This window comes from Aquarana catesbeiana, linkage group LG02 (assembly GCF_042186555.1).
Source record: "Aquarana catesbeiana isolate 2022-GZ linkage group LG02, ASM4218655v1, whole genome shotgun sequence".
Classification (NCBI taxonomy): domain Eukaryota; kingdom Metazoa; phylum Chordata; class Amphibia; order Anura; family Ranidae; genus Aquarana; species Aquarana catesbeiana.
The window spans coordinates 154,499,418-154,571,506 of record NC_133325.1 but is presented as its reverse complement, the minus strand read 5'-3'; the positions used below and the strand labels follow the sequence as shown (position 1 = coordinate 154,571,506).

The 72,089-nt window shown below is 43.5% G+C and overlaps 1 protein-coding gene across 1 annotated transcript; it reads left to right on the top strand.

Moving 5' to 3' along the window:
- Positions 1–13,287: 13,287 nt before the first annotated feature.
- SLC48A1 (solute carrier family 48 member 1) lies at positions 13,288–46,113 on the top strand. The gene is made up of 3 exons (XM_073613651.1): positions 13,288–13,517; positions 33,770–33,937; positions 45,316–46,113. The coding sequence occupies exons 1-3, from the start codon at positions 13,385–13,387 to the stop codon at positions 45,450–45,452; spliced, it is 438 nt and encodes a 145-aa protein (XP_073469752.1). The 5' UTR covers positions 13,288–13,384; the 3' UTR covers positions 45,453–46,113.
- Positions 46,114–72,089: the final 25,976 nt, after the last annotated feature.

The window sequence follows — 72,089 nt, the reverse complement described above, 5'->3', positions numbered from 1 at the left end:
TATAACAGTTCCCATATGAGTAATAATCAGGCTGTGCACATAGATATAGCAGAAACCATCAACATTTTGTTTGTTTGCCATTATCTAGAGCCCCCTTAGGGGAGCCCTATTAGGAGAGGCAGCAACCTTCTTTTATTATCCTAAGTGCGGTCCTTTTCTATCTTTCTATACAAAGTTTGATCTAGGTCACCCCCAGTGTTAGTGTTTGGGTCAAGGTCAGGGTCAAAGGTCAAGGTCAGTATTTTTTTGAACAGTTTTTTTTTTTCTTTTTTTAAGTTAGTATCAATGTCAGTTAGTGTCTGTGTGTTTAAGTAGGATAAAAAGAGAAAAAGCAAAATACGCACTATTGTTTCTGGGCTATAATACGGGTGCAAACAACTACTTATATACACATCACTGCGGTCATCAGGAGAGGAACTTATTATGGGTTGTTCTTTGGTGTTAGCAAGAAATGTACAGTTAAATTAAAAAAAAAAATTTTTTTTACTATTTTGGGCCAGTTTTTCTTTTGATAATAATAAAAAAAAAATCAGCAGATATCCATTACCATTTACCACCAAATGAAAACCCAATTTGTCCTGAAAAAAAAACAAGGTTTAATTCACCTGGATGCACAAAGTAGTTGTACAGAAATGTACAGTTTTACTAACACATGTCAAAGTTGCAAAATTGGGCTTAGGCATTAAGATTTGTTTTACCCTTAGGCGTGAAAGGGGTTAAAAAGAAACTTTGGAAGGTCGGAGTTTACTAGCGCTTTAATATCTCTGTTCTGTGGTGTCTGTGGGCACTTTGATTCCATCTGCTGGCCACTATATCACTACAAAAAACAGTAGTGATGTACTGTAAATGCCACAGTAAGGAACCACAGTGCACAGCAGAAGCACGCTATCCAACATGTTTTTTTTTGTCTTGGATAGCGGTGGTGATCTTCAAAAGAGCAAACCTTCAACACCACTCACCAGATACATGTTCATTTTTTTTCATAGGGTAGGTCTCTTTCTGTTTTATTAAAGCCTAGCTACAGGATGATATGAACTCCTCCCACTTTGCATGTCCACGCCGCTGCTTGTGTGACATAGACAATTCCTGTTGGCTGTTCAGCCTGGGAGGTGGTCTCAGGATCCAGAAAATAAGTGACATTAGGTCGAGTGGACTGTAGGAGACCTTGAAGGTCCATCTCCAGCACTGGGTTACCTAAAAATAGCAGTGAGGAACCTTGACGATGGATTTTGGTGAGTACAACTGGCAGAATGGGTAGAAAGGGATGGGAGGGGGTTCATATTTTGCCTGGAGTATCAATTTAGCATAGGGACATGGTAGTTTATGGCTGGATTCACACCTTTCCAAACATGTTTTAATGCATTTTTATGGGAGTTATCAACAATCAATTCATTTATATGTTGCTATTGTCACCAATATCCTCTATAACACATATTGACACATTAAAAAGCAAAAGTATTGCATAGATGTGAACTAACACCAAAAACAATATCTAATGCATCTGCCTGTGTTGATGTGTGTTAAAAACACATAACTGTAGATAAGAATGGGACCTAAATCTTTTACAACTCCAGTGATAAGATTTCACTGTAGTTTGTACCTTTGCCTTTCCCTACCGTAAAGTTCTAATTAATCTGACAATCTTCTAACTGCATTTCTCAACTATTTGAAATGATGAAAAATGCATCTGGGAAATATGACCTCATCTGGCTATGCATTGGCTTTAGCAGGTGTGCGAAAACTAGTAACAAGATATGTTGCCACCGGAAGTGATAAATATAAGAAGCATATGATTAGTCTTGCCAACAACCATGCAAAACTAAAATATCTGTTTTATGTAGAGTCAGACTTTAGGCTTTCCACTTATAAAATAGGTGAACCTGATAGAAGTGAAAAAAAAACTCCTTTAGGCAATAATGTGATAATGTGATTCACAAGGTAAAAAATGAATGGGAAATTCCAGTTCTTATTATGCTGGTTTAGTTTTAAGCAATAAAAAATTCTCAAACCACTATTTTGTGAAAATAAAAAATCCTAAGGTGACACATAATAATAAAAAGGCTCAACCAAGCTAAAATCTGCCAAGATGAAAGGAAAGAAAAAACCTCTCCCACTTTCTTTCTGGTAATTGGTCCCCTGAAATCCGCTGTAAAGTCAAAACTTTTAAGGTTGTCCTGGGTTCCCCCAAGCTGTCAGTGGTTCCTTCTGCAGACCCCTTCTCCAGTGACATGAAAGTCAACAAGTGTAACAAGTGAGAGCTGTATATGAGAAAGATGTAAACCATGCCAGTTAAAACTATAGTTTAGTAAGCACAATGCATTTTTTACACTGCCTCACAAAAAGCATCCCTTCAGATAGTTTTGGGTTGGCAACTATGCCCTGATGAATAATTCATACATGGCAAACTATGCTCAATTATAGTTAAACAGATATACAGTCTTCCTGATCTCCAAAGAGCAGGAAACCTTTACTAGATGTTGCAGCTTGTGCTGTGCAGTACTCCGATCCTCCAGTGAGCTAGCCATAATTTTATAATGGAATCTCTATTTTCTCACCATGTTTTGCTCTGGTTGAACTGGTTATTACACGGCTACAATTCTCCACAGTCTCCAGGGCAAACCTGTAGTTATCCACAAATGCCTTGTATACTCCCAGCAGGCAGACCAGTTTCTGAAAGAGATGCCTGACAATTGTCTTCTTGTCAACTCCTGAATTCAAGGATACAAGGTTGTCATAACAGTCCTTATGGATCTTGGACTTTGTATAAAACAGCATCTGATTGTTGCATGGCTAAAGCTGGCTGCGACATAGTGGCAGTAGCCTTATGTGGCTTCATGGGTAAAAGCAGAGATTCCTGTTTGTTTATACAGTGGATATAAAAAGTCTACACACCCCTGTTAAAATGGCAGGTTTCTGTGATGCAAAAAAAGAGACTATGATAAATAAATTCATAACTTTTTCCACCTTTAATGTAACCTATAAACTGTACAACTCATTTGAACAACAAACTGAAATTCTTTAGGTGGAGGGAAGTAAAAATAAAAAACTAAAATATAGTTGCATAACTGTGCACACCCTTAAACGGATACTTTGTGAAGCACCTTTTGATTTTATTACAGCACTCAGTCTATTTGGGTATGAGTCTATCAGCATGGCACATCTTGACTTGGCAATATTTGCTCACTCTAGACGTAAAGGGGAAATCTCCCCAAGGAGACAGAGCCATCAAAAAATAAATTGAGTGACTGGTTTTAAAGGACAACTGTCCCTTTAGTAAAGCTGTCCTTTATTTACCCCCCCCCCCCCCGTAAACTGGGGGCCTCCATGAGTATGATTCACCTATAGTAATAAAAAAGGCTGCAACTGAGTCCATGTGCAGTTAAATGACCCAGCCACAATGTTCTCCTTGCTAAGGTTGTGTGGTGTTGAGCAGGGCAGCACAGGTAAGATGGCTAGAATGGGAAGGAAGGTATTCTACTTGGGGAAAGGGGGGGGGGGGGGGGGTGGGCTGGGCTGGTGAGTGGGTTCATCTCTACCTAAACAAAAACAATATTTTGGCATTACAAACACTTTAAAGGGTCTATTCACACTAACCCCATTAGGCTGCATTGCCCAGCATAAGGACAAGACGATGTGCCCTAATATGTTTTTCCCCCATATTGTTCAGTTCAACTAGAGATGAGCTCACACGTCCTCTGAACTCATCTCTAGCCAAACTCCGAACTTGCCCCACCTCTTTGTGATGTGAGCGGAGGTCCAGGAATGACCTGACCCCCGCAGCTCATAGGAATGAAAAAATAGTTTGGAGTTAGAAATCAGTTCAGAGGACACCAGCACTCAGCAAGTTCAACATTAGCAGCAGGTGCATTTGTTTGTTTTTTATCTCAGTGAGATGTTACACACTGCACTAAACTGAGCTTCTTAAAGCTGAAAGAAATAAGATTCTGTGTCTATAGTTAAAAAAACCCAATTATGGAATGCCCTACTCATGACAAATGTGTAAAAAATAAAAAAAAAATTTAAAAAAATTCCAGGACCTTTTCCGGCATTTCCAGGGTTTTCTAGCCACATTTGGGATGCCATCAACAAGTAATGGCACCGCAGGCGCGATTTGCATTTTTTGCATTTCCAGAATTTGCAGGTGTGAATGCAGCCTAAGAGGTTACAGCATTGGTACAACTTCACAACATTATACCAGGGCCCATTCACACTAGAAGGCCTCATTATGCTCTGTATAAATGCTTACTTTTCTTTTTCATCTGTGTGGGATAATGGGTCCATTTTTAGAGAACAGACACCTTACTTCACACAAGTAAAAAAGACACAATGGTGCTACAATATAAAGAGAACAATAAGGCCCCTTACACATGCGATGGGCTCCGTTGGGAGTCTGCCTGCTCAGGGGGAAATCTGTCTGCTGATCAGACGGATGACTGGTCCATGTCCGCTTGTGCAGAGCGGACACAGACACAGCCCGCTTTCCTTTATGGGTGGTCGGATGTAAATGGACCAGGAAGGAGATGAGGGCGCTCTGGTGGAGGTGGGCAGCTGGTCAGAGGGATGATAGTGATGAGATGGCACTTCTGGCAGCACTTTGTTTAGAGGTGACGAAAGAGCCGCACATGCTCCAAAACGCGTTACCACCCCTTTCTGCCCACTGACACCGTCAGCCTCGTGAACCCGGAAACCCACAGGCTTCCCTGCTGCCTCCTCTCTCCAGCACGTACAAGAACGCTTTACAGCTGCTGGATGGCCCTACACTGCTCTATACCACCGTGCCGAGGATGGACACATGCCACAGATGAGGAACTCCTGATTATATCATGTTTTCAACACTCAACGATCTTGTAAGTGCTTTTAACCCTTTGTGAAATGTATTAAATGTTGCATACTGCACTTAGAGGATATAAATGGACCACCTGTCCATTTACACCCAACTGCCATCTGATCTGCAAGATGGATGGGAAACGGATCCCCAGCGGTCTGTTTTTAGCGGACAGGATCAGATGTCAGTGAACACATGTTGGTTGACACCCGACGCTCCATAAAGGCGACTGGAGGGTTCACCTGAAAAAACTGAACAGGGGCACCTGATCAGTCCACCTGTGTGAAAGGGTCCTAAACCACAAAAAATTATATTGAAAATGTAATTCCAATAAAAAAAGATATTCTTTATTTTTTTAAGCACAAAGACAGTAGAGAAATATCAAAAGACAACTGCTCTTAATTGGAATTTAACTAAACATGATCATCTTGCCAAGACACTTCTCCATCTGGAGAAACAAAGAAATCAGCAAATTGATTTCGAATGTTCATGACATCAGAACAAGAGCATGAGTCCATAAACTGAACATCCTGTGCAGGGAGTGGGGGTGTAGGTTCAAAGGAACCACGCTCCTTTTCAATAAGAAGATTGTGTAGCACACAGCAGGCCAGCACCACTTTCATTGCATTTTCCACATCCAATTGTATAGAGGAAAGGAGTACACGCCACTTAGCAGTACAGCCTCCAAATGCATACTCCACAACTCGACGGGCACGGCTCAGTCGGTAGTTGAATATTTTCTCTTTGTGGCTAAGTTCATGTCCACTGTAAGGCCGCATTAAGTGCTCTGAAAGTTCAAACGCCTCATCTGCTACGATAACAAGTGGCAGACTTGGCTCCGTCGTTAATGGAAGAGGCCTCCTTGGGGGAATCCCGAGACGTCCCTCATACAGCCGATGCCCCATCACAGAATCTCCAAAGATACCGGAATCTCCTTGACTCCCGTAGGCTCCCACATCAACAGATATAAAACGATGGTAGGAGTCCACCAATCCAAATAGGACAATAGAAAAGGATTCCTTGTCATTAAAATACTTAGAACCAGAGTTTGGTGGCATTTTTATCTGAACATGTTTTCGGTCAAGGGCTCCAATGCAGTTGGGAAATTGAGTTTTCTCCCAAAATTCATCTGCCAACACTTCCCATATATCCTCTGTTGGCCGAGGCATCACGGTATGACGCAACTCTTCCCACAGTGCTAAGCAAGTTTGCCGGGTTACCTTTTTCACTGTCCTCACATCCATTAGGAAATAGTGGTGTAGAGAGGCAAAACTTTGCCCTGTTGCCAGAAACCTAGAAGAAAAAAATATTTAAAATTACCATACAAATATATATATATATATATATATATATATATATATATATATATATATATATATATATATATATATATATATATATATATATATATATATATATATATATATATATAATCTTCAATGAGTTACTGCAGCTGCTGACTTTTAACCACTTGCTGTCCAGGATTTTTCTGGCACTTTTTGTTTACAAATTTAAATCAGTACTCTTTGCTAGAAAATTACTTATAACCCCCAAACATTATACATTTTTTTTTTAAATAAAAAAAAAATTGCAACGATCACCATTTTATTTGTGTCACACGGTATTTGCGGAGTAGTTTTGCAAATGCAATTTTTGGGGGAAAAAAAAAATCCACTAATGTATAAAAAAAAAAAAAAAAAAAAAAAACACACCCAATAGTTACCCCAATTTTTTTTGGATAATATGAAAGATTATGGTATGCTGAGTAAATAGATACCCAACATGTCATGCTTTAAAATTGTGCACACTCGTGGAATGGCGACAAACTATGCTACTGAAAAATCTCCATAGACGGCGTTTTAATCGCCTTTACAGGTTACCTGTTTAGAGCTACAGAGGAGATCTAGTGCTAGAATTATTGCTCTCCCTCTAATGTTTGCGTCAATACCTCACATGTGTGGCACAAATACTGTTTACACATGCGTGAGCGACTTACGTATGCTTTCTCTTCTGCACATGAGCATGGAGGGATGGGGGCACTTTAAAAATGTATTGTTTATTTTACTTTTTATTTTTACACTGTCCCTTTAATTTTTTTTTGATAATTTTTATTCCTATTACAAGGAATGTAAAATTACCAGTTACACTTACCGGTAACGGGTTTTCTAGGAAATCTTTCAGGACGGCACACCTGAGATTATGAGTCCCACCTGACAGGAAACACAATCAACAACAAAGTTTAAAAGGCCCCTCCCTTCCCTCTGTTCCTCAGTTATGAAAAAGTATAGGCCCACACCATTGCCAGAGGGTACATTCTGTGAGAATAAAAAACACACCACCAACAATTAGGGGTAGGGAAGTAGGCCTGCCATCCTGGAAGATTTCCTAGAAAACCCGTTACCGGTAAGTGTAACTGGTAATTTTCTCTAGTCATCTTCCAGGACGGCACACCTGAGACGATGAACAAGAAGTTCAGGCCTACCTTAGGGTGGGACTACCGCCTGTAGGACCTTCCTGTCAAACGCCAAGTCCTGAGAGGACAACAGCTCCACTCTGTAGTGCCTCAGGAACGCATTTTGGCTCGTCCAAGTTGCTGCCTTGCAGATCTGCTCAATCGAAGCACCTGTCCTCTCTGCCCAGGAGGTCGCCAGAGATCTAGTCGAGTAAGCTTTTAAAATGAGTAGGGATAGGTTTTCCAGAATGCTCATAGGCTACAGTGATAGTCTGCTTAATCCACCTGGCTATCGTTTGCTTGGAGGCCTGAAGACCTTTCTTTTGGCCCGAAAAACTAATTAGTAAAATGGTTTGATCTCCTGAACTCTCTCACTCTTTCTAAATAGACCAGTAAACACCTTCTAAAGTCTAATAAATGAAACTTTTCCGCTATATCATTTTTGGGATTCTGACCAAATGAGGGAAGTATTATTTCCTGTGACCTGTAGAAATATGAGGTCACTTTTGGCAAATATAAAGGATCCTGTCTGAGGATTACCCTATCCTCTAGGATCAACAAAAAGGGCTCTTTATTTGTCAGAGCCTGTAGGTCGCTAACTCTTCTGGCTGTCGTGATCGCCAGAAGGAAGGCCATTTTCAGGAAAAGAAACTTAACTGAAACTTGAGCCACCGGCTCAAAATGCCCCTTAGTTAGGGCATCTAGTACTAGGGACAAGTCCCAAGGTGGAAATCTGTTAGTTTTCACGGGAGTAACTCTTTCCTTAGCTGCCAAAAATCTTTTTGTGAGGTGGGTTCAGGGCCAGCTTGCTATCCAAAAATACTGATAAGGCTGCAACCTGGACTCTGACGGTATTGCTTTCAAGTGCAGAAGAGGGATTTGCATAGAGTACTTGTCACAAGGGATGTTTACATTCACTAATGAGTCACATGACACCAGGGAGGGAAAATGGCTAATTGGGCCCAATTCAGACATTTTCACTTAGAGGTGTACTCACTTTTGTTGCCAGCAGTTTAGACATTAATGGCTGTGTCGAGTTATTTTGAGGGGACAGCAAATGTACACTGTTATACAAGCTGTACACTGACTACTTTACATTGTAGCAAAGTGTCATTTCTTCAGTGTTGTCACATGAAAAGATATAATAAAATATTTACAAAAATGTGAGGGGTATACTCACTTTCATATACATACATACATATTGTCAAAAGTATTGGGATGCCCGCTTTTACACGCACATGACCTAGGTCCGTACGGTGGGGTGCATCACAGCCTGCAGCCACCGGGATTGTGTGTGAAACTGACAGGCAGACTCCTGCCTGTCAGGTGAGAGCATTTGGGCGGCTCCACTGCCGCCCGATCGCTAACACACACCCCCCGTACCGATGCTCCTCCATGCTTACCGGGCTCCACTTGGCCATCGGCGGGCCGTGATCTCCATGGCGGGCGCTGGCGGGTAGAGGGGAAGAAGAGCGGATACACGTCTGCTCTCCTCCCCTTCTTCTTGTGACTCGGAATGCGACGTCTGTGACGTCACTTCCGGGTAAAGCTCTCGGTGTTCCCGGCACACTTTGCCGAGAAAGGATATTTTGCAATGCATTCGGCATTGCAAAACATTCAGTGGAGTCATTTCTCAATAAAGAGAACCTGTCAACTAAAAATCATCACATAGGGGTTTGTCCCCTATGTCAGGGGTCGTCAACCCCCGGGCCGTGGCCCACTACCGGGCCGCAGCGTCTTTGCAGCCGGGCCACGGCAGGCGGCATGACATTTTGAGTCACCGTGAGGGAAGCGGGCTGGGAGCAGAGATGACATCTTTCTCTGCCCACCTAGCATCACCGCTCATCCGTCCTCACAGCGCGAGGAATGTCGGCAGTGCGGTGGGGAGCAGAGAGATGACATCATCTCTCCCTGCCCGCCTAGCATTACCACTCTTCTGCCCTCACAGCATACAGAATGTCGGAGGTGTGGCGGGGAACAGAGAGATGACATCATCTCTCACCGCCCGCCCCGCATCTCTGCTCTCCTGCCCTCACTCAAGAATGATCACTGAACCAGTGTCACCAATGCAGTGAAAATCCTCATCTGGTGGCACTGGCAGGTGATGTGGCAAGTGGCATTCCTCATCTGGTGGCACAGGCAGGTGACATGGCAAGTGGCATTCCTTATTTGGTGGCAGGCAGAGTGGCAAGTGGCATTCCCCATCTGGTGGCACAGACAGGTGACGTGGCAAGTGGCATTCCTCAACTGGTGGCAGACAAGCGTGGCAAGTGGCATTCCTCAACTGGTGGCAAGCAAGCATGGCAAGTGGCAATCCTCATCTGGTGGCAGGCAGCGCGGCAAGTGGCATTCCTCATTTGGTGGCAGGCAGCGTGGCAAGTGGCATTCCTCATCTGGTGGCACAGGCAGGTGACGTGGTAAGTGGCATTCCACATTTGGTGGCAAGTTGCATTCCTCATCTAGTGGCACAGGCAGGTGACGTGGCAAGTGGCATTCCTCATTTGGTGGCAGGCAGCATGGCAAGTGGCATTCCTCATCTGGTGGCACAGACAGGTGACGTGGCAAGTGGCATTCCTCAACTGGTGGCAGGCAGCGCGGCAAGTGGCATTCCACATTTGGTGGCAAGTTGCATTCCTCATCTAGTGGCACAGGCAGGTGACGTGGCAAGTGGCATTCCTCATTTGGTGGCAGGCAGCATGGCAAGTGGCATTCCTCATCTGGTGGCACAGGCAGGTGACGTGGCAAGTGGCATTCCTCAACTGGTGGCAGGCAGCGCGGCAAGTGGCATTCCTCATTTGGTGGCAGGCAGCGTGGCAAGTGGCATTCCTCAACTGGTGGCACAGGCAGGTGACGTGGCAAGTGGCATTCCTCAACTGGTGGCAGGCAGCGCGGCAAGTGGCATTCCTCATCTGGTAGCAGGCAACGTGGAAAGTGACACACTCAGGGCTCCAACTGATTCTGCATTATGGTGAGTTGAACTATTTCATTTATATTACAATGTAGTATAAAAAATAATGCGCTCCATTCATTCTGACACCATGGTGCCGTGATGATTGAAGTACCAACAGCAGAACACCAGCTATTGCCCCGATAAATTGCCCGCAAAATAAGGTTACACCCAAGCACATAACACCCCCCCCAAAAAAAATGGAGGCCCCCCACATATACACACACGCATGAACGATAACTCATGCGTCGGGGCGCCTATGCGTGAAAATGTTGATTGCAATACACGTTACACACCGCAGCGCATGCCGGAGTGAGAGCAATAATTCTAACACAAGACCTTCTCCGTAACACTAAACTGATACCTATAGGTGGTTTTTGAAGCGTCGCCTATAGAAGATATAGGGTATTGAAGTTTGTCGCCATTTCATGGGTGCACATAAATTTAAGGTTTGGCATGTTGGGTATCCATTTACTCGGTGCAACCTCGTCTTTTATATTTTACTAAAAATTTGGGTCATTTATTGCATTTGGTTGCCCTTCAATTCACGTTAATTTTTTTTTTTTACTGAAAATTACCTTTGCGGTAATATTGTGTGACATAAAAAACTGCAACTACCACTATTTTATTCTCTAGGGTGTCTGCTTTCAGAAAATATGTAATAATATTTGTGGGTTCTGTGTAATCTTCAGGCCTAAAATGATTTTTTAAACCTGTGTGCAAAAAGGACTCTGACAGCGAAAGGGTTAATGGCATCCCAGTCTTAGTCCGTAGGGTTCAATATTGAGTTGGCTCACCCTTCGTAAATATAACAGCTTCAACTCTTCTGGGAAGGATGTCCACAAGGATTAGGAGTGTATCTATGGAAATGTTTGACCATTCTCCCAGAAGCCCATTTGTGAGGACAGGCACAGATGTTGGACAAGAAGGCCTGGCTTGCAGTCTCCACTCTAATTCATCCCAAAGTTGTTCTATCGGGTTGAGGTCAGGACTCTGTGCAGGCAAGTCAAGTTCCTTCACCTCAAACTCGCTCATCCATGTCTTTATGGAACTTGCTTTGTGCACTGGTGCGCAGTCATGTTAGAACAGGAAGGGGCCATCCCCAAACTGTTCCCACAAAGTTGGGAGCATGAAATTGTCCAAAATGTCTTGGTGTGCTGATGCCTAAAGAGTTCCCTTCACTGGAACTAACGGGCCAAGTCCAACCCCTGAAAAACAACCCCATGCCATAATTCCCCCTCCACCAAATGATTTGGACCAGTGCACAAAGCAAGATCCATAAAGACACGGATGAGCGAGTTTGGGGTGGAGGAACTTGATTAGCCTGCACAGAGTCCTGACCTCAACCTAATAGAACACCTTTGGGATGAATTAGAGTGGAGGCTGTGTGCCAGGCCTTCTCGTCCAACATCAGTGCCTGACCTCACAAATGTGCTTCTAGAAGAATGGTCAAACATTCCCATAGACACACTTCTAAACCTTGTGGACAGCCTTCCCAGAAGAGTTGAAGCTGTTATAGCTGCAAAGGATGGGCCAACTCAATATTAAACCCAACGGACAAACACTTGCTATTAAATAACATTTCTAAATAAAAAAAGAATAAAAAAAAAAAATAAATAACATTTCTAATCATATGAAGTTAATAACAGTTCCTCTTTTACATCTGAACTCGCAGAGTTCCCGTTTACTGTAGGGGAGAACTCTGGGGACTCTAACATAAGGGATGCTCTGGGAACTCTGATCTAAGGGGGGACACTGAGAACTCTGATGTACGGAGAGGACTCTGATGTAAGGAGGGAACACTGTCGCCTCTCATGTAAAGGGGAACTCTGATGTAAAGGGTGCTCTGAGAACCCTGATTACCTTAGTGTACTCTCTCAGAGGAAGGAGAGAGAAGGGGGGAGACTTCAGTCACAGACAGGGATGGATAGTGAGCTCACTCACCCCTTGGCAGTCAGCACCTCTCATCCAGATGTATCTGAGGCTGCTGGGCTTCAAATTTCCCGTCCCCACTTTCCTTTTCTGAGGTACAGAGCTGGGGATTGGAGTGTGGGCAGACACAGAGGGGTAGGGGGGGAAAGAGGTGCAGACTGAACCCTCTCTCCTATCGGTGTGTTTGGGGAGGGGGGATTGTTAGTGCTGGCTTTGGGCAGTGTGGAAGACTGTAACATACACTCTCAGGTTGGACAACTGCAGCCAGTACCCCTGCTTGGAAGCCATAGTCCAGTCTGAATAATGTATCCGGGTTTCAGGCAGTCTGAAACCCGGACACATGATTCCAAACCCGAACTGTCCGGGTGAATCCCAGACACACACCCTTTCACGTTTTAGTAATCTTTCCCATACCGGAGTGTGACCAGGAGATGCTGTTCCGGGGACACGCTCATCCTCAGCTGGGTGTCCATACAGGAGAATCGGGGGCGCAGCCGTTCAAGAAGGTCATCGAAAGTGCCGATGGACATCCGGGTCACACCGAAGAACTTGTCGGGATATTTGCGCAGCTCACCATACATGGTTGTGAAGTACTGTGCAGAGGAATGCTGGGACAGCAAACGTTGTACCCGGTACTGATGATTGGCTCGCTTCTCTTCCAATTGTCTCCGTCTTCTAATCCTCCTCAACAAAAGCAGCAGCAGTGCTTCTTCAATCATACTATTAATGGGATCCATGCTGAAGGAAGCCAGCTAGCACTGCTCTCAGTGGGGAAAGGGGACTTTTACCGCCAGCAGGTCTTTCAATCAGTGAGGCTTATTCACACACCCCGTGTCCATGAGGCCTAAAAGACAAGTAATGAAGCCCGCACCACTCTACTCTGATCCTGGTAACTACAATACCACCAGCTGCAGCAGCTCCCCACCCCCTTCCTCTCAATCTGCGTTCCACGCCTCGTTCTAAGTTCTCACACAGGAAGTGTACACCTCCCGCTCTCTATACGACGACACAATCATCTTCGTCTCTGCTTAGTAACCGGTGCCACAGGTCTCCTCCTATTGGTGAACATACTTTTGTTTTCCCATTGGAAGAGGCTTCCTAGTCCCAAGCTCCGCCCCTTGTAGTTGGCAGCTCTGTCCTCCAATCAGCTGTGATCCCCGGGCGAGTAGTGTTTGCGCACTGTGGTGAGGAGGGAGCAGCTTAGTGAGGTTGTATCTCTCGGGGCACCATGGCGGTCACCAGGCTGCTCTGGATTCGGATCGCTTACGCCTCGGTGGGCGCTGTGATTGGTCTGTCGGCGTTCCTGGCGTGGAATGTGGGATTCGGGCAGCCGTGGACTGCGGCTATGGGAGGCCTGTCAGGTACGGTCACTGTTACTATGCAGGTGTAGTGGGGATGATGTCATAGTCATCCATGGTACTGGGAGCACAGGGGGTGTCTGTGGATGGAGGGGAGCAGGTCAGGGGTCTCTGAGAGGAGCACACAGGGTCTCCTAAAGGGTTACAAGGGCTGGGCATACTTTTCTTGCAGGTTAGCAAACTTGATGCCAAGCGTGCCCCCCCTGCCATAGGTGGGCGCAGCGTGTCTGCGGGTGCCCCCCCCCCCCCCGCAGTAGGTGGGCGCAGCGTGTGTCTGCGGGTGCCCCCCCTGCAGTAGGTGGGTGCAGCGTTTTGTACCATTGCTGACAGCTGAAGTAAAAACAAAACAGTCGTGGTAGGTATCGGTGTGTACTAAAAAATAAAAGTAAGTACTCGTAAAAAAAAAAAAAAAAGTGTGTGTGTATGTATGTATATGTGTGTATATATATATATATATATATATATATATATACACACACACACACACACACACACACACACACACACACACACACACACTCTCTAGCTCGCTCACCTGGGAGAACCACCGTAACTGTACGTCGGCTCTTTAAGACGCTTTAGGTGTGCCGCTGATGCGAGTGTCCAATGACTGCCGGGCACCTGCGAACGCTTGTGACAGAGCAAGAACTGGCATCTGTGTGTGTAAACGCACAAATCCTGGTTTTCTCAGAGGAGAGGAGATAAATCATGTGTTCATACTAAGTATGAATCTCTCTCTCCTCCCCTAGTCAGTCCCATTCCCCCCCCCCCCCCCCCTATACAATTAGAACACATCTAGGGAACACAGTTAACCCCTTCCCTGCCAGTGACATTTATACAGTAATCAGTGCATTTTTATAGCACTGATCGCTGTATAATTGTCAATGGTCTCAAAAATGTGTCAAAAGTGTCCAATTTGTCCGCCGCAATATCTCAGTCCCGATTAAAATCGCAGCTCACCCCCATTACTAGTATAAAAATGCCATAAATCTATCCCCTATATTGTAGACGCTACAACTTTTGCGCAAACCAATCAATATGCGCTTATTGCGTTTTTTTTTTTTTTTTTACCAAAAATATATAGAATATTACATATCGGCCTAAACTGAAGAAAAAAGTTTGTTTTTTTTTTAAATTTAGGATGTTTATTATAGCAAAAAGTAAAAAATATTTTTTTTTTTTTTTTTTTATATTGTTGCTCTTCTTTTACTTATAGCGCAAAAAATAAAAACCGTAGAGGTGATCAAATACCACCAAAAGAAAGTTTTATTTGTGGGGAAAAAAAAGGACGTCAGTTTTGTTTGGGTACAACGTCGCACAACCGCGCAATTGTCAGTGAAAGTGACGCAGTGCCGTATTGCAAAAAATTGCCTGGTCATTGAGCAGCCAAATCTGAAGTGGTTAAAGCGGGGTTCCACCCAAATTTTGAACAATATCTGTATGTATTCTCTTCCTTGCCTAGATGCTGACATGCCGTTTATTTTTCTATTCTTCTTTGCACTTCCTGGTTCTCCTCCCGTGGGAGTAGGCGTGTTTCTAGCCTCTCCCAGACTCCTGGGAGCTAGTCTCAGGCTTCCCAGGATGCCACTGAGCATGTGCGGGAACGAGCGGTGAATGCTGGGAGCACAGCATTCACCACATCCAGGAAATAAATGCTTGTGGGCTTCAAATGCCCACAATGAAGATGGAAACCGCCTGCAGTGAATAATAAGTTATTCTTTCTGAGGAAATCTGACACAGGCGGACATATTACACACAATATGTGAGTATGTAATGCTGAGAAGAAAAGTTTGTGAATTAACTAAAAAAAAAAAAAAAAAAAACAATAGATAGGTGGACCCCCGCTTTAAATAAAAAAAAAAGAAATAAAAAATTTGATTATTTATTTTTTTGTATATATGATTTTTTTTTAATTTTTATCAAATATATTTTAATAACTTGCTTTTGGAGCAAAAATCTATCTAAAGATAGTTTTCCATTTAAGATACATTAATAATTTAGTTTATTCAGCATGAAATGGAGCTTAATTATGTAGCATGAGGCTGTATATTATGCAATATTTACATTTTTGGTAAACTCATTCAATGACTCCAAGCTCTGCAAGCTGAGATAACATGCACTGCATTGATGCATTCACACAATTTCACAGTAACCATGAGCTAAAACAAATTTCAGGAATATTCCTTTATCCCATTGTTTTGCAAATCTATGTACACTACAAACTGTATGATTGAATCGGTTCTGATATCACTGTTTTACTAACCTGACCGCTTATTATTCTAAATAGGAAACCTTCACTTTGTTTGCAAGTATTAAAGATTCTAACGACCAGCAAGAATAAGTCCTTGCATTTAAAGAGCACCTGTCATTTCAGCTCCATCATGGCAGCGCCTGTTGGGCATCCACTCACCTGCTGCCGCCTCGTCCCTCACCTTGTTGTATCACTGCCACATCACCAACCGTCCCATTAAAGTGAATGAGACTGTCGGTGCGTCAACAGCAGGTCAGAGGAGGAGCCACTGCAGGACAGAGATGACAGTTGCTCTTTAAAAATTATGATTTAAATCGAGTTGATTTCAATCAAGCCTTTTTACTAGTGATTTAAATTGACTTGATTTAAATCAAATCCACCCCAGGTTACACAATGAATGAATGAGTGACTTGTATAGCGCTACCTATGCAAACTCAATCGCCTCAGGGCGCTTTTTGCCACCGGTGTCCATCTGCGGTATATCGCGATCCTTTACCCCATGGGGTCCCAATGCGCTTACAAACACATACAACATACACATACAGTATTTGGCCAATTTTTTCGACAGGATGTAATTACCTACCAGCATGTCTTTGGAGTACCCGGAGGAAACCCACGCAGGCACAGGGAGAACATGCAAACTCCAGGCAGGTAGTGTCGTGGTTGGGATTTGAACCAGTGACCCTATTGCTGCTAGGTGAAAGTGCTAACCACTACACCACTGTGCCGCCCTCAGATTAGTATCTAATTTCACAATTGCTGCTTTACCAACAGCTGGTGCAAAGGCATGATTGATTTTCTATAAATTTTCTATGGATTTGCATGGCATAGTTGTTGGACATTGTACAGATATTGTATAAACCATGACTAGGTAGACAGATGACTGGGTCTTCCACCACTGGCATCCAGCTGATAAGGAGGTCATAATTGGTGGAGTTTCTGGGCAGAACATGCTGATCATCGGAGAATCTTTTCTTACAATATGCACTGCATGTAATCTTATTCAGGTAATGTCCTAATAAAATGACTAAACTAAAGAAAATGCATATTCCTAAAATTCCTTCTTTCACGGTCACATATGCCAGGTTTTTGTAATCAGAAAGTGCTGCTTTAGAGTATTTGAAAGGAGCAGCACAAAAAAAAGTGTTTTCCCTCAGCAGGATTTGGGAAAGGCGCATTCCGCTGTGGTGTGAAGCAGCCCTTTACTGAACCGTGAACCGTTTGTCTCTGGCCTTAAAAATGACAGGAAGCTAATGACAGGAGCTGCAGCCATGAACTTGTTATAGCCACTTGCAGCCAGGATGTTTTTGTACATTCGGGGATCGGCAAGTGGTAAAATTGAAAACTAAAAAGAAGGCTTTGTGTGGCTTTTTTATATCCTTTCATTCAAATAGTTGTTGCTAAACTCTGGGCTCCAATAAAATAACTTTCCTATAAGTACCTGGGGGACTGCCTGGATTGCAGCTGTGAATTTTTGCCACTTTAAATACATTTTACTACATTAGTGTGTAAAGCTCGTCTTGAATATGTATCAGTAGATTATTATTAGTACTACTACTATATAGAACCGTTTTCATAATTCCTGGGTTTGATCTTTCCTTGTGAATTAAAGCTTCAAGTTAAGATTTTGTGTTATTTCTTTTCGGTTGTTGGTATTTTTTTTTTTTTTTTTTTTCTTTCCGTATGAAATTCCTCCCAGTGTTCTTGGAAATCTGTGCACTTTGGAATGAATGTTTTCTGCTTGGCTGCACTAAAAACAGCTGCATTTTGCAAGATAAGACAAAACCATTGCCAGCATGCCTGCTATGCACTTAAGGCCAAAATTAATTCATAACCTTATTAAACTCATATGCACAATACCTATAGAGATATAAATCCCACTGTACTTGTTGCCAATAGTTAATATTTTCAATTAGCTTTGTGTTTTGGTGGTCCTAAAATATGCAAACGATGTTCTAGTAGCAAAACAAAATCCTTGCAAACATCTGTTTTTAACTGAAGAACTAAGCAAAGGGGATGTTGTGAATAAACTGAAATAACCCATACACATGTAGATTTTTATGGCAGATTTTAATTGTCTTGGAACAGATAGCACATATATTTATTCCAGAAAGGGATAATCTATGTGAACTGATTGATAGTGCTTTCTCTGGCGATGATCAAAAAAGAGTAAACCTTAGGCTGGGTTCACACTTATGCGAATTGGATGTGGGGCATAGCAGGAGAATGTGACTGCTCTCTGTGGAGCCGGTTCACACATCTCTGCAGCAGGTCCGATGCATTTTGCAGGAAAAATGTGTGCCTTTTTGGTCCATTTCAGGTCCGAATTCAGCCCAAAATTCAGGCTGAAATCAGACCTGAAACGGTGAACCAGCACGCACCGGAACCCATGCTGTGCGTCGGATGCGGCTCATGTGAACCGAGCCTAAAGTATACATTTAGGTAAAGTGTAACTAAAGCCTTTTTTTCCAATTTTGGATAGGATAGGTAAGGGTTAAAGTATTATTAAACCCAGAAGTGAACATTTTGTTATATTGCAGCCATTACATCAAAGTATTGTTAAAGGGGTAGTAAAGGTTCCCGTTTTTTGCATAAAAATAACAAACGTGTTATACTTACCTTCTCTGTGCAAGGGTTTTGCACAGAGCAGTCATGATCCTCCTCTTCTGGGGTGCCCCACTGGAACTCCAGGCTCCTCCCCTCTATCTGGTGCCGCCACGGAAAGCCGTTCTCCCTGGGGGCACCTGTCTGGGTCCATTGACACAGACAATGGGACTCTGTGCGCCCCCCCCCCCCCCACTTCCGTGTCACTGGATGGCTCCTGCTGCTATCAATCTGTCCAATGATGAAAGAGATAGTGGCTGAAGCTGCTGTGCTCGTGTCCGTCTCTGGAATGGATCAGTAAGGCCCTTTTCACATGGGCGTACCAATCAGGTCTGCCTCTGTTTTTCAGGTGGACCTGATCAGACCCTCCATTGCCCTCCTATGGAGTGGCAGATGTCAGCGGACATGTGACACCCACCAACTTCCAAACCTATCTGCTGAAAACAGAAGGATGGGGATTGGATCAAATGACAGTCGGATGGAAATGGACGGGAGGTCCGTTTCTATCCCACCGCCTATAGAGGAGAGCAGGCTGTGTCCGCTCTGCATAAGCGTAGCGGACATGGACCTGCCACCCGCCTGCTCAATGGGGATCAGCGGACAGATTACGTATTGAGCTCGTGGGTCCGCACGTCTGAACGAGGCCTAAATCTGTTGTATTCCAACAGAACAGGCTCTCCTGCAAATGTATCAGTTAGTGTTGAGACATACCATTTACCACTGACATGGGTGCTTACATCAATTGCCTTTTATTCATGTAAAACCTTCAACCCAAAAAGGAAAAATAAACGTGTTGCTGTAAATGCTTGTATAAGCTGAAGTTTGGATTCATTTTGTCAGATGTACTACCAGATTTAGATACACTAACACTCCCCTCCCCCCCAGACTGACAATGTTGGTGTCCAAATGTGCCTGCTGTTCTCCTTGATTCAGTTTGGGGGCACTCTAACACAGCATGTATGGCACAGATCACAAGGTGAAAGCAAAGGGAAAAGCCTTAAAAAGAAAACGAATGCAGCCACCACATCTAATGATTGGTAAGCTGCAATTTATTACGTTTGGTTTTGGGTTTAGTACTACTGTCTTTTTTTTTTTTTTTTTACACCCTTTTGTCTCAAATTTTTGCTTGTCTTGCAAAACACTCTCAAACCAAGGTTTTACGGTAGTATAAAATATTCACAAGCTTTTCACTTCATCCTTGTGGTTGCTTGGTGCATAGTCAAGCATTGAAGTCCAGAATTTATCATTTATTCCTACAAGTCAGATATTGCTAAAGAAGCTGCATGAGAATTGCCAAATGACTGCATTCCTGAGGTTGGGTGGATGAGGGCATTCCTATAAAAGAAATTTTGGGAATTCCAAGCTCTTCCAGAAACTCTTGGGAAATGCTAAAAAATTAATAATTTTCAACACAAACGCTTCAAAAACGTCATAGTGAATCATGTATTCACATTGAGCTGGTGAGGAACATTTGTGTAGATGTTTGTGGAAAAGAAGACATAAAATGTTGAATTGAAAATTGACCTTGAAAGCCTCATGACAGGAAGATGTTCAAATCTGTCCAAAAAAAGGTCTGTGGTTATAGGTGTGCAGGCCGGTCACATGTGGGGATTGTCAGTGCATTTTAGGATTTCAGTATTTTGTGCTTGGCTAGGGCATGTTGGCTCACAGATTGGACAGACTGGCTCCTGAGGTTTACGTGGATTTGGCCTCCTTGCATTTGTAAATGTCTGTGCTTCATTGGAATAACAGCCAAACTCTTTTTAAAGGAATTATAAAGGCAGAAGGTTTGTTTTTTTATCTTAATGCATTAAAATAAAAGGCCTTCTGTGTGTACCAGCACCCCCTATTACTTAACTCAGCCCCGTCTCTGTCCAGCGATGTCTGAGTCCCTCGGCTGTCCGGGACTCTCCCCCCTGATTGGCTGAGAAACAGCAGCAGCTCCATTGGCTCCCGCGGCTGTCAGTCAGCCTACCAATCAGGGAAGAGAGGGGAGGGGCTGAACGGCATCTCCATGTTTGAATGGACACGGGGAGCTGTGGCTCGGCTACCCCTATAGCAAGCTGCTTGCTGTGGGGGCACTCGACAGGAGGGAGGGGCCAGGAGCACCGAAGAGGGACCCAAGCAGAGGAGTATCCAGGCTGCTCTGTGCAAAACCATTACACAGAGCAGGCAAGTATAACATGTTTGTAAAGTCTTGTTTAAAAAAAAAAATCACTTTAAGAATGTGATGTGTTTAACTTAATGTAGATATTTCTGGGCCACAAGGGGCAAAGTGCACTGCTGTCATGTCTTCTGCTGTTGGCCAGTTAAAGGTCTGTCCTCCAGCCTACTTTTTTTTTTTTTTTTTCTCTGTTGTGCAGAAATTCTGCGCTCTCCAACTATACTAGCACTTTGTAAACCTCCAAGAATAGTTAAAGTAATCGGTCTTAAACCCTGAAAGCTGAAATTTTGGTCTAAATCATTTTTGCTCCTATAGCTGCAGTCGAATCACTCCACAGCTGGATCCTGTAGAAATCTTCTGTGCAGTGACAGGTCCTCATCCTGCTGCTGAACTTCTGGTGCTGAGGGAGGTAAAGGTTTTGTTTTTTATTTAATAAAAATAACCAACATGTTATACTTACCTACCCTGTGCAAGGGTTTTGCACAGAGCAGCCCTGATCCTCCTCCTCTTCTGGGGTGCCTGCCGGTGCTCCTGGCCCCTCCCCTTCATCGGGTGCTCCCATGGAAAGCATTAAGGTGAAAAACCTTGAGACTTTAAAATCGCTTTAAGAAGAAGTTTCTGTGAGCTGCAGCAAAAAACAAATCCACCAATGATCGCTGCCCCTAGTCCCTGGAATCCAACACCGATATTCTGTGGCAAGTTCTCGCCACTGCAGGTCCCTGGCTCCGCTGGCATGGATTTGGAAGCCAGCTGCGACTACCTGAGGAGTCGTAGCCGGCTTCCCACTTAGTATGCTCAACCCAGCTTTGGAATTACCAGTAAGTTGTTTTTGCACATTTTCATGTTTATAGAATTTACCCCTTTTTATGGTCTGCTTTTCTCCCATAGTGAGAATATTAAGATAGAACTTCCAGTGGGCTGGGAAATATCCAGTTGTTCGTGTCCCTATTTAACCACTTGCTTACTGGGCACTTAAACTCCCCTCCTGCCTAGACCAATTTTCAGCGCTGTCGCACTTTGACAATTGCGCGGTCATACAACACTGTACCCAAATGAAATTTTTAGCATTTTTTTCCCACAAATAGAGCTTTCTTGTGGTGGTATTTGATCACAGCTGGGATTTTTATTTTTTGCTAAACAAACAAAAAAAGATGGAAAATTTTGAAAAAAAAAAAAAAAAAGTTTCATAGTTTGTTATAAAATTTTGCAAACAGGTAATTTTTTCTCCTTCATTGATATGCGCTGATGAGGCGGCACTGGTGGGCACTGATAGGCTGCACTGATGGGCACTGTTAAGGCGGTACTGATAGGCACAGATAAGGCGGCGCTGATGGGTGGCACGGATGGGCACTGATGGGCAGTACTGATGGGCACTTATGGGCACTGGTAGGTGACACTGGGCACTGTTGTGGCACTGTGGGTGCTGATGGGTGGCACTGTGGGCACTGATGAGTGACGCTGGTGGGCACTGGTAGGCGGCACTGCTCCCTTTTGCTAGGTGTCACTGGCAGGGGGCAGATGATCGCCGTGAGAGGGACTGATGTCCTTCTCACGGCTGCCGGTGATCGGCTTTTTTTTCTCCTCCTCACGCTGTCAGCACGAGGAGAAAAAATAGCCGATTACCAGCTCTATTTACATCACATGATCAGCTGTCATTGGCTCACAGCTGATCATGTGGTAAGGGGTCGGGACAGACCCCTTACTCTGATCTGTGATCAGGCGAGTCTCATAGACTCACTGATCACCGCGCGCGCCCTGCAGGGGGCACGCAGGCCGCTCGTGCACGGGACGACGTCAATAGACGTCATCCCGGCAATGTATGTCTGCGCTGTTGCCGTCGTTTGCGTGGCTCTGAAGCGGTTAAAGTGGTTGTAAGGGCAGAAGGTTTTTTCTTAATGCATTCTATGTATTAAGATAATAAGCCTTCTGTGTGCAGCAGTCCCCCTAATACTTACCTGAGCCCATCTCTATCCAGCGATGTGCCTCTGCCTTCCGGAACTCCCCCTCCTAATTGTTCCTGTGTGTCTCAGCCAATGCCATTGGCTCCCGCTGTTATCAATTAGTCAGCCAATCAGGAGGGGACCGGGCCAAACCGCAGATCCGTGTCTGAATGGATACATGGAGCTGAGTCTCGGTTCGGGTGCCCCCATAGCAAGTGGCTCACTGTGGGGGCATCAAACAGGAGGGAGGGGCCAGGAGCACCGAAGAGGGACCTGAGAAAAGGAGTATAAGTATAACATGTTTGGGGTTTTTTTTTCTGTCAAATCTGTTGATTTTATAACATAAAGAATAAAACAGACATTGGTTGTGAAGTACAATGGGGCAACCCTTTCAATGAGTGCGTTATCTTGGCAAAACTTGTATACATAAACATTGCAAATGGGTCGCCACAGAATTATTAGCTAATTAGCTCCTGAAATGAATATGCTATACAGGCCCCAAAAATGTGTTCAGACAAAACAATACATCCGTCAGTTGCACATGACTTACACTAGGTAGAGAACCGTATATATGCATCAGCAGCTCAAGGTTTTTTTTTTGTTTTTTTTTGTTTTTTTTTTTTTGTCGAACCTCTTGAAGCTCTGGGGACAAATTTAGAGAAATGTAATCTGAAGCTTGTCTGAACACCACCACCCTGAGATACCTGAAGCTCTCGACCCACTGCAAGGGAACATCTGATCCATAGGGAACAGTAGGGACTTAGTCCAGTTTACTTTAAATTCCTCTTTGTTTCCCTGTAAAGGTAAAGCATAATGGGCTACTATGCATCTCATAGTAGCCCATTATGTGTCACTTACCTGACACAGGAGCCTGCGATGTCACCGCTGTCCCCTCTTTCACGAAGCGTCCATCTTCTTTCCGGGTATCGCTGATCCGGCGCTGTGACTGGCCGGAGCAGCGATGACGTCACTCCGGCGCATGCGCGCGGGAGCCGTCAGTGACGGTATGATTGCCTTCACTAACGGCACGCTCAGTGCACCTGCGCCGTTATCTATGGCACGCATGTGCCGTAGACATCGGTGCCCATTTTTAGGAAAATATCTCCTTAACCGTGTAGGTTAAGGAGATATTTCTTGCACCTACAGGTAAGCCTTAATCTAGGCTTACCTGTAGGTTAAAGTGGTCTGTAAGGGTTTACAACCACTTTAAGGCCTGTGCAGATGAATGAGTTAAGGATCTGCAGAGGCAAGTCAGCATCACTAAGAAAAAGTAGGAGGTCATCTGCGTACAGTGCCACCCTCTCCTCCAGCCAACCAATCCACAGCCCCTTAATGTGAAGGGAGGTGAAGAGGGCCTCTGCCATTGGCTCTATCTCTATGGCAAATAAGGCCAGAGCGAGAGAGAAAGGGCAACCCTGTCGAGTACCTCTGGATAGAGGGAAGGACTGTGACAGCGCCCCCCCCCCCCCCCCCCACACACGTGCTGACGTGGGATTTTGGTATAGTAATTGCAGCCATTTAATGAAGGTCAAGGGGAACCCCATTCTGCGAGGAACCTCCCCAGAGAAAGGGCCATTCCACGGTATCTAAGGCCTTTTCGTTGTCAAGGGAGGCCACCACCCTAGAACCCTCATTAAGATGCTGCGCATGGATGTTCTTGAATAGTCGTCTTCTTAAATTTGATGTCAGTAGTTCTATGTGCCATAAATCCGGTTTTAATCAGTTTCAATGTTGATTGGTAATAATGGCTGCAATGTCATAGTGAGCAATTTGGTGAGGATTTTAAAATCCGTATTAAGAAGAGCAATTGGCCTATATGAGGCACATGAAATGGGGTCTTTTGGAACTTTGTAAATCAGTACCGCATGGGCATGACTCAGAGGCCGGGAGGGCAGCATCAGCCAGACATTGGGAGTACAACTGGGCCAATTTTAGGAGTAAGGAGATCCCCATAAATCTTAAAACTCCACGGGGGAGCCATCTGGGCCCGGGGACCTTCCAATGGGGAAGGAGGCAATTGCCACCAGGACCTCCTCCGGGGTAATCGGTTCGAAAAGGCCTCCCTTTATGTATCTGAGAGCCAGCCGAGGGCCAGTGGGTCCAGCCAGGGTGCAAGGTCCCGGGACTGAAAATCCAAAGGCAGCACAGAGGTTTAAAGGGAGCTATAATATTGTCGAAAAGCATCCAGGATAGCTGGCAAAGAAGAGACCGACTCCCCCATAGAGGTCACAATGCTAGGAATCAGTTAGGGGCTGGTTGTGTTGCGCTAACATAGCCAGAAGGCGGCCATTATGGTCTCTCTGTTCAAAGAACCTTTGTTTGTTATGGTACAGGTCCAGTCTTGTGACCTCAGCCAGGTGGAGATGAAGCACGCGCTTCACTGCATTGAGGGAATCAAAGTGAGCATCAGTGTGGTCGGTGGCATAAATATCTGTCTGGGTATTCACAGTGGCCTGTAGGTCAGTAGTAGTAGCAGTTTGTTCTCTGCAGATTTCAGCAAAAGAAGAAATGTACTGCCTCCTAGTGAACTCCTTGAAGGCATCCCAGGTGTTTTTCCGGAGAGGAAGACCCCGCATTAAGGTCCCAGTATTTTGCCAGGCGATGCAGGATGGTGTCTATCAATTTAGCGTGAGAAAGCCAATGTGTCCCCAGACGCCGGAGGAGGGGGAGCAAATACTAAGGAGTAATGGGTAGTAGTCTGAGAGCCCGCTAGGTAAATACGTGGCATCTAGTACTAATGACAACATGGTTGGATTTGCAAGGGCCGGGTCAATTCGAGAGGATGTTTTATATGTGGTGGAGAAACAGGAGTATGATCTAACTGTAGGGTGTTTCCATCTCCAAACCTCAGTAACTCCCATTGCCTGGGCCCAGGTAAGCAGATCTGTAGAAAATTGTTTAGGAGGAGTGGGCCTATCGAGGTCTGGGGCCAAGATAGCATTAAAGTTGCCTATGAGCAACAGTTTTGCAGGACAATATGGGGTGATCCTCTCCAAAATAGTGTATAATACGGTTGATGAGAAGGGAGGGGGAATATATACACTTACAACAATGTGCCCTGATCCCCACAGAGTAAACACCACTATGGCATTTTCCCTGGGGGTCACTGTGGATCTGCTCCACTACACAGGGAAAAGACTTTTTAATATAGATACCCCCCTGGCAAAGGTGCAATGAAAGGCCTTCTGGATTCATGTTTTTTTTAATGCGGATCCTCACATCCAATTCGCAGTAGCAGGAGATTGTGACTGGCTCTCTATGGAGCCGGTTCACATATCTCTGATGCGGCTCTGGTGCAAATTTGCACAGCAGCCCTTTTCAGTCCATTCAGATCCGAATTCAGCCCAAAATTCGGGCTGAAATTCGAGCTTAAACAGTGAACCAGGACGCATGGGACCCCCCTGAGAGCCGTGTCGGCATCGGGTGTGAACCGAGCCTAAATCATCCACTGGAGACAAATGTTCTGCTGACAGCCATTTATTGTGGGGTACAAAGGAGAAGTTTTGTTTTTTGTTCAACCCAGCGCTGTTAGTGCTGAGATCTCCCTCTCTGTGCAGCTAATCAGCTGCTGGAGATGCTGGTTTTCCAGCAAGACCGGCTTCTGATAGACAGGCAGCTGTAAACACTGTCTAAATGTTAGCCAATTTCTGCTGAACTGGCAGATATTCCGACCATGTGTACCCAGCTTAAGAGGTGGAATTCCCCTCACTTTATAGATTAACAATCACTTCCTCTAGCGTTTCCAGGCCTGAAAGTGAAGTGAAATCCCTTCAACGGGACACAGAAATAAAACAAAATTGACAAGGCCCTCTTGGGCCCCTTTTACAGATTCCATTGCGTACCGCAGGGGATCTGTGAGCTGATCCCCAGCCGATCAGAGCAGAGTGCGACTGTGTGGATGACGTATCTGTGTTTGTTTTGCACACAATTACCCCAGAACATTAGCAGAAAACCCAGGGAATAAAGAGTTCTTGCCATTTTCTTATCTGTACTGCCTGCAATGTGAAAGTGATCAACCATTATACAGCCACTAGATTTCTTTCACTTTACAGCTGGGAGCCGGCTGAGTAAAATGGGCACAAGCATCAGGCTGCAGTAGCAACCATCAGCTTGTGCTTAACCCTGGACTCTTTGGATGTTCTACATCTGTCCAAAGAGCCAAACTAGTTCATGCTGAGCAGAGAAAATTGAGAACGTTGACAATAGCAGCTCCCATATGTATCCTGTGACAGGTTTGCTTTAAAAATAATTTGCAGAAGTGACTACAGTGATGCTGCAGTAAACTATGTAGTGTGAAATTGTCAGCAAAACTCAGCAATTTCAGATATGCTTTAAATGGCTGAGTCACATTATGAGGTTCCCCTTATGCCCATTACAGCAGAATGAAACTCCTCTAAACAATATCCTAGTTCAGATGACTCAGCACTTTTACCTAAAAGTGTCACTACTATTTTCAGGAACCCCCAATGCTATGCCAAGTAAAAGACATGAATGGATTTATCCAAACACAAAAAAGTCTCAGCTCTCACTCCATCTCACATCCAATGGTACGTTTGTAATGCTTAAAGCGATGCTGCGTGTTTCAAACCACTAAAACACAGGAAGGTGCAAATGCCTAGTGCATTATATTTACATTTTATATAAATGGCGGAACTGCATCAGGTTGGCCAAGTCCTCAAGGAAAGGGGGCTTGTCTCCCGAAAAGCATCTGCTTTCCAACTACAGCGATTTTGGACTTCACCTATGCTGGAGTTGTGACTTGATATGCTTTTTATCTCAACACGAAGGAACCCCTGAAATAACTTTCTGGTTTTAAGGAACCACTGCTAAAAATGACCATCTACAACTCCTGACACATTAGTGTGATGGTCATTGGGAAGAATTAAAGACATTTGTAGTCATCGGGTAGAATTACCCAATTTAAAGATCGTTAAAAAGATCAATAGTGTCAGTGGGAACTTATCTGAGAGGCAGAAATTGCTCAAGGAACCCTTAGCAGTCTCTGGAGAAACCCTGTTCTAAAGCAACATGGACTTTTAGCCCTGTTTCACACCGATGCAATGTGGGAAAACAGTCGCACTGTGTTCCCACTTTTTTTTTAAGACCAAGTACAAGTATCTACCGATTTACACTTTTTTTTTTTTTTTTTTTTTTGTTGTGGCATAGTAGCATGGATGGACACTGATAGGTGGCACTGATGAGGTGTGGTCTGTCAGTAATTTTTTTTTTTTTAACAACCCTGTCGGGGCGTGGGGGCGCTCTCTAACATCTCCCCTTTGAGACAGAGAAAGGGAATAGGGACCCACGATTTCCCAGTACCTTTCTCTGAAAAAAAAGGACGTCAATTTTGTTTGGGTGCAACGTCGCACGACCGCGCAATTGTTAGTTAAAGCGACACAGTGCCATATCGCAAAAAGTGCTCCGGTCAGGAAGGGGGTAAATCCGTCCGGGACTGAAGTGGTTGAATTCTATACAGGGAGATTTAAGAGATTTGAGTTAAAATCTATACAAGGAGATGTGTTTGTAACTGCCTCCACCACCGCACGGATCATCCCCTGACTGCCCAGGTATCGGATTAAGCATCGGAGCATTTGTACTCATGCAAAGCCTAGGTATCGATACCGATACTAGTATCGATGCAACCCAAGTTTACGACACCACAAAAGCAGATCACAAAATGCAGTGAGTTCTGCATGAAAAAGTGATTTAATTCAGGCAAATGTAGCTTTTTCACGAGGATGTGGTGTGTTTTGAGCCATTCAAAATAAATGGGCTGAAATCGCATTGCACGCGATTTGCACAGGAATTCGGTGCAAATCACAAGTGGTGTGATTGTGTGAACCGGGGCTTAAAGCAATTGCAGTAAAAATATTAAAAATAACAAACATCTCTATACTTGCCTGCTCTGTGCCATGGAATGGCACAGAGCAGCCCCAAACCTCCTCGAACCTCCTCTTCTAGCCGCTTAACATAGGGGCACTCGTGCATGCCCGCTCCTGAGCCCTGCTGTTGCATCCGCACTCTGCAGTGGAGTTCCAAAACAGGGCTATGAGCAGGAATAGATGTAATCAAGGACTTAAAGCACTATATAATTTAAGCAATTTTTTGATATGCGGTTCAGTTCTGCTTGTTTATTGTTTCTTCGTTTGTATTAAAGTGATATTAAAGGCTGGTATGTTTTACCTAAAATGGGTGTTTTTACTTGCCCTGTGTAAGAAGATGGCACAGAGAAGCCCCTCTTCTGCGGTCCCCCTCCAGCACGGTCCTCTCCAAGCTTTCTCCACATAGCAAGCCATGTGCTATGGGGGCACACATGCGGGCACGCTCCCGAGCCAGGCTGTGTGTGCCCATAGATACACAGTGCGTCTTTCATGCCCCCTGCTCCTCCCTCACTGGATTTAAATGGCAACGGCAGGAAACGATGGCTTCTGCTGCTATCAGTCTGGCCTCTAAGAGCAAGGAAAAAGACCAGCGCTGCAGCAATACTGGATTCAGAGAGGACTCGGGTAAGTATTTAGGGAGGGGGAACAAACAGATGGGTGAAGGTTGTTGCATTAAAGTGGATGCAAACCCAATGTCATCCTTTTTAAACTACTGCCATAGGGGTTATCTATAAGGATATACATGCCTCCTGCATGTATCTTTACCTGTCAAATGTCTCCCCTCTGTCTGTTATTAGACCCGAAAAACTGCAGATTCTGTGGGTGGGTCTGTTGTCTGGAGCTCAGTGGGTGGAGTCGTGATGTCAGTAGACTCCCCGCCCACCTCTACACTCCCCTTGTCAATATGCATTTCTCCTGTGTATTTCTTACACTGAACTTCTGCTATGATCTCCAACATCCAGTGAAAAGACAGGAAAGTAACCACATGACTTCAGCATGCCAAATCATGCTGAGGTGTGGAACAGCCAATCCTTGCAGATCTGCTGAAGAAAGGAGTGGGGGAGGGAATTAAAAAATAATGCATGTCTTAAGCTGGCCATACACCATACAATTTTCCTGTTCAATTTTCTTTAGATTTACCTTCAACTATGTAGTACAAGGTCCTGCCTGATTGCATCCAAATTGAAAGTGTTTAGGTTTGACCTCCTATTATATGGTTTTGGTAAATCTAAAGGAAAGTTGAACAGGAAAATTGAATAGTGTATGGCCAGCCTTAGGCTAGTGCACGAGATGTAAATCACCTGTCACTCACAGCAAGGGGGAGGATTTGACAAAGTTTTTCTCTGTTTGTCAAGTTTTATCTCACTGAACAATAAAAAAGGATTGCTCAGAGATGGATTAACTCTGTGTGGCAAGACTGGGCTCAAATGATAGGAAATCTTATACTCTACATTATGATATTAAAAAAAAATAATTTGGGTTTACATCCACTTTAACCGCTTCCAACACTGTAGCCAAATTAAATTTTTATAATTTTTTCCCCACTAATAGAGCTTTCTTTGGGTGGTATTTGATTACCTCTGCGGTTTTTATTTCTTGCGCTATAAACAAAACAAGAGTGACAAGTTTGAAAAAAACCACAATATTTTTTACTTTTTGCTATAATAAATATCCACTTTTTTTTTTTAAACAAATTCTTTCCTCAGTTTAGGCCGATATGTATTCTTCTACATATTTTTGGTAAAAAATATCGCAATAAGCGTATATTTATTGGTTTGCGCAAAAGTTATAGCGTCTACAAAATAAGGGGATAGATTTATAGCATTTTTATTATTATTATTTTTTTTTTTTACTAGTAATGGTGGCGATCTGCGATTTTTTATCGTGACTGCGATATTGCGGCGGACACATCGGACAATTTTGACACATTTTTGGGACCATTCACATTTATACAGCGATCCGTGCTATAAAAATGCATTGATTACTGTATAAATGTGACTGGCAATGAAGGGGTTAACCAGGAGGGGGCGCTGTAGGGTTAATTATGTTCCTAGGGATGTGTTCTAACTGTGGGGGGAGGGGACTCACAAGGGGAGAAGACCGATCGGTGTTCCTCTGTACAAGGAACACACCATCGGTCTCCTCCCATCTGACAGGACATGGATCTGTGTGTTTACACACACAGATCCACGGTCCTGCTCGGTTACCGGGCAATCGCTGGTGCCCGGCGGACATCGCGGCCGCCGGGCATGTGCACCGGGACCCGAGTGACGCGGTGGGCTTGCGCGCCCCCTGGGCTGACGGCGGCCCAGAACGACAGCTGCACCGTCCCGCCGTCATATGATGGTGGGCGGGCAGCAAGTGGTTAAGGTAAAAAACCTTTTGCCTTAGAACCATTTTAAGATTTAACTGTGGACATTTGTAGATTAGCCACAATAGCTAGGGTAGAACTCTTTCATGATCGAAAAAAGGAAGCTGCTATTTGCCCGACCTTCATGCTGACCCTATTTCTTCAAAATGAGTCGCTTATCTTGAGCAAATGTACACATAAGGACTTTTTTAAAAATTTCTTGGACCCCTGATCTGCATGCGTCTTCCAGATATTTTGGCTCTAAAAGTATATAAAGAGCCTATTCGCATCTTGGCATCATGGCACATTGCAGTAAGGCAGCCCATTCAAATAAAAGGGCTAGCAACACACTAGAACGTCTTGAAAAATGACGGATGCACCATATTGTACAACGTATTGCATCACCGCGCACTGCAGCACGTGCATTATTGTGCCATTGAAATTGAAAGGCACTGCAGTGTGCTAATGTATGTGGTATGCATTAAAGGAGTTGTACAGGCAGAAGGTGTTTTTTTTATCTCAATGCATTCTATGCATTAACCACTTCAGCCCTGGAAGGATTTGCCCCCTTAATGGGGTTTTTTGCGTCGTGACGCTGTACCCAAACAAAATTTGTCTTTTTTTTTTTTCCATCAAATAGAGCTTCCTTTTGGGGGCATTTGATCACCTCTGCGGTTTCTATTGTTTGCGCTATAAACAAAAAAGACCGACGATTTTGAAAAAAAAAATAAAAATTTTTTGCTATAATGAAATATCCCAAAATTAAAAAAAAAAAACGAATTTCTTTATCAGTTTAGGTTAATTATGTATTCTAAACATTTTTGGTAAAAAAAAATCGAAATAAGCGTGTATTGATTGGTTTGCGCAAAAGTTATAAAGTCTACAAAATAGGAAATAGATTTATGGCATATATAGTTAAAAAAATATATTTATACAGACACTTTTTTTGGTGCCAGTGACATTTTATACAGCGATCAGAGCTAAAAATAGCCACCGATTACTGTATAAATGTCACTGGCAGGGAAAGGGTTAACACCAGGGGGCGATCAAGGGGTTAACTGTGTTCCCTGGGTGTGTTCTAACTGTAGGGGGGATGGGCTACCTAGGTCATGACAGAGATCGCTGTTCACGATGACTGGGAACAGACGATCTCTGACATGTCACTAGGCAGAACGGGGAATTGCCTTGTTTACATGGGCAGTTCCTCGTTCTGCCTCTGTACACCGCGATCGCAGGTCGCCGGCGGATATCGAGTCCGTAGGTATGCTCCTGCACGTTAGCCTCCCTGCACAGACCGATGTACACCTACGGCGGTTTGCGCAGGAGAACAGATCTGCTGCAGTTTAATGACGGCGGCTGGTCAGCAAAAGTAATAAAAGCCTTCTGTGTGTAGCAGCACCCCCTAATACTTACCTGAGCCCCATCTCTGTCCAGCGATGTTCGCGAGTCCCTCGGCCGTCCGCGAATCTCCCCCCTGATTGACTGAGACACAGTAGCGGCTCCATTGGCTCCCGCGGCTGTCAGTCAAAGTCAGTTAGCCAGTCAGGAGAGAGTGGGCGCTGGGCCGACACACAGCGCTACAGCTCTGCTCGGGTGCCCCCATAACAAGCTGATTGCTGTGAGGGCACTCGATAGGGAGAGCCCAGGAGCAGCAATGAGGGACCTGAGAAGAGGAGGATCGGATCTGCTCTGTGCAAAACCACTGCAACAGAGCAAGTAAGTATAACATGTTTGTTTTTGGGGTTGTTTTTGTGTTTTTTGTTTTTTTTTTACGAGCCTTTACAGTCACTTTAAGGCAGTATAAATGGTCCCTGAAACCACGGGGGTCAGCATAACTATCAACCAAATAGCATTTTGAAAAGGCAGTCAGCATTGACAGCCGCCTTGTTACTGTCATGACTAGCTGTTGACATTTAGATACCAGAGGTGTTATAATGTCTACAGAAACAAGGTCATTAAAACATATATTTCCGCAAAGCTGATCTATTTTATATTGAAGAGCCTGTATATATTCCTTTTAAGCCCTCTCCCTGTAGATCTGTTAAGTGATAGACATAGGATAGGATCATGTGATTATATTCCCTTTTTGCTGTAACCTGTACCTAGTTGTTAACATACTGTGTATTCTTGCCCTGTTACATTGAAAAAATATGAAGAAAAGTTATTTTGTCATGTGAAAAGTAGGACCAGTTTGAGAAAATGCCAAGAGGTCACAGATGTACAGGGACTTGTGAAATCCCTTCTGTCACCAGTTTAAGAAAAAAAAAAAAAAAAAACAACTGTGACTCTGCAAGTTTCATATCCTGGGGAAAAAAAGCTATGTCATGTTTTTGAGGTTCTAAAGTCACTTTTTATTACAAAGCTGCGTGGGCATTGCTTTCTGCTCTTTCTTTGTCAGAAAACTTCTGTGAACAAAGTTCAATACTGTGAACTGTGTGTTTTGCAGTAGGTGCTTTTGGAAATGGATCATTTGATACACTAAGTGAGTCCATTCACTCCAGCAGGCCCATGCTTATGATTTTTATAACGTGAGCCCACTGTTGTGTGCTATGTATGACAAATGACACTTCACAGCCAGGTCCCTACTGCGCATGCGTGAAGCGCACTGCGCTTTCTGATTGGGCTGGCGGAGGAAGGAGGAGGGGCCATGGCCTGGTCTCCCGGAAGTGGGGAAGAGGACATGTCAAAAACAGGTGTCCCCCCCCCCCCCCCTGAAACGTGCCAAATGTGACACCGGAGGGGGGGAGGAGGCAATTAAGTGGAAGTTCAACTTTTGGGTGGAACTCCGCTTTAAAGGGAGCCTGCATGTCTTGACGTTTTTATAGTTTAAAGGTCCATCTTAGGAGGTGAGTGTCTGCCCTAATTTTCTGTGGTGGTGGAGATCTTCTGGAGTTCCTAGAACTGTTGAAGTGTGGTGTGTGGTTTTTTTGAATGTTCAGTGTTAAGAGTACTGAATATTAAGAGTAAAGCAATGTTATGAACCTACAGTATGTGGATATTGCACATGCAGCATGTTTAACCAATGAACTAATATTAATTGTCATATTTCTTTTGATTTTATTAGGTGTCTTGGCCCTGTGGGCCCTCATCACACATATTATGTATATACAAGACTTCTGGAGGACATGGCTGAAAGGTCTTCGCTTCTTCCTCTGTGTTGGAATTTTCTTCTTTATCCTGGCCTTTATAGCATTCATCACGTTCCTTGCTTTAGCCATATCCAACCATCAGTGTAAGTATCCTACTATGCTGCTTTTAAAGAGATATTGTAGTTTTGTTTTATACTTTTCTTCATGATGGTCAGAAATAACACTAGGCTGTTTACTGCACTTATACTGTTTGTAACCTCTATATATATATATATTTTTTCTCTTCCTCTGATATTTGCTCTGGCAAGTTTGCTGCTTTAATTTGTCTGGGAGATGCATTGTATGCTGGTGCTGTTGAATGGTAGTGCTGAATGTTTAATAAGTGTTTTTTTTTTTTTTTTGTCCATGTTTGTAACTTTTATGTGAAAAAACTTCTTCTAATAAAAAGAATTAAAAAAATAATAAAATAAAAGAAGTAACACTAGGTAATCCATTGAAAGCTCTGAATATTGTGAATGAAAGCTATGAATATTTTCCAGCTAGCTGGTGGAGCTCTAGATGCCAATAAACCTCTCTACTCATTGATCATTTTTTAAAATGCCTTTCGTGTACTTAACTTAGTAGCTCAGGCTGACGTTTTTTTTACACATGAGCCTGCTCTGTTCAGGGAAGGCCTTAAAAAAAAAAAAAAAAACCCTGCATGACAAAGGCACATAATGAGCTAGTATGCATCGCATACTAGCTCATTATGAAATACCTTATATCGAAGCTGTTGAAGTGATCACTGCTATGACCGGTGACATGTCTCCTGAAGTTATTTACGGGTTCACGAGCTCCGGCACTGTGATTGGCTGGAGCTGCGATGACGTCACTCCCACGCATGCTCGCGGGAGCCTCTGGTCACGACATGGCTACTGAAGAAACGGCACAAGCGGCCCGTTTCTTCAGTGCGCATGTGCCGATGACGTAACTGTGCAAGTTTAGGAGATATTCACGGTATCTATAAGGCTTACCTGTAGGCAAAAGTGGTGTAACTTCGATGAGGGCGTCCCAGAACGAGAGCCGCACCGCCCCAACGTCATTTGACGGTGAGCGGGCGGCAACTAGTTAAGCGGTTAAATTGACCTCATTTACAGATTGAAGTTCATTCGTTTGATCTAAAAGAACCAAATGTTTTCTCTTTTTCTTTATCGTACATAATGGGACACAAAGACTAAGTAATAACTTAATGGGTATATAGGCACCTTTAGGTGATGGACACTGGTATACCCCATACAGAAAGTTTACTCCCTGTATAACCCCTCCTCCTACCAGGAGTACCTCCAGTTTTTTTTGGCCAGGCTCTAAGGTGTTGGTCACGAGTGAAGATGTGCTCTGAGGAGCTCCAGGAAGGATCCATGCTGGATTTAAATAGCCTCCATAAACCGGATCCATCCAAAGTGCCACTGAGGCCTCTCTTTTCAGGGCTGGACCCAGGGTTTTGGTCATGCTACATTACCTAAAAGCTTTTCTTGGCGGGGTGCTTTTACAGGTCCAAGGGAGTGGAACCCTGATAAAAAGGGACCCAGTCCTTGAAGGTTTGCTAAACGCAGCCCGCCGTGATGGGTGAAGGCTGCATTGACTGTCAAATCAGCAAATCCTGCCACGGGGATAAGGTAAGGGAAGAAACTTGGGAACTAAAAAGTCCACCTATGATTTCTTCAAGGGAAAAAATGTTGTCATGCCTTAAATGTCCACTAGAGGGATTACATGCACATACCTTAATCTGTTGTCTTCACTTAGCTCAGTGTCAGTCTGTGTGCGGTCGCAGCAGCTTGCGTAGGGGGATTCCTCTGAAGGTAAGAGATCTGCCAAAATGCTCCCCCCCCCCGAAGGGACCAGAAGGGTTAGGAAAACAGCGGTGGTTGTACCCCCCTTGTAATACCCCCCCCCCCCCCTCCGCGGAAGTCCCGTTTTTTTGTGCTTCAATAGTTGTTTTCCTCTGCCCGCTGTGTCATAGGCTCTGCCCCCCCCCGTGTTGGGTCTGCGGACCCGAAAGCCGCCCGCCTGCAAGCGCGGGAATAATTTTCAAACAGGAAAGGAGGGGGCAGGTTTACGAAGGGGGCGGGGCCTAGGCTTGGCACCGTGTAACGTCCACGAGGACACACGGCACAAGTAGGCTTAAGGATCAGCTGGAGCAGTCTCTCCTCGGCTGATAGCGAGGAGGAAGCAAGCAGGCTACACTCGGGACACAGGAGCGGTGGAGCACGTAAGGGCTGCAAGTGGCATTCCTAATACGGGAAGGACATTTTTCCCAGCACTAGGCTGAACTTAATAGCGGCATCATTCTGTCATGACTATGTTCAGCAAGTAGTGCAAATTAATAGTGCCTCTGCTTTTGTGCTTAGGACTAAGAGTACCAAAAAAGACACCACAAAAACCAAAAAGGTACCAAAGATTTCACTCCCAGGCGTTAGGAACTCCAGTCGTGTCTCCACACTGTCATCCTCGCCTTTAATACCAATTATGGAAAGCCAGGGTGAGCCACTGGAACAAAGTGGTGGTGCAGCTGCTTCTCACATCACATGTATACCTGACTGAAGATGTCTTTTCCTCCACCCTGGAAGGAAGATCAGCAGCTTTAATCGCATCCTCCATTCAAATGGATAGGAAGCGTGCTAGATCCCCTCCCCCACCTTAAACCCTTTGCAAGGGGATCAGTGGGCACAGGATCACGTGTTGCCCTCAGGCGATCAGGAGGAAAGACAAACCGATGACTCCTCTGTGGAGGAAACAATTATAGATGAACCTTTTTCAGCCTCACAATCTGAGAAATTGCTGATACAATCTCTTACAGAGATGGTTCATTCTACTTTCATGCTACCCCTAACGGAGTCTGCTGAAAGCTTGGTTTCTTCCTTGGGTTCCTTAAAACCTTCACAGCCTTTGCATGCGTTTCCTGTCCATGCATTACTAGAACAGCTTATTTATGCTGAATGGGATCACCCGGATAAGCATTTTCTCCCTCCAAAGAGATTCTCAGTTCTCTATTTCATGGAGGAGAAATTCACCAAAAAATGGAAGGTACCAGCAGTTGACGCTGCGATTTCCAGTGTGAATAAAAGTTTAACTTGTCCAGTAGACAATGCACAAATGCTTAAGGATCCAACAGATAAGAGGTTGGAATTCCTGTTAAAATCCGTTTTTTCCTTGGCAGGTGCCGTTACTCAGCCTGCAGTCGTTGCATTAGGTGTCTGTCAATCCCTAAAGGACCAATTTAGACAGACCCTTAAAGAGGTTCCTGCACAACAAGCCCGGGATTTGGTCAAACTACCAAAAGCATTATGCTTTGCCATAGATGCCATTTAAAGATTCTATTCACCAGGCGTCCCGCCTTAAGCTTATGCTAGTACATATGCGTAGAATCCTGTGGTTAAAAAATTGGTCAGCCGAAGCACCATGTAAAAAACTCCTGACTGGGTTCCCTTTTCATGGAGATTGGCTATTTGGGGATGATTTGGACAAATACATCCAAACAATTTCTAGTCGATAAAAGACTCTTTTGCCAGTCAAAAAGTATAAACGGCCTTCATTTAAACTGGCTCTTTCTCCTGCACTAGGGGCTTCCGCCTCTAGGCAGTAGCGACGGCCTCTGCCGTCAGACTCTAGAGGTAAACCTCAGGGTCAGGCCCAGGCTCAAAAGAAGTCCTGGGGCCGGAAACCTGCAAAGCAGAATCCTAAAGCCTCATCATGAAGAGGTCCCCCCCCCCCCCCCCCCTCGCCAGGGTGGGGGGAAGACTTCTGCAGTTTTCAGAAGTCTGGCAAGAGGAAATTCAGGACAGATGGATCATCTCCACGGTAACTCTGGGGTACAAGCTGGAATTTCGGGACTTTCCACCATCTCGTTTCCCGAGGTCAGACGTTCCCAAAGATCCAGGGAAAAGGCAATCTCTGTTTCGGGCACTAGACCGATTAATGGCTCAGGGGGTGATCGTACAAATTCCCACGGAAGAGCAAGGTTTGGGGTTTTATTGAAACCTCTTCACAGTACCAAAACCGAATGGAGATGTCAGACCCATTCTAGATCTGAAGAATCTACATCAAGTCCTAAAGATCTGCTCCTTTCGCATGGAGTCGATCAGGTTAGTACTTTCTATCCTACTAGGAGGAGAACTTCTGGCGTCTATCGACATCAGGGATGCATATCTGCATGTTCCTATATTTCCCACTCACCAAAGGTTTCTGCAGTTCGAGGGAGAACAGCAGCATTTCCAGTTTGTAGCCTTGCCCTTCGAGATAACTACAGCACCCCGGGTGTTTACAAAAGTCCTGGCCCCACCTCTAGCCAGGTTAAGGGCACAGGGCATAACAGTCTTGGCATACTTAGACGATCTATTGCTAATAGACCAGTCGGTGGCTCGTTTAGAGCAAAGTGTGCGCATTACAACCAGTTACCTGGAAAGTTTGGGTTGGATTCTCAACCTAGAGAAATCTTCCTTAAAACCGATAAAAAGGCTGGAGTACTTGGGTCTCATCATAGACAGCCCAGAAAAAGGTGTTCTTGCCTCAGGCAAAAATCAACTCCATAAGAGAGCTGGTGAGGATGGTCAGGTCAAAAGGCGATCCCCCCATTCGCCTTTGCAAGAGGTTGCTAAGAAAGATGGTGGCTTCATTCTAAGCGGTTCCCTATGCCCAGGTCCATTCAAGACTGTTGCAAAACAGTATCCTGTCTACTTGGAACAAAACAATTCAAGCTTTAGACTTGCCAATGCGGATGTCCCCACGGGTGTCCCAAAGCCTCAATTGGTGGTTACAAACCCAGAATCTGCTGAAAGGGAAATCCTTCAGACCTGTTATCTGGAAAGTGATAACGACAGATGCCAGCCTTTCAGGCTGGGGAGCAGTGCTAGAAAAGACAACTGTCCAGGGACAGTGGTCAAGAGCTGAAAGAACCTTGCCCATCAATATCCTAGAGATTTGGGAAGTGCGGTCTGGCTCTGAAGGCCTGGACGTCTAGGTTAGGGGATTGTCCTATCAGGATCCAGTCCGACAATGCCACAGCTGTGGCCTATATCAATCACCAAGGGGGCACCAAGAGTCTCTCTCTCAGCGCAGAGAGAGGTGAACCGTATTCTAACTTTGGCAGTCTTCATTCCGGGAGTAGAGAATTGCCAGGCGGACTACCTGAGTCACCAGCAGTTATTCCAGGGGGAATGGTCTCTTCACCCCGACATTTTTTGGGCTGTTTACCAAAGATGGGGGACTCCAGACGTAGATCTTCTAGCGTGCAGATTCAACATGAAGTTAGCCAACTTTTGTGTCCAGGACAAGGGATCCACTCGCATGCAGAACAGATACGTTGGTGACCCCGTGGGATCAGTTCTCACTGATCTATGCATTTCCCCCTATTCAGTTGCTGCCTCGACTTCTTTGCAGGATCAAGCTGGAAAGAAAGCCGGTAATTCTGGTAGCACCAGCATGGCCCAGAAGGTCATGGTATGCAGAAATCGCAAAGATGGTAGTGGAGGGTCCATGGTCCCTCCCACTATGGCCAGACCTACTCTCACAGGGGCTGATATTCCATCCTACCTTACAAACGCTAAATTTAACGGCTTGGCTATTGAAACCCACATTCTGAAGAAACGTGGGCTTTCCGGGTCAGTTATCTCTACCTTGATTAATGCAAGGAAGCCTGCTTCCAGGACTAATATATTATAGAATCTGGAAGGCTTATGTTTCCTGGTGTGAATCCAAGGATTTGCACCCTCTGAGGTATATCATAGGCAGATTTCTTGCCTTTTCTACAATTTGGGGTAGAGATGAAGTTGACCTTGAGGTACTATTAATAGCCAAGTCTCAGCTTTATCGGTCTTATTTCAAAGGCCGCTTGCTACACATTCTTTAGTCTGGGGTTTTATGCGAAGGGGTGATGCGGCCTAATCCGCCAGTCAAACCTCCTTTGAACCCTTGGGACTTGAACTTAGTTTTGTCAGTGTTACAAAAACAGCCATTTGAACCGATGCAACATATTCCCTTAGTCCTTCTGACAAGGAGGGTTTCGGAATTGGCTGCTCTTTCTTGTAAAGAGCCATATTTGATTATTCACGAGGACAGAGTGGTGTTGCTCCCTCATCCAGGTTTTTTACCAAAAGTGGTCTTAGGTTTCCACCAGAACCAAGACATTATCCTGCCATCGTTTTTTCCAAAACCATGTTCCAGGGAAGAAAAGTCACTACATTGTCTTTATGTGGTGAGAGCGGTCAAAGTCTATTTTTAAAGACGACTGCTCAGATTCGGAATACTGATGTCTTATTTATTCTGCCAGAGGGTCCTAAGAAAGGACAGGCAGCATCGAAATCCACTGTCGATAAGTCGATTCGGCAAGTTATAATTCAGACTTATAATTTAAGGGGTAAGATTCCCCCTTTTCCAGTCAAAGCGCACTCTACCAAGCGGGTTAATGCTTCTTGGGCAGTGCGTCACCAGGCCTCCATGACTCAGATCTGTAAGCCGCAACTTGGTCTTCAGTACACACATTCACCAAGTTTTATCAAGTGGATGTAATGAGGTATGAGGATATCACCTTTGGGCACAGTGTGCTGCAGGCAGCAGTATAGGTCCTCAAGTCTGGCGGTACCCTGCGGGTTGTGTCTCCCTCCCCCCTCAAATAGCATTGCTATGGGACGTCCCATTAAGTTTATTACTTAGGCTCTGTGTCCCATGATGTACGATAAAGTTAATAGGATTTTTATAGCGGCTTACCTGTAAAATACGTTTCTTGGAGTACATGGACACAGAGGTCCCTCCCCTCTTTTTGGGGTTTAAGTATACTGCTTTGCTGCAAAAACTGAGGTACTCCTGGTAGGAGGAGGGGTTATATAGGGAGTGAACTTCCTGTATTGAGTATACCAGTGTTCATCACCTGAAGGTGCCTATATACCCATTAAGTTATTTCTTAGACTCTGTGTCCCATGATGTACTCCAAGAAAATGATTTTACAGGTAAGCTGTTATAAAAATCCTATATCTCCTCCTAAGCGATGTGATAAATTTGGCAAGGCTACCTTTTTTTTTTTTTTTTTTTTTAATCTTCTAGTCTGGTAAACTTTATTATGCAAATTTCACCCAGCTCTTGTGCTCAAAAGCTGAAAATGCTAATTTATTCCCAAAAATGTCTTCCAATACAGCTACATTGAAAATACTGGCTCGCCCTCTACAGGAAACACAATATAGAAACCATTTTAAAATGCCCCTCCCTCCCCCTTGTCTTCGGTTTCTATTGTGTTTCTGACCCACCAGAAGAACACGTCGCTATGTTTGTTTTTGCTTGTGCGAGTGATTGTGTTTACCAGTCTCATTCTCCTCAGCCCTTTTGCCTGCTTGTGGGTATGGCCTCAAGGATTTTTCCTCCATTCTGGGAAGTTTTTCCACCTTCTTACCTGGATTTCGGTCCCCTGTAAGGTTAGTGGTCCGACTCCGGAAGCTCCTCTTCTAAGACCCTTGGCAGTGTTCCTTTTAAATGTATGGTGTCCACACTGGTGTGGGTCGTCAGAATGGAGTGAGGGGGGATGACTAGGATAGGTGCCAATGACGGCAGCAGCCGTTTGGCTCTGGTACCCGCTGCCTTCCCGGCTGTGAGCAGTGGGCCACATGGGGTCTCTTCCCTGGTGTACTAACATGGCAGCAGGGATGTCACTTTTGGTGCCCTTTCTGGAGGCCAAGGGAGTCCCATGATGGCAGAGCTGCCACTTCTACTGCCTGGGATTGACACACTTCACGTCTCCAGGGAACATGCCTAGTCGCCATCTTTAACAGGAAGCGCTGTGGTGGTATTACAGGGATCTCAGAGGCAGTAGAGGAAGCAATTTTTGGTTCTGGATCCTGCTTCCCTTTTGTAAGTGCAAGGCTCCAAGCATCCCACCATGCAGGAGGGGGAGGCAGTGGAACTGAAGCCAGGTACCCCTATGCCTAATTCAGGCACTTCCTCTGAGGGGAACCAAGTTCCAAGTAAAGCAAACACTGGTACCAGGAGGAATGTGGGCTTAAGAGCAAGTTAGCTTCTTTGTTATGCTAATGGCTTTATTTCCCTCCAAACCTTTTCTTTGCCTAGGAGTGTGCGGAGCAGGCTCGCAAGTCTAGAAAGAAAATGTGGGAGTTGTGGTTCCAAGCTCTCCGACTCGTACACTAAGAAAATGTGCTTAAAAGCTGTCATTTACATGTGTGTATGTGAAAAAAAAAATGGAATATAATATATACAGTTGTGCTCATAAGTTTACATACCCTGGCAGAATTTATGATTTCTTGGCCGTTTTCAGAGAATTGAATGGTAACAAATTTTTCTATCACTTCTGGTTAGTTTTTGGCTGAAGCCATTTATTAATCAACTGTGTTTACTCTTTAAATCATAATGGCAACAGAAACTACCCAAATGACCTTGATCAAAAGTTTACATACCCCAGTTCTTAATTCCGTGTATTCCCCCCTTTAACATCAATGACAGCTTGAAGTCTCTTGTGGATGAGGCTCTTTATCTTCTCAGATGGTAAAGCTGCCCATTCCTCTTGGCAAAAAGCCTCCAGTTCTTGTAAATTCTTGGGCTGTCTTGCATGAACTGCACGCTTTGAGATCTCCCCAGTGTGGCTCAGTGATATTGAGATCAGGAGACTGAGATGGCCACTCCAGAACCTTCACTTTATTCTGCTGTAGCCAATGACAGGTTGACTTGGCCTTGTGTTTTGGATCATTGTCATGTTGGAATGTCCAAGTACGTCCTATTCGCAGCTTCCTGGCTGATAAATGCAAATGTTACTCTAGTATTTTTTGATAACATATTGCATTCATCTTGCCAACAATTTTGACCAAATTTCCTGTGCCTTTTTGTAGCTCACACATCCCAAAAACATCAGCAATCCACCTCCGTACCTTTCATCATAGGCCTTGTTGACTCCTCTCCAAATGTAGCGTTTATGGTTGTGGCCAAAAAGCTCAATTTTGGTCTCATCACTCCAAATAACTTTGTGCCAGAAGGTTTGAGGCTTGTCTCTGTGCTGTTTGGCGTATTGTAAGTGGGATACTTTGTGGCATTTGCATAGTAATGGCTTTCTTCTGGCGACTCGACAATGCAGCCCATTGCCTCCTAATTGCGCATCTTGAAACTGTATTTCACCTGAAGTTATTTGTGAGTTTTTCTTTGCATCCCAAACAATTTTCCTGGTAGTTGTGGCTGAAATTTTAGTTGGTCTACCTGACCGTGGTTTGGTTTCAACAGAACCCCTCATTTTTCCACTTCTTGATTAGCGTTTGAACATTGCTGATTAGCATTCTCAATTCCTTAGATACCTTTTTTATATCCCTTTCCTGTTTTATACAGTTCAATTACCTTTTCCCGCAGATCCTTTGACAATTCTTTTGCTTTCCCCATGACTCAGAATCCCAGAAACGTCAGTGCAGCACTGGATGAAAGATGCAAGGGTCTGTCAGGATTCCAGAAACTCATTGACCTTTTTACACACACACACACACACACACACACACACACACACACACACACACACACACACACACACCACAGGTGAGGATGGTTACCTTTTCATAGCCATTCAAACTTTTGATCAGGGTAATTTGGGTAGTTTCTGTTTTCATTATGAGTTCAAAAGAGTAAACACAGTCGATTGATAAATGGCTTCAGCCAAATACTAACCATGAGTGCAAGATATATCTTTGTGTTTTATCATTCATATTCTCTGAAAAATGGCCAAGAAATCATAAATTCTGCCAGGGTATGTAAACTTATGAGCACAACTGTGTGTGTGTGTGTATAATTTACACATACAGTATCTCACAAAAGTGAGTGCACCCCTCACAGTTTTGTAAATATTTTATTATATCTTTTCATGTGACAGCACTGAAACAATGACACTTTGCTACAATGTAAAGTAGTGAGTGTACAGCTTGTATAACAGTGTAAATTTGCTGTTTCCTCAAAATAACTCAACACACAGCCATTAATGTCTAAACCACTGGCAACAAAAGTGAGTACACCCCTAAGTAAAAATGTCCAAACTGGGCCATATTAGCCATTTTCCCTCCCCTGTGTCATGTGACTCATTAGTGTTACAAGGTCTCAGGTATGAATGGGGAGCAGGTGTGTTAAATTTGGTGTTATTGCTCTCACTCTCTCATACTGGTCACTGGAAGTTTAACATGGCAAAGAACTTTCTGAGGATCTGAAAAAGAGAATTGTTGCCCCACATAAAGATGGCCTAAGAAGATTGCCAAGACCCTGAAACTGAGCTGCAGCACGGTGGCTAAAACCATACAGCGGTTTAACAGGACAAGTTCCACTCAGAACAGGCCTCACCATGGTAGACCAAAGAAATTGAGTGCACGTGCTCAGCATCATATCCAGAGGTTGTCTTTGGGAAATAGAGGTATGAGTGCTGCTAACTTTGCTGCAGAGGCTGAAGGGGTGGGGGGGTCAGCCTGTCAGTGCTCAGACCTAATGCCACACGCTGCATCAAATTGGTCTGTATGGTTGTTGTCCCAGAAGGAAGCCTCTTCTAAAGATGATACATAAGAAAGTTAACAGTTTGTTAAAGACAAGCAGACCAAGGACATGGATTTCGGGTACCATGACCTGTGGTCTGATGAGACCAAGATAAATGTATTTGATTCAGATGGTGTCAAACATGTGTGGCGGCAACCAGGTGAGTACAAAGACAAGTGTGTCTACAGTCAAGCATGGTGGTGGGAGTGTCATGGTCTGGGGCTGCATGAGTTCTGCTGAAACTGGGGAGCTACAGTTCATTGAGGTAACCAAGAATGCAACATGTACTGTGACATACTGAAGCAGAGCATGATCCTCTCCCTTTGGAGACTGGGCCGCAGGGCAGTATTCCAACATGATTACAACCCCAAACACACCTCCAAGACGACCACTGCCTTGCTAAAGAATCTGGGGGTAAAGGTGATGGACAGGCCAAGCATGTCTCCTAAACCTAAACCCTATTGAGCATCTGTGGGGCATCCTAAAACGGAAGGCGGAGGAGCAAAAATCTCTAACATCCACCAGCTCCGTGATGTTGTAATGGAGGAGTGGAAGAGGACTCTAGTGGCAACATGTGAAGCTCTGGTGAACTCCATGCCCATAAGGAAAATAATGGTGGCCAAACAAAATATTGACACTTTGGGCCAAATTTGGACATTTTCGCTTAGGGGTGTACTCACTTTTGTTGCCAGCGGTTTAGACATGAATGGCTGTGTGTTGAGTTATTTTGAGGGGACAGCAAATTTACACTGTTACACAAGCTGTACACTCACTACTTTACATTTTAGCCAAGGGTCATTTCTTCAGTGTTGTCACATAAAAAGATATAATAAAATATTTACAAAAATGTGAGGGGTGTACTCACTTTTGTGAGATACTATATATATATATATATATATATATATATATTAGTGCGTTAGTATGCATTCTAAATGTTCTGTTAGAATGGAAATAAAATCATGCAGCTGACTTTCTACTCCTTTTTTTTTCTTTCTAGCAATCAAGGATCCAAAGAGTTTATACTTGTCCTGCGTATGGAGTTTCATGTCGATGAAGTGGGCCTTCCTGCTTGGTCTCTACTCATTCCGATACAGGAAAGAGTTTGCTGATATCAGCATTCTCAGTGACTTCTGACCAGCAAATTTCAGTGACTGAAAGTGGATTTTATCAAATGGTCTTAGAGACATACCAGCTCCTTGTCTGTCACTTAGTTATTCCACAGTGACATCTAAAGGAAATCAAGATGTAAAGGGACTAATGGAGCACCAGGGAAGATGGGATGTTGCATCTTTTCTCATTTTATTACAGCTCTATTCATCCTATATAACTAGTACTTTTCAACCTAACATTTTCTTTCTTAACCAATGTTACCCATGGGATTTACTAAACATTTTAACAGCGGGATAGCATACTGCTTCTGTCAGACTTAATCAGCACAGTCACTTTATATCTGCTTTACCCAAATGGAACTAGATTGAAACAGTCTTGCAGTTTTAGCACACAGGGCTTTTTTTGATACAGCATCCCTGATCAGTTAACCTTCTGGTACTGATACAGGTGTTTTTATTTTGACTTTTTACTGATTTATATGTGTTACTTTGAATGTTTTGTACGTGTTCTATGTAAACACGCACAACGAATATCGACTTTTTGTCGACTAAAAAAACGTTTTTAATTAAATGGCTTCTAAATAGAAGCAAATGCAGGACATTAATCCTGCATTATTTACAATGAAGTGTGTAAATTATGTAGCAACAATTTAAATTATTGAAAAATGTAATTTTTTTTTTTATTTTAAGAAATGTTAAAGTGCAATCTGAGAAACCCAAGAAAAAGTACAGCTACCATGTGTTTAATTTGCTAAAATTGTTTGAGTCCAAGAAAAAAAAATGAACAGTATATGGAATGTTGTCTACAAGTTACTGCAGCTTTAATTCTTTGCCCTTTTATAGGCTAACTTCAGGCTTCAGTACATTGAACTACCCAGAACTAGTAATCTGATAAGGAATTTTCCAGATTGCATAGTTGTTGTGGGCCAGTTAATCAAAGTTAAAAAAAAAAAGATCTGGTCAGTAAAACAATCATCTTGACATTTTTGAAGGGTGGTAGGCAGTGACTGCTGCCTATTTCTCCCATGACAGGTTTCAGCTACAGTGTTGTCTGCAGGTAAAATATACAGTTTAAAGCAAGTCTGCCTGGCTATAATTATGCTTTGCCTTTTATATCTGTGCATCAGGCTTATACATTAACAAGCATACAGTACAGATCCAATGAGGGGTTGTGTGCCACTACAAGAGGTATGGTAACAGCGTTCAGTCTTTAAAAAAAGAATTCAAATGAATGTTTATGGCAACTTATTTAATCTTTGAAATAACTTTGCATTTATCACTTGCAACAATTTTTTTCCTAATTATGTGGAATATTTCACTTTACAAGAAGAAAAATACAGAGCATTAACATGAGCAAGAAATTCTTTTAGTTACTTTTGAACACTGTTATTTTAAAGGGAAAGTGTAGTATTTTCAGTAAGCACATATGTTGTTAATATTGCAGTATTTGTAATTTCTCATATATCTCATATTTTACATGTTTGTTCTTCCAATTTTATGTTCTTGTATTAAATGTAAAGATGTGTAGATTAGTGGCCAGAAGAAAAATGGATTAGCCACTACCACCTCCCTTATTAACAACTGTTGAGAAAAGATATCAGCCCCAAAGGGCTTGCAGTGTTTTTTCAAGGAGTAGCATGACTCATAAACTTTCCTTAAGAAATCTGTCATGTGAGATTTCAAAGGAAAAAGTAGAGCCAATGTATATGTAAGAAGCAAATATGACTGTATCTAACAAAAAACACAGGAAAGACAATACACTACTACTTCTTAGATCTATTAGATTGATAGATATACTCTGGGGACTTTTTTTTTTTTTTTTTAAATCTCATGTTCTGTTATTTCACATGATCTACGTGGAATTTCCAGTATAAATTTACCAATGTACATTTATATAACCTGGACAGGCTGCAGTCATATACTGTCCTTCAAACCAGCCTTTCAAAGAGCGAAACATGGGAACTGCCATTGCTGAACTCTCCTTCTAAAAATGACAGCTTCTGCCTCTCTGTATCTTTTAATACAGAGTCACTGGTCAGGATTTTTGACCTAAAAAATATATAAATAAATATAAATTTTATATATATATATATATATATATATATATATATATATATATATATATATATATATATATATATATATATTTATAATAATTTGCAAGTATTAGTTAGGTAGGACCTAACGCTATGCATCGTACATCATAATTCTATCCATAGGCAATTTTTGTTTCTGTGTAGCCTCATTTTTATGTTTTTATTTACAGTCTATATCCATAGTGAGGAGATTTATACTTGCTTTCTGTCAGGACAGTAAGTGTGGGTAAATGTCTCCAACAAGGACAGTCAAACACAAAAAAAACATGGAAACATGCTTTTAAATTGGTGGATTTGCCTACGGGAGGTTGGACAGTGGTGAACAGAGCTGAAAGACAGCACAGTATAACTCCAACTCCCAGCATGCCTCAGTTGTTTTGCTAGTGTTAGAATGGACATCTTCTCTTTTGAGAGAAGCAAACCTTACTACTTTTCTATTTTATGTTTTCAGCTAGAAAGATTAAGGTGTTGCACAGCCACTGCAGCTCATTTTGCGGTTTTAAGACCTAGCCTTGGAAGCCATACTTACTACCTGCTGTGATGAAGTGGGCCAGCCTGTTATTTGTCCTTGGCGCACTGGACTCTGCATTAGGCGCTCATTTATACGCCTTTGGTGTAATGTGGAAGTTTAGTTGCCCATTGCTTTACAGGTCCAGGACTTTACCGCACCCACTGGTGAAAGCCTGTCCCTAAATAACCCCTAGGGAGTTTGTCTGCTAGGGGTGAAGATTGTTGCAATGGGCCAGGTCCCCTAAATCCTTCACGTGGCTCTAAATTGATCAGTCAGTGTGTCCACAGCACCACTGTGGTGAGTTGGGGCTTCTGCCCTAATAGGAGTTTGGGTGTGCTAGCTACTTGCTGGGTACCCTAAGTGGCTAAATTGGTGGATCTGGCTGGACTCTATTCAATCGCCTCCAGCTGTGACACTCTCGCAGACTGACAGCAAGAGGGATACTCTGCGCCAGACTCCTTCAGGGTCTAGAACGGTCTGCGACACTTTTTGGTTGTAAGCTTAGATTGCACCTATGTGGTCTCCTTTTCATGGGGCACACGGCACATGTGTGCCTTTTTTCAGAGTGCTGGCCAACACACTTCCCCTTGACATTCCCGCACCATCAAATCCCACATAACAATACTTGGGCTACTTGACTGCCTCCAGTGACATGTCACAGATGGCATTAACCACGTCTGCCTCCTGCCGTATTGTTATGGGTACCTCTTGTGGGAATACTTCACTTGCATGTGTAAATGATGGATCACAAGTTCTAAGGCAGCAGTGTTGGGGGGCCTTATCAGCATACAATCCTCTAACTGTTCCAGGGGAGGCTTGCATCTCCTCAGAATTGCCCTCCCCTCGAGTCCATCTCTGATTTTCCTCTAGCTACAGTTGCTTCTGCACATTCAGCTAAAGATGAAGAGGAAAGTACCTTCTCTGTCTCTGGTAACCTGGTACATGTTGAATATCAGGCTTCTGGATATTCTGGATTTTAAGCTTAAGGATTCAATTTCAGTCTTTATTAAAGCTGTGCACAAGTGCCTTGACCTGGAACAGCCTGTGTTGGCCGAAACCTAGGGTTACCAGCCTGGGTTCTCTTAAAAGCCCCATGCCTAGTAAAACCTTGTCATGTGGACTGGCATTTACAGCTGGTTTGTGCAGTAACTGGCCTAACACTGAAATTAGGTTTACCTAACCTAAGCCTCGGTTCACACCAGAGGCGGCACGACTTGCAGGTCGCCTCACCGACCTGCACACGACTGCCCAGGCGACTTGCAAAACGACTTCTGTATAGAAGTCTATGCAAGTCGCCCCAAGTCCCCCCCAAAGTCGTACAGGAACCTTTTTCTAAGTTGGAGCGACTTGCATCTCTCCCCTTAGAACGGTTCCATAGCACAGAACGGGAGGTGACTTGTCAGGTGACTAGGTCGCCTGACAAGTCGTCCCTGTGTGAACCGAGCCTGAGCGTTTGACTCAGAAGTACCCTATTGAGGAGGGATTCTTTAACCAATTCAGCTCCGCAAGCTTTTACCCCCTTCATGTCCAGGCCTTTTTTTGCTATTTGGCACTGCACTGACAGTTGTATGGTCAATGCTATACCCAAACAAAATTTATATCATTTTATTCACACAAATAGAGGCCCTTTTTTTTTTTTTCCTGGTGGTTTGTTGATCTTCTGGGTTTTTAATTTTATTATATATAAATACATTTTATTTTGTTATATAAATGAAAAAGACCGTCAATTTTGAAAAACAATATTTTTTTTACTGCTAGAAAACCTATCCCATAAATACTGGACTTTTCAATCTTTTCATTTAGATATTTATATATATATATATATATATATATATATATATATATATATATATACATTTTTTTTTTTTTTGGGCGATCAACTTATAATGGGACTGCAATAGTGTGGCAGGCAATCTAACACTGGTTGCCACTGACATCACCAGTGTCATTATATTTACAGTAATCGGTGCTAAAAATATGCACTGATACTGGGCAGAGGGGGGTTAACAACAATTAGGGTGATCAAGGGGTAAAATATGTGCCTAACGTGTGTGTGTGTGTGTGTGTGTGTGTGTGTGATGTACGGCTTTTACTGGGGATCTAGTTGTTTTCATATCCTGCTTAGCAGGGAATGAAAAAAACAATGAGAGCCCCTGTCACTGAACACAGTTCTGTGTTTTTACTCACAGAGCTGTGTTCTGGGAAGATCAAAGCCGATCACTGGATTCTGGCGGTCAATCGTTGATCGGGACCCAATGAATTGGCATGTGCTGTGAGGAATTGCACCCGGGCTGGAGCGTGCACCCCCTACTTGGACAAGCAGAATCACTTGTGCATATATGCACACTATTCTGCCCAGCTGGCATGCACTTTAGCAGTAAAACTACACTGCGCGGTCAGCAAGCGCTTAAGTCAGCTGCTTCTGTTTTTGAATCCGATCAGCTTGTCTCTCAACAGGACTTTGTCACTTTAGAAGACCTTCAGGTTTTCAGATGCAGTTGATGAGAGGCTCATTGCTTTTTCCAAGACCTTATTTTTCCTTGCTGGCCCAGCACTGCAACCTGTAATTGCTGCTATGACCATCTGCCAGACTTTGGCTGTTGGGTCCAAGGATATGTCTCTGGATCCTGGCTCCATCCTTATGGATCCCTCAATCCTCCCAACAGCTGGAGCTCATGCCTCATTACTCTTCTACATTGATGGGTTGTCAGATATTCTTCACCTAATATTCAGAATGAGTCTCCTTTTAAGTACATATGGGGATGACTTTTTGGAGTAAATGCTGGTCAGCAAGGCATCAGTACAAAAACTCCTTATGCATATGCCTTTTAAAGGGGAATATCTCTTTGGTTAATTAAATTTTATAAGAGTACCTTTTTACCCCAAGACTAAGTCACAATAGAGCAAGCCTTCCTCCTTTTCACTTGATTGCACCACAAGTCTTGAACCCCCAAGTCTTTTGCTCCTTGTCTGTTTGGCTTTTGCAGCTAGATGAAGCGAAGACCTTTAAGAGTTTTGGGTCCAGAATATGGTATACAGGGGCTCCAAGCTGAAATTTCAAACCTTGCCACTGCCCTAGTTTCATGTTGTCTAGCCTGCCAATGTTCTCCGTTTCCAGGGATTTTACTTGAACTTTTCCACTGTTCCCAAAACATAAGGGGGCATTCTTCCCATTTTAGATATGTAGGCTCTGAATACATTCCTCCGCTTACAAAAATCCATGTGTTATCTGCCAGGTCAGATGTTGCTTTCCCCTGTAAAGGAGACTTTCTGGCCTATGTGGACGTCAAAGTTGTTTACTTGCATGTTCTCATTTTCCCTGCTCACCAACACTAAGTTTTGCTGTGGCCACACAATGTTACCAATTTGTTGCCCCATCCTGTCCACTGCAAGTTTTTTTAACCCTGCAGAGGTTTGGTAATTCTGAACTTCAGAAGTCCGTGCTGGATCTGTTTTGTTACTTGGATTATCTGGGCCTTGTGCAAGTTCCCCACCTGGCAGGCAGAAAATCCAGACTCTCTGCTCTCATGCACATACCCTGTCTTGGTGAACCATGAGCCCAGACCTGAAGTTGCGGAATCATGAACCCAGCACTGGAATTGGGGGTATCCTTTCTGGTCTGGAAGGTCTTCGCAATGGATGCCAGCCTGTTGAGCTGGGGAGGAATCCTTGGTACTGTTTTGGTTCAGAGGACGTTGAATTGAGTTGCATCTTGATATAGCGCGGTCCTTTACCCCGAAGGGGACCGACGCACTTACAAATACATATACACATACTAGGGCCAATTTAGAGACAGGATCTGATTAACCTACCAGCATGTCTTTGGAGTGTGGGAGGAAACTGGAGGAAACCCACGCAGGCACAGGGAGAACATGCAAACTTCAGGCAGATGGTGTTGTGGTCGGGATTTGAACCAGTGACCCTATTGCTGCTAGGTGAGAGTGCAATCCTCTACACCACTGTGCTGCCCCATCTAAACCAGACCTGAAGGGCCTGGTATAGATTTTGGGGGGACACCAACACAATTTTTTTTTTAATGTTTGGTTCAGGGTTCCCCTTAATATTCATACCAGACCCAAAGGGCCTGGTAATGGACTGGGGGGAAACCCATGCCATTTTTTTTCAATAAGTTTTATCTATATTGCCGAGACCCGACAATTTATTACAGCCATGATCAGTTTTAAATTACTTTTTTTTCCTTTACAAATGGCATTTTGCTGTGGTACTGTTGTAAACGCAGGAAAAATGTGCCACTTTATAGGCATACTATAGACACCCCCAAGGCACAATATTTAAAGGAATATTTCATTTTTATTGTTTCACTTTAAGCATTAAAAAAATCACTGCTCCTGAAAAAACGGCTGTTTTTAAAACTTTTTTTTTGCATTGATACATGTCCCCTGGGGCAGGACCCGGGTCCCCAAACAATTTTATGACAATAACTTGCATTTAAGCCTTTAAAATGAGCACTTTTGATTTTTCATGTTCGTGTCCCATAGACTTTAATGGTGCTCGTCCGAATGTTTTGCCTGTTCACAAGTTCTGTTGCGAACGGAACCGGGGGGTGTTCGGCTCATCCCTAGTCAAGAACACAGAAGCTAGCTATAGTGTCTGACCACCTGTGCTAGGGGTAAGCATGACTGGCATTGATAATTTTTGTAAAATACATGTACGCAAACATTTTGCCTTTCATTTCTATTTTAAACTGAATGGGTTGTTTTACAAGGTAAGAGTTCACATATACAGTACTTTAACATTTGTTTCAGCAACATGCACAACACACCACAACAGCAAAGTGTATATGGGTTCTAAGACCTTAGAAAGGGGCATGCATGACCCTTTTAGTCTGGATTTTTTTTAACCTGACATAGAGTTTTTGTTCATTGCCTTGTCCACCTCTCAGTTTGACTGCTTTTGGATGTCCCAAAGTAGCTGAATACTCCTGTCTCTTTTTAATGTACAATTTTTTATTTTTTTTTTTGGGGGGGGGGGTACGATACATTAAGGGACATTGGGATCTTCCCTCTGTTCTGTTCTTATGACCCACTCCTGCTTGCTAAAAAAAAAAAAAAAAAGGCATGCTGGGAGTGGAGATGGTTATATCAGGATATCTTACAGCTCTGCTTCCCAATGTCTAATCTCCTGTAGGCCGCTGCATTTAACCTAGTGTACTTGAATACTCTCATCTTCCTTAAAGTACTCCAAGTAAAGGGTTATACAGATAAAATAACAATCTGATTTCTTCAGGCATTGTGCAGTAAAAGCGCAGCATTCACTGATTACCAGAATGTGTACATCAGGGGTAGGCAATCCGCGTGCCGCACCCAGCCCGCCGCCGCTAAATCTCTGGCCCGTCGGTGCCCGTGGTTCATTTATGGGCACCCGGCCCACGGACAAGAGGTTGTCTGATTAAAAATGTCATCTGCAAAAGTGTCTGTGTTATATAATAAAAATGCAGCTATATACCTCCATGTCAGGTTTCCCATCTTCCATGATTGTCAAACTGATTGCAGTACCTCGGCATCCAGTATGTTAATACACAGCCTTCATACCTAGTTTTGCCCATCGCCTTTTTTTTTTTTTTCTGTACTAAAGTCAAGTTTGACCAAAAAATATACTTGTATTTGGATAGGGGTGACTAAAGTTGGCAGGATTACCCAGTAGTATCTGTGATCGCTCTCTGGAGTTTTCAGCTCTATCAGATCCCACTAGGGAGTTTTGCTCTTTTGCTGCTTTTTCTGATATGCAAACTGAAGAATTCAGTAGGAAGAGTGGGTCTCCTGTGTAATGGCTCTGGCATTGGAGCAGACCTAAACTGTAGGTTTGCTACCAGATCTTCAAAAGATTTCAGAAATCGGTGATTCAAGTCACCTGCAGCAGTTCAAAACAGTTAATTTATGTCTATTCCCTGGTAATCAAAATTACAACACAATGTAAAGCATGACACGGAACATTTGGTCTTAAGGGATTATTGATATATATTGATATAAAATATGATTATTGCACTCGCCTGTGCAGTACAACCATTCAGTGGGGCTGATTTACTAAAGGAATTGAGAATGTTCCCAAAGAAAGTTTTGTGTTTGGATTATACAGACATGTAAAAAGCTGATGCCCGTTTACTTTCACCTGTGACAACGTTTTAGTAAATTGGCCTCAACATATCTGTTTTAGAAAATAAGTGATTGTACCTCTGATATGATCTGCTTATGATCAAATATAGTTAGTACTCCATTATAAATATTGGACTTTTTTATATATAATTATTGTACAGCGTGTGCCAATTCTTGTACAAACAAGTCATGTATTTTTCATGAAGCGACTAATTACCAATCTTTGTTAATCAATATAAAACTTCACTGTGCAAGAAAAAATTGCATTGTCAATTGTACAGCCAAGATCATGATATTTGTATGTAATATAATAATTTTGTAAATTTACCCCTGGCTTTGTGCAAAATATTCAGAAAAATGCAACATGTAGCTTGGGGGATTTCTGGAATTTGCAAAGAGCCTTTTTAAGGACAGATGTATCGTGGTGTAATCCTCACAAAAAAAAAAAAACTGAGCAAAACTGCAGTTATCAGGAAATGCTGGAGACCAAACTGAAGGAAATCAAGAGAAATACATGGACTGCAGTTGCTGACCTCCCCTTTGGACATTGTTGATGCTTGTCACGATGAGCCAATGACTAGTTTTATGCAGTTGGTTGCTTACTTGTTTCAGGGTAATAATTCACAAAAAGTAGTTATGCCAGAAATATTTGGGGGGGGAAAAGGCATTTTCAAGAAGTCCGTATTGGTAATCCTACATATTTCTCTCAGCAGAAGCTTCTTTTATAATAGAGCAAATGGTATATTATTTGGTCATTTTATTCCTTCTTTTACCCAAGTTTTTGAGTGAACACTAAAATACATCTGCCCTCTTGTCTCAAATGATCACTGAAAGGTTTGTTTGCAATGCTCTTACTCTAAATAGGGTGGTAATTTGTAACAAAATACATGTCTCATTGTATGTTTATCAACTCTTTTTAAATAAATCCTTGTGGTTTTGTTTCAAATATTGTAGTATTTGTTTACCTTTCAAGATCTTTTTAGAGACTACCTAATAGTACCTACATACAGGAGGTAGATTTATTACATTTTTATCCATTCAGAGAATTTGTTTTTTGGCATATGCAGTCTATTAGAATAAAGATAACAAAAAAATCTTCTGTAAGAAAAAGTGTCATCAGGTTAAATAACTTTTAGAATGGAGGTCTGGAAGTCCCTTACAAGTACCCACACTACAGCCATCTTAGAGGGGAAGTAGAGCGTATGCAGTGGAAGGGTATTTAAAAATAGATGAGTGACATTGTAATTCCTGGTATAAAGTCCAAAACTGCCCTTTAGTCTCACGTTGTGTGAGCAATGGATGCACTTAATAGCACTGTTTGGCTTATCCCAATCTCCTCATCCGCCGCCTCCTCTTCAATGTAGATAACGCAATCACATTGAATAGGGTTGTTACACTAGATATCCCGTTTGCAATGCCTTTCCAATTCAAAAATGTGCTTGTCTCTGTCTCTTCTTCTATTTTTTTTTTTTTTTTTTTTCCCTCAACCTTTCGCTCAACCCACAAACATAAAAAGGATGTTATGTCAGCGGAAATAACCTGCAAAGCAACTTAATATGTATAAAAAGTGTCATGTGTACACGTAACGTGCATAAAAATGCAATGGAAGGCAGTGCACATTTTTTTAAGTCTCTTTTTTTGCTATGCATTTTAGCCACTTCCCATCCAGGTACTGCATTAAAATGTCCAGACAGGAGCAGTGCCGATCTGGGAGGGCGTGTATATATAGCTTTTGACACAGATAGTCGCAGAGTACAGGGCCGATACAGCAGCACAGGGTCTCCAATCACCACCACACCAGTCTGTGTCACCATTAAGCTTCATCCACATGTGCGGTGGATCTGAACATGGATTGCTCTTCAGAGGGCATTTGACAGGCTCTGAGGAGGCGTTTTATCGCCTCCCCAGAGCCTGCTTTAACCCCTTGAACCCTGTACAAGCACTCTGTTCACTTTAGTGGGTCATGGTGGGTGCTACACCTGCCAAAAGAAACGAGGGATACAATTCCTGCCACGGCTGCAAAGCAAAACCTCACAGCCTTGGCATGTGTACACCACTGGCTGTTGCCTCTGCAGCTCAAGGAGGTAGTGGGGGTAAAATCTTGCAGTTGAGCTATGGTTTTACCACTTCCAAAACCTCACGTGTGAATTGGCCTTAACAGTGCGGCCAGTCAGTGTCCATAAATGTGGTAAGTAGGAAATTAGATGTGTAATTTATGCACCTAGAACACTCGAAGGTGCTCCTTTTTGGATTTTGGGCACCTCTATGGGTCTAGGCAGTGACAAAATGTGGTCACACCCCTTTAGCAGCTGATGAGTTTTTTTTCTTTTTTTTTTTTTTGCAAATATAAGATAGCTATAGAGAGAGAGATATTTGCATAGTAGGGAGTAGACAGAGAGGGATTACTTAGATGCAATTGGCCAGTTTAATATATTGTAATGTATGTGAACAACAAAAATCCATGTTTTGTATAAAGTTTGCTAAAAAGGGTATATAGCAGTGTGCAAATGGTTCATCCAGAATTTTTAGAGTTACCATGTGGTCAGACCCCTTTAGCACTTGATGGGCAGCTCTCCTACAACTTATATTTATTTGCCCATATTGGCATGATATCCACTAGAGCATTGGAGTTTTGCAGAGTAGGGGCTGGCTAGAAAATGATTATTTTGACGCAGTTGGCCATCTTAATCATATATTGCAATGTACGTGAACTAAAAAAATCCCTGTATTTGTTGAAAGTTTGTCAGAAAGGGTATATAACGGTGTACAGAGGGTTCATCAAGAATTAACATGGCTGAGTCATAACAGAGTTGCCATGTGGTCACACTCCTGAGATTTGAGCACAAGTATATCTTATTTCTAGACTCCGAAAAAGTCTTACACGTAGTATTGCTGCATTGAACATAACATGTAAGCAACAAGCACGTACTCGAAATATAAAAACACTTAACTTTAAGAGAGCAAATTTCCAAGCATGAGGGCTGCTCTCCAAGACTTAGAATGGGATAGAATATTGGCATCGATGAACAGAAGTGTGAAATTGTTAAAGACTGTATGTAAACACACTGCAAAATATATTCCCATGGGCAATACATTTAAAAGGCTAAAAATAAAACCTATGTGGCTCACGGCCAAAGTTTAAAAAAAAGCTATAAATAAAAGAGCTTTTAAAAAAAATATATAAAAATGAAGGAACACTATACTATCATTGTTTAAATGTTACAAAGAATATAACAGAATGTGTAAAAAAAAAAAAAAAAAATTAAAAAGGGAAATCAAGGCCGCAAAAATTCAAAACGAGCGAGATTGCAAAGGATAGAACAAACTCACAAAAATTCTTACAATATATTATATAAGCTCGTTTGGCTGTATTTCCCCAGTGGATCACAGGAGTGCAGTTTTTTTTCTGCACTCCTGTGACCCGTTTTCTGCAGACAGTCCTTCCCAAGCCACAGAGTCGGTCCAGGCTTGGAAAGGACCGCGACCATATGGTCGGTATCCGCCCACATGCTTGGACCAGCCCTGCGGCTCAGCCTCTCAACCAGCCACTGAGAGCCTGAGCTGGCAGCTCCCACCCCCTCCACAGCCCAGTGCTCCAGTAAACCGAGGGGCGGGGGCAGTGCAGAGAGCCCTGAGAACCAAGCGATCAGCAGTATTTGATCACTCTGTTCTCAGTGTTAGAACCAGCAGGGGACAGCTGCAGCTTGAGATCGATGCTGCATCCAGCTAAGTGAGTATGAATCTGCAAAAAAAAAAAAAAATTCCCATACATCTTTTAATAGTAACACAGTCCGTCAGGCCTGAGCATGTAGGCCCTTTAAAAAAATAATCTAGAGTGGTTGACTGGGGACAGAGATCAGGCAAATTTATTAATTAACTTCATCAGCTCTGTGAATACAAAAGAGCATGAGAGAGCTCATGTCCATAATGGGGATGGTATTGAAACAGCCCCAAATGATCCACAATGGCTCAAAATGTATATGGTCCAGAAATATTTATAGAGAATTAAGGAGAATAAAGCACCTGGACCTGACCTGGTGGCATACACCCATGAATTCTAAAAGAATTGGATCTGTCATTTCAACAAAGCCATTGTTTCTGAATTTTAGGGACTCTTTAATGACTGGAATAGTGCCACTGGATTGCTTTAAGGCAATCAGTCTTTACCAAGTAACTATAGACCTGTTAGTTTAACTTCTATAGTTGGGAAGATACTGGAGATTTTAATAAAAGACCACATAGATGAGTTCTTGCTGGGGAAAAAAAAATTTAAGCAACAGACCTCATGGATTCATGAAACACAGAAGTTGTCAAACAAATCTGATTTATTTTTATGAGGAGGTAAGTAAAACCTTAGACAAAGGCATAGGCGTGCGCAGGGGGTGTGCTAATCACTATGTGCGGTGTTGATTCCCCCTACTGTCCCCGCTCTGCATTGCAGCTAGCTTACCCCCGTTACCCGCCCCCCCCCCCTCCCTTGTTGCTGGGTGTTTCAGGATGGAGGGCGGGGGGGAAGGGGCTAATAAATATGTAATTTACCAGCACCTTCCTTTTCTAAATGAACACAGTGAACACACTCGCTCACTGTGGCCATTCATAACTGAAGCATAGTAAAGTTTACTATCCTTCAGTTTGTGAATGAACAGGAAGCCACTCGGCACAGAGCAATTTATTCACTTCCCTCATGCAACTGAGGCTGCAGAGAAAGTGCAACATAGGTGTGCACCCACAAAGCTCAAACGCACATGGACAAAGGCATTACTGTGGACGTGCAATACTGGGATTTTTCAAAAGCGTTTTGACACAGTTCCCTTCACACAGCTAATATGTAAGGTCAGTTTGTAAATGGGTGAAAACTGGCTAAAAGATCAAATTCAGAGAGTAGAGGTTAAGGATTCTTATTCTGAATGGTCTAGGGTTGTTAGTGGTGTACCCCAAAGTTCAGTGACCCTTAATTTTAAATATATTTATAAATGATATAGGGTCTGAGATTAAAAGTACCATTTCAGTCTTTGCAGTTGACACAGATATGCAGTGGAATAACATCCTTACAGGATGTCTCAAAGTTACAACCTCAGTGCACTGTTTAATTGGGCAAATGAGGTTTAAAGGGGTTCCTGCATTAAGGTAAAAAAATGCTTAGGCATCAGCATCCCCCCCTTACTCCCTCTTTTACTTACCTGAGCCCTCATTTGATCCAGCGTTTTGCACATCTGCAGCTCTTCTCTCACTTCTGGACCTTGCTGGGGCACTGGGAGCCAATGACTCCCAGTGTTGTCAATCAAAGCCAGTGAAGAGGGAGTGGGGTGCAGAGTCGAGACAACGGGGCTCAAGAGTGAGCATGTACGAGTCCCATATTGAAAGCAGCTGCCCATTGGGGCACTGGACAGAGGAGGAGCCAGGAGTGCTGGCAGGGTAACTGAGAAGAGGAGGCTTGCAGCTACTCTGTGCAATTGCATTGCTTTAATGTTGCTAAATGTAAAGTTATGCATTGGGGACTAAGAATATGCATACATCATACATAATAGGGGGAGTACAACTTGGGGAATCAATGATGGAAAAGGATCTGGGGGTTTTGGTAGATCATAAGCTCAACAATGGCATACAATGCCAAGCTGCGGTTTTCAAAGCGAGCAAAGTCCTTTCTCGTATTAAGAGAGGCATGGACTCCAGAGAGAGGGAGTGAGATATCATTTTGCCCCTGTACAAATTTTTAGTAAGACATCATCTGGAATATGCAGTTCAGTTTTGGGGACCAGTTCTCAAAAAGGATAGCAGGGAACAGGAAAGTGCAGAGAAGGACGACCAAACTAATAAGAGGCATGGAGGAGCTCAGCTATGAGGAAAGATTAGAGGAACTGAATTTATTCTCTTTAGAAGAGGAGATTAAGGGGGATATGATCACTATGTATAAATGCAGAAAGGGTCCATATAGTGAACTTGGTGTTGAGTTATTCACTTTAGCCCAGGTTCACGCTTGTGCGATGTGGGAACCAGAGCGATTCCAGTGCCAGTTCACACTGCTCTTTCCGAACTGATGCGGTGTCAATACAATCTTAATCACGCCCTCAGAACGGTTCACAGATCACCGTGCGAACTGTAGTTTCGTACAGGAATCGGATCGCATGGGTGAGAACACCCATGTGATCCGATTCCAGTGTGGAGAAAAAGTCCCTGCACCTTTTTCTGTGCCAATCCAATGCGAGTTCAGCCATACAACTGTAACTCACATTGCTAAGAGTGATGTGATTGGCACCTGCGGTGCGGGTGTGAATCACATGCGATGTCTGAAATCGCACTAGTCTGAACCTAGGCTTAAGGTCATCACAGAGGACAAGGAGGCACTTTTTACATCTGGAGGAAAAGAGATTTAATCTCTAAATACGGAAAGGCTTCTTCACAGTAAGAGCTGTGAAAATGTGGAATATAATCCCTCAAGAGCTGGTTCTGTCCAGCTCGGTAGATTGCTTTAAAAAAGGCCTGGATTATTTCCTAAATGTACATAATATAACTGGGTACTAACATTTTATAGGTAAAGTTGATCCAGGGATTATCCACAACCCCGGCAAACAGACAACAGCTGAAGTCTCAAGAGATGCCGCCATGCTCTTGAGCGAGCATGACGTAAATTGAAATCCCTGCAAGACTTTACCCTCTACAAATCTGCCCTTCTTAAATACAACTCCTGCCTCCACACTGCTAAAAAGCCTATTACAACACTCTCTTTAAAACCCTCTCATCCAAACCTCGTCAATAAACTCCTCTCTATGGCCCACTTCACCACCTGTCCCCTCACAATTACTGTGACCACCTTCCCACTCTATCCTAAACTTGCTTATCCACATGTTCAACCTCTCCCTCTTTTCTGGCACCTTTCCCTTACCGCTCAAACATGCACTGGTTACCCCAATACTTAAAAAAGCCTCACTAGACCCCACATATTAGAATAACTCAAGACCCATCTTCCTGCTCCGTTTGCCTCCAAGCTCATCGAGCGCCTTGTCCGCGACTGAATGAGTTGCTACCTCACTGACAACAACCTTCTTGATCCCCTACAGTCTGGCTTCCGCCCACAACATTCCACTGAAACTGCGCTACTTAAACTCACCAATGACCTACTAAAGGTTAAAACCAATGGCCAATAATCCATACTCATACTCTTGGACCTCTCTGCTGCCTTTCACACAGTTGACCACCTGCTCCTTCCTCAGCAAACTCCACTCCCTTGACCTCCGTGATTCTGCTTTATCCTGGTTCTCCTACCTATCTCAGCACACTTTCAGTGTCACTTACAACTCCATCTCGTCCGCTCCTCTTCCTCTTTCTGTTGGGGTACCCCACGCCTCCGTCCTTGGGGCCCCTCCTATTCTCTCTCTATACAAATTCCCTGGGCCAGTTGATAACCTCAAGGTTCAAAAATAAAAAGAAAAACTGCGCTGCAGAGCAAAAAAGGTCAAAGGTAAAAGCTGCACACAAAATACACCAATATCTGTGTATACCATGAAAAATAAAAAATAAATAAAGTGCGCTAATTATATGAAAATACACACATAGATGTGAATACATGTGGGTGGTAGTAAAAACCACAATCTACTGAGAGCAAGTAAATGACTCCATGAGTGGTAGAAATATATAAGTGCAAAACATAAAACCTCAAATAAAAAGAAGAAACAAAAAATGTGTACATGTGAAGTACAATGATATTAATAGCGTGAAAATCTAAAAATCAAACAAACTCAGTCCATGGGTTCAAACATAAAAAGTTAATCAGTGAAAAAAAGCTTCCATCCACTATACAGCTCAGCAGCAACTAATCCCCCTATGAGTGGATTGACAAAGGAGAGAGATGTGCAGGATGGTGCAAATCCACTGGCGGTGACTCCAATAAGTGAGAAAGTGATAAAGGTGGACTCTTACCCTCCGTGTTGGACCCCCTCCTTGGCAGGGTCTATCAGGCATGCAGATTTTTGCCCTCTGCAGGGACCGTGTAATGAAAAGATCTCCCCAGCAGCTGTCAGGAATGTTGTCTCCGATCCGGGCTGGTCCAAGTGAAACGCCTGGAGAGGGGGGAAGGAAAGCTCTCTTGCTCCCAGTGTGGCAAAGGAAAAAGCAAAAGAGCGGAGCTCCAATAGTGTAAAAAGTTTCGGAATTTATTGAATAAAAATACAGACCGCAACGGAGAGTGCACGCTCCGTGAGGTAAAAATACAATTAAAAACAAGCCGGCATATAAGAATCGTAATAACCCGTGCATAACATGGGGCAATCGTGACGGCTTACAACATAGCCACGCCCTACATGTTTCGTCATTAGTAGACGTCTTCAAAGGGGCACGGGCTACGTGTTAAGCCATCCCCTATATAGTATAACAATGCACACCAAGCCTCGTTTTCACCTCCGCTCTCAGGGAAGGGAAAACCCAAGCCTCTACCTGGTGCTCCTCAGTGAATGGATGTTGCCAAGGTGACACATAGGACTGAAACTAAACAAAACTTCAGCCACTCCCAGCAGAGCCAATCTTTCGCGCCATCTGGAGGAAGAAGCCCAGTATTACTAGACAATTAATATGTCTTACAGATGCTAATTTGGAACGTAAAACTGACAGAGCAGAAAGGAGAAAATCACTGAATCTCACCAAGAAGCACGATGTGGTGGTTAATAATAATAAAAGTGTAGAAAAAAAAAATTGTAAATATATATGGAAATGTACGGAAAAGAAACAACGTTCATCTCCGTAAATAAAACCACATTCAAAAAACACATGTATGAAAAAAATATATATATGTATTAGAGTCACACCGTAATAAATGGAGGCCCATCCATGAACGTGAAGAGCACTCGGTATCACAATGATGCGACTAAATCATTATAATGTATAATATTTAAACATATCACTATGCTCCCATCCTCTCAAAATTCCTGGAAGCCCTAATCGCTAGATCCTCCCAATGTCCCGGAGAGTCAACCAACCAGCAGCATGTGAGGAAGGAATAGATAATACACCTTTATCCAACCGTTGCTAGGAGCAAAAGTGAATGAATGGAAAGGTAAAAAAAAAAATTGTGAATGGATGAAGAGATAAAAAAAGTGAATGGATGAAAAAAAAAAATTGTGAATGGATGAAGAGATAAAAAAAGTGAATGGATGAAAAAAAAAATTGTGAATGGATGAAGAGATAAAAAAAGTGAATGGATGAAAAAAAAAATTGTGAATGGATGAAGAGATAAAAAAAAGTGCATGAAAAAAAAAAACAAAAAAAAAAAGAGAAAAAAATGAAAAAAATGTATACAAAAGAAGGGAAGAAAGCAAAGGAAGCACAGGGCCCAAAGCATCACCTATGAGTTGTCAATGAATGCATTCAACTCAATATCAACATTTAGGCCTAAGGGTCTGTGTTTTTTGAATGTGGTTTTATTTACGGAGATGGACGTTGTTTCTTTTCCGTACATTTCCATATATATTTACAATTTTTTTTTTCTACACTTTTATTATTATTAACCACCACATCGTGCTTCTTGGTGAGATTCAGTGATTTTCTCCTTTCTGCTCTGTCAGTTTTACGTTCCAAATTAGCATCTGTAAGACATATTAATTGTCTAGTAATACTGGGCTTCTTCCTCCAGATGGCGCGAGAGATTGGCTCTGCTGGGAGTGGCTGAAGTTTTGTTTAGTTTCAGTCTTATGTGTCACCTTGGCAACATCCATTCACTGAGGAGCACCAGGTAGAGGCTTGGGTTTTCCCTTCCCTGAGAGCGGAGGTGAAAACGAGGCTTGGTGTGCATTGTTATACTATATAGGGGATGGCTTAACACGTAGCCCGTGCCCCTTTGAAGACGTTTACTAATGACGAAACATGTAGGGCGTGGCTACGTTGTAAGCCGTCACGATTGCCCCATGTTATGCACGGGTTATTATGATTCTTATATGCCGGCTTGTTTTTAATTGTATTTTTACCTCACGGAGCGTGCACTCTCCGTTGCGGTCTGTATTTTTATTCAATAAATTCCGAAACTTTTTACACTATTGGAGCTCCGCTCTTTTGCTTTTTCCTTTGCCACACTGGGAGCAAGAGAGCTTTCCTTCCCCCCTCTCCAGGCGTTTCACTTGGACCAGCCCAGATCGGAGACAACATTCCTGACAGCTGCTGGGGAGATCTTTTCATTACACGGTCCCTGCAGAGGGCAAAAATCTGCATGCCTGATAGACCCTGCCAAGGAGGGGGTCCAACACGGAGGGTAAGAGTCCACCTTTATCACTTTCTCACTTATTGGAGTCACCGCCAGTGGATTTGCACCATCCTGCACATCTCTCTCCTTTGTCAATCCACTCATAGGGGGATTAGTTGCTGCTGAGCTGTATAGTGGATGGAAGCTTTTTTTCACTGATGAACTTTTTATGTTTGAACCCATGGACTGAGTTTGTTTGATTTTTAGATTTTCACGCTATTAATATCATTGTACTTCACATTTTTTGTTTCTTCTTTTTATTTGAGGTTTTATGTTTTGCACTTATATATTTCTACCACTCATGGAGTCATTTACTTGCTCTCAGTAGATTGTGGTTTTTACTACCACCCACATGTATTCACATCTATGTGTGTATTTTCATATAATTAGCGCACTTTATTTTTTACAGCTGATAACCTCCCATGGCTTCCTTTACCACCTCTGTGCCGACGGCACCCAGATCTCTCTGTGTCTGTGTCTGTGTCTGTCTGTCTGTCTGTCTGTCTCTCTCTCTCTCTCTCTCTCTCTCTCTCCTCTCTCTGTCTCTCTCTCTCTCTATTTCACGGATCACAAACTTACTGAATTATATATTGGTATGGATGTCACACCACTTTCTCAAACTTAATCTTTCTAAAACTGAGCTTGTTATATTTACTCCTTCCCAGTCCCCTCTCCAAGACTTTACCATTAAGATCAACAACACAACCATTGGTCCCTCCACACATGCCAATGTGGTGGGTGTAATCCTTGACTCTGACCTCTCCTTCAGCCCCACATCCAATCACTGGCTAAAACTTGCCGCCTCAACAGCTCCAGAATTCGCCCTTCCTGATGAACAACACCACAAAGCAACTTATCCACCCCTTGGTTATTTCCCACCTCGACTACTGCAGCTCTCTCCTTAATGGCCTTCCCTATTATGAATGTTGCTGCTAGACTCATACACCTCACTAACCGATCCGTGACTGCTGCCCCTCTCTGCCAAACCTTTCACTGGCTTCCGCTAACCCACTGTATAAAATTCAAAATACTAACCACAACATACAAGGCCATTCACAACATCGCCCCCAGCTACTTCGCCAGCCTCATCTGCAGATATCGCCCAAATCATCCCCTCCGCTCCTCCCAGGACCTCCTGCTCTCTAGATCCCTTGTTACCTCCTCCCATGCTCGCCTCCCATGCTCGCCTTCAGGACTTCACTAGAGCCTCTCCTCTGCCCCAGTATGTCCGATCAGCACCTACCCTGTCCACCTTTAGGAGATCCCTGAAAACTCATTTATTCAGGGAACCCTATCCCACACCCACCTTAGAACTGTACCCGAGCCACCCCCATCAAATCACCCCCCGCAGCTATTACCTGTACCACCTCCCCCTCCATTTAGAATGTAAGCTCCGTGAGCAGGGCCCTCCCGTTACTTCTGTATTGAACTGTATTGTACATGTGCTGTCCCCCCTCTACATTGTAAAGCTCTGCACAAACTGTTGGTGCTATATAAATTGTGTATAATAATATCCGATTGCCGTTTGGGGGATCAGGAAGGAATTTTTTTCCCTGTGGAGCAAATTGGATCATGCTTTGCTGTTTTTTTTTTTTTTTGCCTTCCTTTGGATCACCTGTGGGTATGGGATTGTGTATATAGGACTGTAATTTTTTTTCCCCCGTTTTATTGGTTGAACTAGATGGACTTGTGTCTTTCTTATACCAGACTAAATATGTAAAGATGAATATTAAGTGTATCTAAACCTGTAAATTATAGAGTTCCCCAAGTGTAGCCTTTGACACCTCCAGAGAGCCGCACAATAGCAACACATTTTTGTACCTCAGTGTCCAAAAATGTTGGTCCCGATGCATTTTGTGAAGTGTATCGCAATGCATACTGAAGTTGGAGTATATTAACCCACAGTATTGGTGTCAGGGAGAGTAATCATAAACCTCATAGCATTGGTGTCAGTGGATGCAATAGTAACCCCCAACACTGGTGTCATTGAGTACAACAATAACACCCAGGGTGTTAGCACAATGCCCCCCCCCCATGAGTGGTAAAGTTGTAGTGAAAGCCAGCCCCGCTTCCCCCACTAAAATTGGTGGTCGGTGATAGTGAAAACGAACCCCCTGTATTGTGGACAGTGATATTGAACCCCCCTACCCCCCACGTTGTGGTGGCTGGCAATTACATTTAACTCCCCTCCCCCCTGCCTTGCTGGTCAGTGGCAGTAGTATCTAACCTCCCACATTGTAGTGGCTGGTAATGACATTTAACTCCCCTGCCCCTTGCATTGTGGTCTGTGACAGTTATAGTTAATTTCCCTGCCCCCCTGCATTGTGGTCATTGGGCAGTGAAAGTCGCCCCCCCCCCCCCCCATTCGCATTGTGGTTACTGCCAGTGATATTTAACCCCCCTTTTTCCACCTGTATTGTATTGTGGTCAATGGCTGTGATATTTAACCCCCTCTACTGCCACATTGTGGTGACCAGCAGTGATATTTAACTCCCCTCCCCTTTGCATTTTCGGGCCTGCGAGCTGTGTGTTTGGCACCAGAGATTTAAACGCAAGAACAAAAATGTTGCAGCCAACCAGTCCTTAGTGGCTGACTTTTTTTCAGGCTAGTTTCTTTATTTTCACCTGTGAATTCTCCTAGTAAAATACTTGCCTGTCCTAGGGTGACAATGCTCACTTGCTGTACTGTATCTATGGAGCCGCAGTATTATCACCCTAGTACAGGACTTTAGAACACCTCCGGGGGAAGTATTATGTACTCCTCAGAGAAAGATGAGAACAAATATAATTGATAAGAGTAGAGCACAGAAATGGGAGAATTTCCTTGTTAGGGTTTAAACAACTTTTACCTTTTAGGGCCCATTTATATCTGTGTGGAACATTGAAGCCTAGTACACACTGTTAGTTTTTTTTTTTTTGCTCAACCCAGTGAACTGAACAAAAAAAAACTGTAGAGCTCGGGGGAGCAGCAATCTCCCCCGCCGGGCTATTTGGCAGACATTGTTCGGTCATGCCCCTCCGGACCAGCTACCAGGCTGAATGTTGGCCGGTTTCTACTGAACTGGCCGATGTCCCCCGATATTCGACCTGTGTGCACAGCCCTTAAGTCCATGTTTTCTTTCATTTTAAATAGTTTGTTGGAGCCAAGCTGGCCCAAAACTACCGTATTTATCAGCGTATAACACGCAACGGCGTATAACAGGCACCCCATGTTTAGGAGGAAAATTTAAGGAAAAAGACTTACATTTAAATGCCCATCAATACAGCCTTATCAGTGTTCATTAGCAGCCTTTCACAGCGTCTGCATGCTTGTCCAGTGTCATTTGCAGCCTTGCAGCCTTGTCCGTGTCATTTGCAGCCTTGCAAGTGTCATTTGCAGCCTTGCAAGTGTCATTTGCAGCCTTGCCAGTGTCATTTGCAGCCTTGCCAGTGTCATTTGCAGCCTTGCCAGTGTCATTTGCAGTCTTATCAGTGTCCATCTGCAGCCTTGCAAGTGTCCATCTGCAGCCTTGTCAGTGACATTTGCAGCCTTGCCCAGGCTGCAGTTAAACTGCAGTGACTTGTCAGTGTCACTGCAGTTGTAAAATGGTGCCGCCGCTGGCGTCGAGATACAGAGCCGGTCCTTGGCTCTTCTCAGCTCCTCTCGTAGTCCCGCCCAGTCCCGCCCTATGGTGGACATAACACAGGTCCAATGGCGGGACTGGGTGTGACTGTGAGCGGCGCCGAGCACCGCCCATATACATACATAGCCGAGTGTACTCACAGTCACGCCCAGTCCCTGTGTTATGTCCATCATAGGGCAGGACTGGGCGTGACTGTGAGCGGAGATAGCCGAGTACACTCGGCTATGTATGTATATCAGCGGCCGGCGCTCACTGCACAATCAGTGGGGGGGATCGGTGTATAACACGCACCCGCGATTTTCCCCTGATTTTAAGGGGAAAAAAGTGCGTGATAAATACGGTATTTCCATAACCAAGTTATTCTGCCACTGTCAGCGCTGTATTATACTGTAGTAGCATCAGCTGCTTACAGTATGCAGCATTGTTTCTGGCAGCATTACATGCGACTTCCCGTCTGCTGTCAGAATCGGTCTGAGTGATTCTAATGCCGCGTACACACGGTCGGACTTTTCGTCTACAAAAGTCCGACAGCCTGTCCGACAGACTTCCGGCGGACTTGCAGCAGACTTTCTAACGAACGGACTTGCCTACACACGACCACACAAAAGTCCGACGGATTCGTACGTGATGACGTACACCGGACTAAAATAAGGAAGTTCATAGCCAGTAGCCAATAGCTGCCCTAGCATGGGTTTTTGTCCGTCGGACTAGCACACAGACGAGCGGATTTCGGGTCCGTCGTAGTTACGACGTAAAGATTTGAAGCATGTTTCAAATCTAAAGTCCGTCGGATTTGAGGCTGAAAAAGTCTGCTGAAAGTCCGGAGAAGCCCACACACGAACGGATTACCAGCCAGCTTTAGTCCGTCGGCGTCCGTTGGACTTTTGTAGACGAAAAGTCCGACCGTGTGTACGCGGCATAAGCCATTCAGAGGAAGCTTTGTATTTTTATTAGTGAGTACAAGGCTTCCTCCAGTTGGCCAAGGTGGAAATTGTGACATTATTCACCTGCCTCAGAGGAAGCTTTGTACTCATTTAAAAAAAATAAAAGGCTTCCTCTGGCTGAAAAGCATTCACCCAACTCACTGGGGCGCGCACCTGAACACATCCGTGACCGCCGGGTCCTCATGGATCACAGTAAACGGCCGCTGATCGCGGCTGTTTACCATGTGATCGCTCCGTCAAATGACAGAGCGATCACATGTAAACAAACCGGCGTGATATCCGGTTCCTCTTTCCCCTCTCCGTCCAGTGTGAAAGGAGAGATCGGTGGCAGCAGCGCTGTGGGCTGGATGTGTAGTGCCCACAGCGCTGCTCAGTGACAAATCCATCAATCCATTCTCAGCCATGCATACCCATCCATACTCTGCATGCCCATCCACACTCTGCATACCCATCCATACTCTGCATACCCATCCATCCATCCATACTCAGCATACCCATCCATCCATACTCTGCATACCCATCCATACTCTGCATACTCATCCATACCCAGCATACCCATCCATGCATCCATCCATACTCAGCATACCCATCCATCCATACTCTGCATACCCATCCATACTCTGCATATCCTTACTCGGCATACCCATCCATACTTGGCATACTCATCCATACTCTGCATACCCATAAACCCATCCATACTCGGCAAACCCATCCATCCTCAGCAATACTCATCCATCCATCCATGCTCAGCCATCCCATCCACCACCATCCATAATTAGCCATACCCATCCATACTCAGCCATACCCAGCAATATTCAGCTGTACCCAGCCATACTCAGCTGTACCCATCCGTACTCAGCCATACCCAGCCATAATCAGCCGTACCCGGCCATACTCATTCATGCTCAGCCATCCTCATCCATGGCTCAGCCATCCCCATTCATGCTCATCCATGCCACATCTGTTATCACCCATGCCACATCCATGCCACTACAGTGCCTCACAAAAGTGTATTAGGTAGTCAAATTAGATTTGAAACTTATGTCCCTAGAACACCTAATGGTGCTCCCTGCATGTTGGTCCTCTGTATGTGGCCAGGCTGTGGAAAAGTCTCACACATGTGGTATCACCATACTCAGGAGTAGGATAATCTATTTTGGGATGTAATTTTTGGTATGTACATGCTATGTGTTAGAAATATTGTGTAAATGGACAACGTTTAAAAAAAAATGCATTTTTATTTTCTTTACACATTTTCCAGAAACTTGTAGAAAAAAATGACATGTTCAAAAGACTCGATATGCCTCATAGATTATACATTGGGTTGTTTTCTTTCCAAAATGGGGTCATTTTTTGGGCGTTTCCATTGTCCTGGTTCTCCAGGGCCTTCAAAAGTGTAAGAGGTAGTCACGAAATTATATGTGTAATTTATGCTCCAAGAACGCCTGATGGTGCTCCCTGCATGTTGGGCCTCTGTATGTGGCCGCGCTGTGTAAAAGTCTCACACATGTGGTATCGCCATACTCAGGAGGAGTAGCAGAATGTGTTTTGTGCTATGCATATGCTGTGCGTGAGAAATAACCTGCTAATATAACAATTTTGTGAAAAAAAAAAAAAGAAAAAAAAAGAAAAAAAATCATGATTTTGTAAAGAATTGTGGGAAAAAATTACAACTTCAAAAAACTCACCATGCCTCTTACTAAATACCTTGGAATGTCTACTTTCCAAAAAGGGGTCATTTGGGGGGTATTTGTACTTTCCTGGCTTGTTAGGATCTCAAGAAATGAGATAGGCCGTCAGTACTTCAGGTGTGATCAATTTTTAGAGATTGGCACCATAGCTTGTGGACTGTATAACTTTCACAAAGACCAAATGATATACACCGATTTGGATTATTGTTACCAAAGATATGTAGTGGTATAAATTTTGGCCAAAATATATGAAGAAAAATTACTAATTTGCAAAATTTTATAACAGAAGCGAAGAAAATATTTTTTTTACAGAATTTTCGGTCTTTTTTCTTTTGTAGCGCAAAAAATAAAAAACCCAGTGGTGATTAAATACCACCAAAAAAAGGCTCTATTTGTGTGAAAAAAAGGACAAAAATTTCATATAGGTACAGTGTTGCATGACTGAGTAATTATCATTCAAAATGTGAGAGCACCGAAAGCTGAAAATTGGTCTGGTTAGGAAGGGGGTTTAAGTGCCCAGTGGTCAAGTGGTTAATATCCATACCAGACCTGAAGGGCCTGGTATGGAATTTAGGGGGACCCCCACCCAATTTTTTTTTAAATTTTGGTTTGGGGTTACCCTTAATATTCATACCAGACCCAAAGGGCCTGGTAATTGACTGTGGGGGAATCCCATGCCGTTTTTTTCAATGACTTTTATGTTTATTGCAGAGACCCGACGATTCATTTTAGCCGCGAGTAATTTTAAATGACTTTTTTTCCTTTAGAAATGTCATTTTGCTCTCGGACTGTTCTAAACACAGGAAACATGTGCTACTTTAAAGGCATACTATAGACACCCCCAGGTACGAAATTTAAAGGAATATTTCACTTTTATTGTTTCACTTTAAGCATTATTAAAATCACTGCTCCCAAAAAAACTGCCATTTTTAAAACTTTTTTTTTGCATTGATGTGTGTCCCCTGGGGCAGGAACCAGGTCCCCAAACACTTTTTATGACAATAAATTGCATATTAACCTTTAAAATTAGCACTTTTGATTTCTCCCATAGACTTTTAAAGGGTGTTCCCGCAGCTTTCGAATTTGGCGCGAACACCCCAAATTGTTCGCTACTCGGCGAACGGGTGAACAGCCAATGTTCGACTCGAACAGCCAGCCCATCCCTAGTCACAAGTACTTGCAGTCAATCTGCTAGCAGTACACCACCATCTGATTTTAGCAGGCAAATTTCCCTACCCCAGTTGCTGAACCGTAAATAGACATTTGGACCCAGCCATCCACATGCTCAGCGTCTAAATGCTAGCTTGGCCAAATTGCTAGCACTGCAACTGCTGCCTTTTCAGCTGGGAGACTCTGCCCCCTTTCATGAATTTGTGGATTGTGCTGTACCTCAGTGTCAGGTTCCAAAACGCCATTTCTTTTCACTGAAAGCCATTCCGGCTCTCTACCAGCATGTGGA

Coding starts and splice junctions, on each gene's coding strand:
- SLC48A1 (XM_073613651.1), top strand. CDS start 13,385: ATGGCGGTCACCAGGCTGCTCTGGATTCGGATCGCTTACGCCTCGGTG. Junction 13,518..33,769: donor GGCTATGGGAGGCCTGTCAG/GTACGGTCACTG, acceptor TGATTTTATTAG/GTGTCTTGGCCCTGTGGGCC. Junction 33,938..45,315: donor AGCCATATCCAACCATCAGT/GTAAGTATCCTA, acceptor TTTTCTTTCTAG/CAATCAAGGATCCAAAGAGT.